We start from the raw sequence: 72,089 nt of genomic DNA on the forward strand, positions 1-72,089 counted from the left end.
AACATTTTACAATTAAATATTTTTTTAGTATAACAAAAAAAAAAAAATCCATTCAAAATAATCTTTTTCATTACATTCCGTTTATTATGGATAAGTACTCAATTATAGACTGCAATACTAATCAATGATTAATATTCATGTATCTAATGTTATTTGTAAGACACACTCGGACAATTTCAGAAGCTGAAACATTTTTTAATAACGTTTTTAAATTTTAATATGTAAATAATAATATTATCTTTTACTAAGCTAATAATCACTTCGGTTTATAAAAATATAAGTAAATTAAAAATTGAATGATAAATATATTTGGAAACTATTTTTAATGCAATATTTCATACAAAAAATATGATGTATTATTATAAATGTTCCCTCCCCCCCAAAATATTTAATAAAAAATGAACGAAATATATGGAATAAAAAATAAGCAAGGGGAGAGAAGAAAGGAAAAAAAATAATTCCATTATATTTTAAAACTTATATTATGTAAAAATAATGTTGGGTAATCAGTTAGTTATTCACTTTGTAATAAATGTGATAAATTCTAAAGGGCATATTTATTCATGGCATTATAATATTAAATTATTAGTAGAATTGAAATTATATAAATGTATAGATAATATTATGTTTATTATATTTTGAATATATACAAATAAATCTATTGAGTCTTTTTGTAATTATATTAATAGATATTATCAGTAACTATTTTTATGTTTTTTGTTATACTCATTTAATAATTGTACTATTATTATTTTTCTAATGTTTCCTTTGGTCTATGTCATTATTTGTTACTCAATTTTAATTTTAATTATATTTTAAAACCACTTATTATTATCATACATTTTTATAATTCATGTATTGGGCTTCAGCCCGCCCAAATAATCAATAAATAAATAAATAAATAAATATACATATTTTAATTTTCATCAATAATTCAATTGAAACCAATTACACATCGTTGTTTTATGGATTACAAGTCAATCTAATATTATAAATCAATAACAACTATTCCGTTAATTATTTATTTGATAAATATTTTTTTTAAATTTATTTTAAGTAATCATAGGTTATTTAAATATAGGCAATAACTCGTCGGTGAGGGGCTGAAGCCGCACTGGATAAATATGTACGTAACATTGTTAACTTTATTTTCGCTATACAATTATTTAAAAAATACTATGGTATTAAATTTAATATATGTAGTATTCATATACTATGTTATAATATATCTAATACAACAAATATTTAGCCAGTGGCTCAGGATCAAATCTCAATTTAAATATTTGGAAACAACAAATTATATTTTTAATAAAAATATCAACATTATATGCATTTTATACTGGTAGACCGGCATTGACTGCAGTCTGGCATGATTACAGTAGTACCTATTTATATAAATTATAAGCCGAAAAAAAAAATATCTGATAAATGTCCATACAACATTATTATTGTTATTTTTTTCATTATTAAATATGCCTTATAGCGACTATGGCCGATGACTATAATAAATTTGCATATATTTACAATTTATCTTAAATTATATTAGGTATGCGCATAAATAAATTACAATTGATTAATTAATTTGGACTTAATCATAAAGGCTACCATGGATTTTAGGGTTGTCTGGGTAAAGTACAACATTATTATGACATAACATATTATACCATTTTTAATATTAAACAAAATTCTTTGGGTAAAACTAATTACCTATATATGTATGGTATTAGTTTTTAATATATATATATATATTATAATATACTAGTAAAAATTAAGAAATATTAAAATTGGTAACTATTAGTTCTGAATTTTTCAGTGTTATAATTTTTATCAACTTTATTAATATAACATTAAATTGCAATATTTATATACTCGCTAAATTAAATTCAGTAACAATATTATACTGTATTACTTTAATACTATATATTAATAGTTCAGTGGTTTTACTGTAAAATTATGTATAATAAACGCAGGTACTAATGTACCATAGACATAAATCATCATTCACTCAAAACGAATATAATGATATTTATCATTGGTAATTTAAAATAAATTCTTCAACGAAAAAAAATTAAGAACTATTGTTGAATTTCAAAAGGTTTATTAATATTATAGGAAACAATTTAATAATTTATTTCTCCTAGTTTAGCTTCTAAAAACTAACTATTATCGAATATAATAATTGAAATAAATTTGACCAAAAGTATCAGACTAAATATAAGAAGTAAAATTTAAAAATGTTGGTACAGAATATATTATGATTTATTGATATGACGTGACTATATAATCGGTAATATATAATGAAACATGTTTGGCTATTTTAATTTTGGAAAAAATTATTTATTTTTCATAGATATTTCACTGATCGCTTGTGAAATTCTATATTATTCATATAACATGTGTTATCTAATTTAATTATGAGTAAAAATATTTACCATATCATCCATATGTGCTTCAGCCGAATGGGTTTGGTAGTATACTAGTATATAACATTAAAGATGTGTTGATTAATTTAGATGTCTGTAAATATATACAATTATGCCGTCCCGAAGAGAGAGTTAAGCCACGTAAAAGTGGGGTGTCAGAGATAAGCGAACCGAATAAATTTCAATTTGGAAACATGTCTTTTTGTCTAAAATTTATGTTCGTTTATTATTAAAATTACATAACTCTAACAGTTGATATGTAAACATTTTTAACCATGTACAGAATTCAATCCAATTTTTATACTAGAGATAATTTTTGTGAGTTTAATGTTATAGTTATATTTATATTGTGACTCGTTTTTTTTTATTGTTTAAATATTTTTAGATGATAATACCGGTTTAATACGCAAATACGCAAATACGCAAACATGATATAAATAAGTAACAACTAATTATATTTTACACTGATTAATCTGATAATTATCACAGTTTGTCAAATTAAATTGTTATAATTTGCAATAATAGGCTTAATCAAAACAAATTATAAATTAAGCAAAACTTATTTGACGATATTCATATAATAAATTAAATAAAACGTTTTGGAATAAAAATTTACTAAATATAATTTACAATATACGTTTGAATAAATTCAAAGAATGTTAAGACCTGGAATACTACAGCTTACAAGCAGTATACTATAATCAGTGTTTGAAACTTATGTTACTATCTACTTTTATAATGAAAAGGCCGGAAGAACATCTGATAATACCATTTATACCATGTATGGCTTACAATTTTTATTAAACCATTAATTGTATCTAGTCGTTTTAATATATAGATTTTAATTGCACTTAGCTTAAGTATAAAAATCCCTCCCCCCAAATAAATAAATAATAATTATTATTATTATTTAAATTGAATCAATAAATAAAGAAAATTTATAAAATTTGGAAACGTATTATATATTTATGCTGTAACTATATATAATACTGGGTTTATCCACAACGACTTAATAATTTAAAGCTACCGGCTTGGTTATGTTTATGTTATATAGATTAAATTTTCCCACCACTTTGAATTATTAATTCTTCTTGAAAACTCAAAGCTCTGTGTTTGGATATCCTTACGGGTGTAATTGAAACGAGAGAATCATGTTAATACTTAACTTGAACTATTAATCGGTTTAAAATTGTACATTGAACACCAATCAACTTTTTGATTCTTACTATAACTGCAGGCAGTACTTATTTATGAATTATGGAAAATTTTAAAAGTTTAATCTACCGTCATTTTGTAAAACGTAAAACGGTAATACCTGAATATTAACTTGATTTATCATTTCAACTAACCACAGATTAGTTGTTTAGTTACTCGTTTTGTAAATGTAAAATGCCTAAGGAAGTTATTACATTTAAAATTTGCGATCATAGCTTTAATCTACATTTTTTTTTTTTTATTTGATAATATGAATATTATTATTAAAAACTTTTTATTGCACTAAGTCCATTGCTCAGTAGATACCCACTTAGTCACACCAATTTTGATCTTGAGGCATTACCTCAAAGAAGCCTACTTCGGTACGCCACTATAGCGAGGTATGTAAATATTTTTTTATTTAGTTTTTTTTTTCTGATTTACTAACATATAGTGTAAATAATAAATATATGAGCACATTTTATATTGTTAAAGCATTTAAAAAATTGAAGATTATTTAAATAAATTTCATTTTTTTACTATAAATTATTGTGGTTAATGTGTGATATTATAAACGTATATGTATCTAATTATTATATTCACGTAATCTAGTTTATAAGTTTAATATTTGAAAAAAAAAATGGTTTTAATAGTTGGTTGATGAACTTAATTATGTATACTATTATACATTTGCACGTCTTACCTATAATGGATAATTTTATGTAATTAAACATTTTCAAATTATACATTTATATTATATATATGTAGAATAGTGGTTAATTTTACCTGCGTGCATTTGAACACCGTAAACCCGAATAAAAATAATATCAATTTGGCTTTCAAAAAGGGTGATGCTGGGAGGGAAATAATAATTTCTTGGGGACGGTCGTGGAAAATTCTAACGGGCCTTGGTTGTTTGGTTAATATTGTCATAATGTTATGCTAACTCGATTTTCCGACAAAACCCGTCATAATTTTAGGCTAACGCAATCAAGTAAGTCCCCTCTTTCACCCGACCAAGACAAACACGGAACACCTCCTCTACTCGCGTTGTTCTGCAATTACGTGCCACTACGACTGTTACAGGAGATGCAAATTGTTTTAGTCGTCGTCCAAAATAATGCTATTTGGAAACCCGGCGGGATAAAAATTGACTGCGTTATACACGAGTATAATACATGTATACATTATATGTACAAATTTATAATTGCGCCCTCGTGCGGTTTCTGAAAATGTGGTGTTCGTCGCGTATATTGTTATAGACGGCTAGATGATGTATTGATTATTTATCCTATAGATAATTGACAATAGGCACCCATCGTATTCGATTTTGCAAATCTGCGATGTGCGACACCGTGGAAAAGTCGTTCGAGTGAAACGTGATGTAAATTAGTCAAATTAGCCTATATTGGCAACGACTATATAATATTCATTTAAATAGTACCCATTGGTGGTGGTGGTTTGCTGTCGACGTAATGATTTCAAAAAAAGATAGTTGCAAAATATTAACACTATATTATTATGTTGTAGCCATTATACGAATTTTTATCATCGTCTCTGTTGAAAATAAATAATGATACATACCACACGAAAATAGTTTTTTCATCGGATGTTAGTGATTTTATATTATTTTTTCATTACGAATTCACTCGGGTTTATATTTGTCATCAAAGAAATAAATAAAAATTGTGCCCGTAGTTCCAAAATCCAAGTTCGTTCAAATATTTGATTTATATTTTATAATAACATAGTAGCGGTGTCTAAAGTATATTACAACTTTCAATCTCACAAAACTTGGCTTTTACTTACACGAGCAATAAAGTATTTTTATACATACGCCGGTCACGTACTTATCTCCAAATCCATGTTACCGCAATATTAATAACTGCACCGCCTATACCTACATGATGCTATTATGACAGCAGTCAGGAAGCCGAAAATTTTTTCAATAAATGAAGAATTTGAACGAACCGAACGAGAGCTGCAATGATAATAATACCGTTGTCATTACATAATGCGTTGTTCGGTGTATGGCGTTCTGGCTGTTTAAAATGTTGTAAACATCGAGAACATAATAATAATATGAGAGTGACGACGCCCAGGAATTCGGGCTCGTGGTGCGTTGGCGGGAGTGGATGGTTAGTCGAAATTACACTCTATACTAACCATGATAGACAGGGTGTGGTCGTGTCGATTTATCAACATTTCAAGAACGAGACACAGGGCGAAAAGACTTTGACAAATGATCGACTTCCAAAGGTTCCACTAAAACCAACCCCGCGGCATCTCTTATACATACATATTCCCGTGTGCTAGTGTTCACGTACCCTTATGTACCTACATAATATCGTCCGCGTGTGCTTATATATATATGTGTGTGTGTGTGTGTGTGTGTGTGTGTGTGTGTGTGTGTGTGTGTGTGTGTGTGTGTGTGTGTGTTTGTATGTACGTGTGTGTACGACGACGTTGTAAAAGGGCTACCGTTAATTTCTCAAAATGTTAAACGTTATTGAAAACAACCCTCCCGCTGCCGCCGTTTCTACCGTGTAAATATTTCGCTAACACCCGAGCGAAATTTTCCTAATAACTCAGAGAAGTATTTGCAATACACTTAAACGTGATTGACGTTTTTAAGAATAATAATTGCCGCGGAAGACGATTTTTCATTACGGCACCTCCGGCGGCGGACGCGAGAGAAAAAAAATAAATAATAATACCGAAAGAAAATTACTTGCACGTATGATCTATTGATATATTATATATCCATGGCGTCGAACGTCGGTGACATTTTGTAAAAATTGTAATAGGATTATAAAAGGTGTAAAAAACGTAGTTGGTACGCAACAAGCAACTAAATTGTTTAAAGTGCTTACGGACGCTCCTTTTCGTTTTCGCTCGAACGTTTACAAAGGCGCGATAATGATGACAAGTCATATCACCGAAACGGTTTTTAATTCCATTAACACACACACACACTGTTACAAATACACGCATGGATAAATAAAAATCGAAATGTTGCGGCTTTGGTTTGCGAAATACGTGAAATGCAGCATATTTAAAGATATTGTATAGGTATATAAACACTTTGAATAAGAATAAGTCATGTGTGTAATAATTAATGAAGTATATTATGTGAAATAACTGTCGATGTTAACTTCACTTTTTAGATTACTGAATATATTAACAATAATAATGATTTATTGTTATTACTTTTTTTTACTGTTGTTATAACATACTGAAGTTATAACACACTAGATGGAAAGTATTGATTTTATTTTGTTTACGAAAATCTTATGTTCTAACGGAATGTTGTTTTAGTAACATTTTAATGAAAAGACGGTGCTTATATTATATTTGTTTAGTCAAGAAGATTTTATGGACCACGATTACATCTAAGTACAAGACATGTATTATATCACTATATTTACACATTCAACAAGACTACCAAATGTTATTAATGTGTACCTACAAAATAAACTTCCGTTTCAACTTGGGTTTATTTGTTATACACTTAGTACAATTTTAAAAAACCAATACAACTATGAATGATAAAAAAAAGTTCGTTCTAGAAAACAATAAGCGAGTATTGGAAATGAAGTATAATTTATTTTTGTTATAGTAGATATTTATTTTGTGGATTTTGAGAGAAAAACCATTGGTTTTATTATAGACTTATAAAATCAATGGTATAACTGTGAATTATTTAAATACTAAAATGTCCGTATACGTATATCATATGAGTAAGTACATAGCTGTGTTATAATTTATTTTGATGCAACGTAAACATTTTTTGATAGTTTCAAATTGAAATACAATATTATGTTCACGGCGTATTAGGCAATAATTTAATTTCAACTATTGTGAAACGTTTATTGTTTTTTACCCTTTCATGAATATTTTATAAAAGCTGTTTGCGCTTTTTAAGAATATTTAAGTCTACTGGTATGATAAATAAATAATTAAATCCAATTTTTAAACCCAACTGATGTGAATGTAGGTTCAGTTTGACTGTTTTCAAATATTCGACATACATAATAAAATATGGCATCTTTACTAACACTGTATTACAGCCAATTATGATTCTCATAAATCATAATATATTGAATTAAAGTCACGTTTTTGTGTAACAAATTGTGTTAAAGGGAATCGATAAATATAATTTCATATGCACGAATAATTATTGATTAAGCACATAATAAATTCATAACTTACCTTTAGTTTTGGTATTCTTGTAAGTTGCAACAGACTAAATCATCCAAGTCTCAATTCGAATTGTCTACAACTGCTTCAAGTTTATCAGTATTATACTTCAATAGGTACTTCAATTTAGTTATTATAGTAAAGAAGTTATTTATTATAGTAAATTTTACTCGGGTTTATACCACTAACCACTAAGTTTTATTTTCGTATTGCTATAAATATTGTTCAAATAACTATATTATAAAGTACTATAAAATGATGTTCAAGTTACTAAAAAAATTATTCGAATAACTAAATTATAAAGTAAAGAGTATTAAAAATGTATTGTACATGACGCTATATTATTAGTCTTGATAACTATAAACAATAGGGATATATTTTTAGTAAATCTGACTAACATTATAGCTATTCTTGTAACAGTTGTATAATATAATTAATCCTAATATTTGTATAGTGCAAATAACTGTTTTGTTTTTCCGCAACCAGTCCTGAACGATACTCAAGCCATCTGGTGTAAGTTAGATTAGGTTGATTTTTTCAAAATTTTTTTGTACTCAGTTCCATCGTACAATTTTTTTAACTGTGAAGCTATATGTATATATTTAAAAAATAAATAAATAAATATTTTCGCGAGTGAAAATAAAAAGTAAAAATAATATATTTTTCTTTTGCAAAAATAAAACCCATATTTATATGTTCATAAGAAAAAAGTATAAATAAAAATATAGATGAGAATTTTAGTAGAAAAATATATTTATATTAGAGACAGTTAACTGTATATTAATTATCGTGTTGAATAAAAATAATTAAAAAATAATAAGGAATTTTTTTTAGGCAAATATAAGTCCTTTTGTGTTGAATAAAATAATTGAGAAATAACTGAGTTTTTGAAATAAAAAGTCCTTATGTTTGTGTAAGAAAATAATAATTTTTGAGGAAACGCTCTTCCATTCAATAATTAAATTAAGTAAAAAAAAAAAGTAATTTGATAATTTATATAATTTAGTTATATAAATCTTATAATTAAATATATGATTATTTTATAAAAATTAGTGATATAAAAAAGTTGATAATTAAAAGTTGAAGTAAAAAATAAATATAATTATTGATGTAATTTCAATAAAAAAAACTAATAATTAAATATAAGATAATGTTATTTAAAATAAAAAAATTATTGTTATAAAAATGTATTAATTAATTATTAATATTTTGTGTTAGAAAATAAATCGAATATTAAAAGAAGAAGAAGAGAGATTAAGTAAAATAGACGTTTATATCTTGTATTATGTTGTAGACCAGTGGTCGGCAATCGGCGCGCTGCTATAATCTATTATGTACGGCCTGCTTTAAATTTTAGAACGACTGAAATTTTTTTTTTATACATTCCATTATCTTAAAGTTCTAGACGGTATTTTTTTTTTATAGTAAATAATTTAAGAATATAAAATTTTATTTTTGTCCGGCCCGCGGACTTTTATTAATTCGTGAATGTGGCCCGAGAGTCTAAAAAGTTTGCCGACCACTGTTGTATACCAAATGGAAAATTAAAAATAAAACAACAAAATAAAGGTGAGGTTAAGTTATTAATAAATTGAGAAAATATTTTAGGGTAATTATTGTAATTTCAATTGAGGAATTGCCAATCAATCAAGAAGATCCCGCAGAAACAATTATTTTTTATGAGCTAACAGATAGACATATTACTTTACATAACGCGACATGGGAAACGGATGAATGAATAATAAACATTATCAAACAATGATGTTTGTAGTTAAAATACGATAAGCTAAAAATGTACTACTACGACCACTGCACAATCAACTTAATATGTAACAACGAAAAAAAAAACAAAAAAACGGTAAGCTATATTATCAAGAAATCATGTAATTTAAACATACATAGAGCGGGAAGTAAAGGATTTGAACCCTTACACGGTTTTCAGATTCTATTATTTACTTAAAACTCAAATCCATAGATGACTTTTAAACATAACAACCACTAAAAAATATATTTAATAATCATTAAATCAATTAATTTTAAATTTACCAAAAGCACTTTAACGAAAACATAATGACACATTTATCCGGTACAATCACAACTACAACAGAAATAATTAAAATTACAAACAATCCAAAACAGGGAGATGTCAAATGCACTAAGGGGTGCGAAAATAGAATTTTTAACAATACGATAAATATATAAGTGATATAATACACAACTAACATTAACAACCTCACCTAAATGACAAACCTATAATTACCGGAACAAATAACGAAATTACTTACAATTTTGACGCTATAAAAATTGTAAAATAATCATATACCTATAGAATAATATGTCTATACTTTATAGTTACCCACCACTATACACAGTGGACATTATCTAATTTGTAATGTTTGTATCAGATTATGTTATTAACATAAATCGATATAACCAGTGGTCGAAATAGCTCAAAATAAATGCGGAGGGATGCCTCACAATATTGACACTTCCTCATATCATCATAACATTCTTTACACCTTGTATAATATTTTTTTTTTTTTATAGTTTATAATAGTTTAAACACTAGTTTAAATACTTTGTTTATACATCAAAACACTAAAAATTTTTTTTATCAAAAATAACCATTAAAGTTAAACAAATAAATAATTATAAAATAATATTTTCAAATTTACTAGCAAAAATAACCAGATAAAAAATGAATATTCAACAAATTTTTGAACGTATAATAATGAATGTTTTAATACATATGTTTTGTAAAAGTTGATTTACGCACAGTGTAGAGAATATAGTTTGTAAGAGCGTCGATCACTGTCTAATTTAATAAATTATCATACTAATATACATAAACCATAAGCATTATCAAAAGTACATTTACATGTTTCAATGTTGTCATAGCAAAGTGTAATAACTCCGATTATAATTTGCAATTCAACGTCTGTGGCAATTTAATTTGGTTATAATCAGTGTTCTATCTATGGGTTAATTTTAGCAATCGATCAACTCACACAATATGATATACCCACAGATATATGTATGATAATTATACATTATGTACCAGTTATCGACAAAACAAAGTCAGACATGAAGTTTAGATATTAAATTAGGTAAAAAAATTAAAAAATAATTTTTATTTAATTATTTTCAAAAAAATCAAACATGACTAAAGGAGCCTGCTTATAACACGGTTTTCATTTATTAGTACACCGGATACAATTTTTCCTATTCAATAAGTCTTAAAAAATTGTACGCTAATAAAATTTATAATTTCAGTTACAACTCTCTTTATAGTGTCGTAACAGTGGTCCATGTATTTGGATTTCCAAATCATTTCTTATGGGTTGTCATAAAATAACTTATTGCGTATATTAATATATTAATTATTAATTATTTTAAATATTAATTTAATCTAGAACATAATATTGACAAAAATCATCAAATTATAAGTTTTTTTTTGAGTAGTAATAACAATGATGATGACTTTTGAAACTATGAAGTATGGAAAAAAAAATACTTTTGAAACGTTCAGCACACCAAAATAAGTATACACCTTGTTTGAAAATAATTTGGTTTTACTACTGTTGTTAGCAGTGTAAAAAGATGTATTGCAGACTATTGGCAATACAAAAAAGTAACATTGGAATAATATACATATTATAATGTATAGAAAGGATAATCCGTTTATTTGATACCATAATATAATATGTTGATTTATTTTAAATTCAGGATTTTCAACGAATATATACCTAGTATAAATGGCAAAAGAGGGTTTTCTTTCGCACCATCGAATTTGTCGTATATTATATACAACGACGAAGAGAGCATTTCAAGTGTTGAACGAATATCTTTAAAGACATACAGACAGACGGCAGTTGTCGAGTTTATTGTGTACGACTGAGCGGTCCTATCGATTTATGGTAATAATGTGTATATATAAATATTTATTTGTGTGCATGTGTCTATTTTTGAATTCAACCATTTAAGTAGGTATATAATATTATATATAATAGACTGCAAATATACATAATATAAGCCGACTCTCTCGACTGATGTGGTTTTTTAACGTTTATTTTTCTACCTCAGAGAATCCTCATAACAGTCATAACTGGCGTGTTGCAGGTTCGCGCTTTTTCCGTCCCTCGTCAATTAAAATCACACTAATGAATTTCGGTCTCTTAAAACTTTTTGGATTTTGAAAATTAATTTCCATGTCCACGTTGCTTTGATGCGGTCCTGTGGTGTACACGAACCTCTAGGGGGTTCTGCCGAAGGAACGACGCATTTCACTCGGCATCGCGCTGTTCAAGGGATTTTTGGTTTTGTAATCGAGTCCATCCCGTTCAAAAGATCGACAAAAGGTCTTTTCAGTCTCTTTTGTCAGAAAAGAGTTCAGCAGATATTCCGTCCGTCTCCCGCTATCATTTAATAGAATCTGTATTATGAAAATAAGTTTTAATTACCGCTGCTGTGGCAAAAAGGAGCGCGTAAAGTTCACCAAGTTTATGTATTCCCGGGCTTTGGAAATCTTAAGCAGACCAGCTCTCATTGAATGGAGATAACTGGTATATATTCTGCACATTAATCAGGAATTTTAACAAAACACTGTTGTTTATTTTAATTTTATTATGTGATTCGATGGATTATTACTACTTACTACGATTTAAATTGTGTTCATATATCATACAATTTTATTAATATATAATACATCTGCAGTACGATGAGGAATAAACGAATTATTTTTATATGTTTTGAACTTGTAACAGATTATCTATTATAAATAGAACTATAGTATATGTTCTAAGTAATCATTTACTAGTTATTATCTACAAATAGGTTGAAAGTACACGAAGTGAAATACGTGTTTCTACAAAACTACGCAAAACGTTATATAAACAGTTAATATTAATTTATTCAATGCTTTAATACTATTTATAACGATATATTATAAAAATATAGATAAGTGAATATTAATATATTTTACAATATTATTATATCTAATAATACAAGGATTGATGAAAGATGTAATCATATTTAAAATTAAAAAATTATCATATCCATAGATGTAATTAACAATATTTTTTTTAAATAAAATTAATTTATCTGACAGGGATAATATTTCGTGTTTAAATATTATTATTTATTAATTTATTTAATTCTTTTAATTTATTAATTTAATGCGTAAGTATTGTATTCAATGCTATTAATGGAATTTTTTTTAGGTACATTATAATATCTATTCAATTTAAATTTGGTAAATTAAAATTATTTTTTAGCCACATCCGGTAAACCTAATAATTTTAAATCAATCAAATTATTTTTATTTCTCTAATTTCTTATTTTATAATACTGAGCTCAGTGATTGGACGAAGTCTAAACATATATGTATTGTGTACAGCATATTATTATATTAAAAGAAAATAATATGAAATTTTTGAAATTATACACTACATTAAATTTGATAAAAATTAAAAATAATTATTAAGTTCTATAATTACAACTTATAATTTCAAATATGGAACAATTTAAATGTACATATAAAGTATAATAATAATTTAATTTATTTAGATACAAATATATTATTTAATTAGGTTCTTTTGATATTGGTTCTTTTAAAAGATTTTCAATTAAGTATGTATTAGTTTTGAATATTTAAATGGAATGTAAATATTGTTCAGTGTTAAATTGGCTGTAATTATTTTCTCATCTTACTGAACAGATATTAACTATTAAATATTATGAAATGTAGCGTATAATATAATTGAAATATAAATATATTTTATAAATTATAAATATTTATCTACTTGGAAATAAAATAAATACATTCAGAGTATAAATCCGTTTATGTTTACTATTTTTACGGCACACATTTTGTTTTGATAATTAATTAATATTTACGAGGTTGTATAAAAAAAAATCCCCGCTATAGAAGAATAACTGAATAAAATATTTCAAATATTTTTTAAAATAAATATAAATTAATTAACTATTCATTTATTTTCAATTTAAAGCATTGAATTCAACTATATAATATATAACTATATAGTACATAACGCATGCACGCAGATACTACGCAAAAAAATTCAATAACGCAGACGCGGTGAGTTTACTTTAAAACTGTCCAACCCAAGTACATTATTTTAATCAATTAATACTATAACGTATAAAGTTCACGAAGCCAATATTTTTATAATGATATGAAGTATTTAACTTACATTTATTAAATACTATGATAGTTGATAGTTATCGTTATTTTTAAAACATTTTTAATGTTTAAATTTATCATAATTACAAGTGGAGAAAAATATTTTGTTCTTTACAGTAATAGCCCACACATTTACACAGCCAATAGGTACATTTTAATATAAATGTGTTGTATTTTGTTGTAGGTAAGTCATCGAAAGTAAATTACTAAAGCTTTTTATGGCTATCATTGGAAATGTTAAGTGTATTTCGATGTACCTATATATTGTAGTAGTAGTTATAGTCAGTAAGGCATCGGTTATCTAATGCCAAATGATCACTGATCATATTATAATCATAAAAACAGTAGTATGGACTATAGAGATACAATAATATAATATTTATCGTTTTAAATAGTTGACGAAATACTGTAATTAAATCATTACGATGAGATGCAATGAAGTGCATTAGTACTTAGTATAGGTATACCTATAGTTACCAATAGTGATTTGATCCATTGTAAGGTTTTAAAAACGATTGGACATTTATTATATTTATTAGAATAATTTTTGTAAGTTTTTTATCTAGAAAATTTATTTATTAAATGTATTTTTGTCAAACATTTAAAAATTTCGTAGTATAATTAATTATATAATAGTACAAACCAGGCAGTAAAATTTTTAAAAATATACTTTTAATTGTATCAATTAAAAACAAATTTTTAAATTTTTAACGTAATATCATACATTTAATATAATAAAAAATGTTGTGCGAAAAAAACGTTGTTTTTCTCATTGTCTTTTTTTCTCGACGAGTTTTCATTGTCATATTTAACCTAGTGAATAAGAAATATTTAGTGGCGTGAATTATTATAGCTAAATATATATATTTTTTAAAACTTACTCATAATTTTCTTAACGAAATATCAATGTCTTATTTTATGCTTAATAATTTGGTCTGCATATTCTCTGGTATTATACTCAAAGATCTATTTATCAGAAATTCGAAAATATCTTTTGTTTGATTTTGTGTGTCAAATGATTTTGTCAAGTAGGTAAATTTTTCTAATAATTTTTCCTTAATTTCTTTCGTTTCTGGCGTCAGCGAAGAATCATCACCATAGGCCTTTAACGAAATTGGTTAAGATTAAATTTAAGTTTAAGTAAATTGTTCGTCCATTAAACTTTAAAATTGATTGTAAGAATAAATAATTGAATGTTTTCAAAAAACGTATTTATCTATCTCAACATAAAATGTGACTTCCTTAACATGTATTAGCCTGTATTATATTGTACAGTTAATGTATTGAGTTAATGCATTTATCAACAAATGTGTAATATACTCATATGTCATAAAATGTGATATCTCAAAACCGATTAGTTCTATGACATGGGTTATAATTGATTAAATTGGTGCTAAGTGATATATTGGAATATACTACTAATATAATACTATAATAATAATTAACTAAAAAGTACTATGTATTAAATTCATGGTTTAAAAATTTAAAATAATTTAAAATAATATTATTTCTATATATTATGTACGTTATATGTTTCAAAATTCCACAAGTTTAACAGAAATTAAATATTATAGTTATAATATATTAAAGTCTAAACAATAATAAAAATTATGCCTACTTTAGTAATTTATAATAATTATTACAGTTATAATTAGTTATTAAGTTGCACTAAAATATTATAAATTACCTTATTGAGTTCTCTCGCTATCCCGGCAGCTTTTGATGATAATTTATATGAAAACATTTTAACTTGATCCCTTAATAATCTTATAGGATCTTCCTTTTCCAAGTCTGTGAAAGGCGTCTCCGCAAGGTGAACCAAAGACTCCAGCACTTTGCTTGTTATTTTATCGAGCTCAGTAGGTTGAGAAGAAATCTAAGTAGATGCAATAAAATATACAAATTATTATTAATGATTTACAATTTTAAAATATGGTTTGATTTGTCGAACAAAATTAACATTTATAAATACTTTCCTGGACCACTAATGTTGATAGCAAAAAACCAGACAAATATAACAACCTCATATTTGTAGAAAATAAAAAATTTTAACGATTGAATGGTTAATAATTTATACAATGAAATACCTGTAGTGTTTTCATTAACCTTATTATATATACTTTTAATTTCTGCGTTATTTTTTTATCAAATATAAAAAAAAACTGCAACTAAGTTATTATTATTTAACTATGATATTTATTTTATAATTTACAGATAATAAAATATAATTATTATAAAGTACAAAGTAAAATTATTATTATCAGCTTTTCTAATCATTCATTAGAAATAAATTTGAATCATGAAATAAAATTTTTAGCTTCATTTAAAAAATGCTTATTTGTTTGTTATATGTTTACATAATAACTTGAATTGTATGCAATTTTATCCTATTTAAAGCACAACTACGTACAAGTTTCTACCCAAAACCATATTCAAAGTTGGAAGGTAAATCGTTTTGTCGAATACTTATCGTAAATTTACAAAAATAAAATACACATTATAGTAAAATCTTACACTTATTATTTTTTTTTTCGAAATTTGAGCGTAATTTCACATTTTTTTCATAGGTGACAAAAGTTTTAATTTCGATGAAATTTGATATTCAGGCGTAAAATAAGAACTTATTATTAATTGATTTTCTTATTGCGTTTTAATTTAAAAACGAATAATAATATTAACCGTGGATACCGTAAATTTTTCACCAAACGTTTATATCAGTAGTTTCGGTGTGTGGTATTGTTACTATGAGAGTTGTCGGGATAATTGAATGCCTGTAACATTCATGTTACCTGGTATATGGTAACAATTATTAAAACATCGTATACCTCTGTCACTATAGTATCAGTTATATAGGAATTTAATACCGAACGGGAGAATATGAAATTATATTGATATTATTATTAAATCTATATTAGACAAGACACTAAATTATACAGAGTACAATTTAATGCAAATTGAAATAAAATGTTAATATAAAATATTTTATTTTACCGCTGGCCTTCTATACACGAAACAAGCGATAAAACGTGATTCCTTCGGCATATGGATTTGTAGCAGGTTGAAGTCATTCTTTTATGGCGAGACTCCGTGATAATACAGAATGAACGTAAGATGACTCACGCGTCTAGGATATGTATTAAAATAATAACATAGAAAGAATGTAACAGTGTTTCACAAAATGATAGAATATGGTTTTACACTATGAGAGTAGAATTTTCAAAATACTTTTACTCTTTTTAAGCTATTTACAGAGATTTGGTATGTTTTTTTATACGCACAATTTATTCATTGAAAATATAATATTTTGTTCTTAAAATACAAATTATTTTTTTACCTATATAAAAATTTTATAGATACATTATCCTCGATTTTTGTTTACGTTTGAAGTTAAAATTTCAACATAATTTGTTAAAATTTAAAAATTATTTTGTAGTTAAAAATATATTAAATGCTTAATTTTGATAACTAAGGCATTAAACATTTATAACAACATTTTCCATCAGTAGCTCATAGAAAAAAACAATAAAATCGTGCAACTTATAATATTGAAAGAATCGGCCTAGTCATTCTATTTGTGTAGTGGTGGTTGACAGGAATGTATTTCAGTAGTGTGCTGAACGGTACCTAATTAATAATCATAGAGTGTGGAAAACCGTTTTATACAGACTTCGCACGTCCGATATATTAATTCGTAGTGGTTTAGCAAACAGTAATATAATGTAAATTATCGTGTGATTAACGTTTTACTGTATAAAATATCAATTTTAAATGTTTAACTGGTTTTTAATATAACGAACAAATAAACAGGGAAATAATCCAAGAGTTTCGTTTAAATTAAATGTTGCATGGTTGCGTAGCAACACGCCCATTGTACAGCTAATAATAATAATAAAGTATATGTAAATATCTAATTTAAAATAAACACATTATAATAATTGATATCAAATTTTCAAATAAAAATATTGAATTATTGTTGGGTCACCTAATAATATATATTAATACTAGAATATTATTTTCCTTTTAACGTCCTTTAAAAAAATATATACAAGATATTAATTTTATATTAGATTTTTATTAAATATTAAAAAAGGTATTAAGTATATTCTATATTCATGCTATAAATTGTTTTTTTCAATAAAATTATGTATAATATTTTAATTATTTTAAATTAAAAAAAAATTAAATACTTATTTTATTAACTTTGAAAATGATATCATTTATTTTAGTGATAAATTATTTCTTATTTGGTAGATCTAGAAAGCCTGAATGATGAAAACTGAAAGTTATATTTAAATCTAATTTAGTTAGTAGCTACATATAAACGTAGAAACAGTATTTGCAATTTGCAATAGCCTTTTTATTTATTTTTATGTTTATTTATAAGAATAATAACTTAGCAATAACTTATATTTAGTTAAAGACTTACATACAGTGTTTATTTTATATAATACGTAATATTATTATAAAAGTAAAAAATCTAGAGTTGATTAAATTTATTTATCACTTAACATTGATCAAAATATTATTAGTTACTAGTATTTATTATACGATGTAGTCCAATGTGTGCTAAATAAACAACGCACATTGTTTTCACGAACATTTGTAACTTAGATACTTAGTTACTAAAATTCATTTTTATTTGAAAATTTATTTTAACTTTGGTTTCCTTTAACTAGTTTAAAAATATTGGTTAACTTGTCCAACTTGAATTCTATCTACTTATTAAACTTGTATAATATGTACACTTATAAGTTTTATGATAATATGTGTTTCCTAAAGTCCAAACACTAGTTAGTTCCTTCACACAGCTTAATGTCTTGCAATTATATACGAGAATATAAATACATTTTTTTCATATTCTTTTTTTCTATTATAAATACATAAATAGAAATATTGTTAAATGCCTTCATTATCACGTATACTTTTGTAAAAAAAATTATTTACAAGTTTTATAATTCAGAAAAAAAATATATGGTGTTTAGTTAGGACTTTCAGAACCATTTTGCATAATTAAATCATTCATAATTTGCATACTTAATAACATTTACAGTTGTCGTTTTTAATATCAGTACATATTAATAAATTATTGCATAAAATGTATTTTCGTAGATGATATTCGTTGTATAAGTCATTTAAAATGTAGAGTTTAGAGTGTTTAGACTGTTGCAATAAATTTACAAACATATAGTTTTTACGGTTATTTATATTATATGGTTATAATTTAAGGCAATTGAGTATTATGTGCTTGTTCGATGTATGCTAGTGTAGTTTAAAATAACTATATAAATTATCATAAGTTGTAACATTCAGCTTATTAGTCACAAGTCGCAAGATTACTATAACACCCATATGCATATTCGACAATATTCGACGTAATTCAAGAAATAGTATCAAACGTATAGTCGAACAAAATGTTAGTATATTTTATACTGTTACTGTTGTTTAATTTTAAATGTGAAAAAATATATAAAATTGTCGGTAACTACATTTTGAATTGAGCAGAGAACAAATGTAAATCGTATGTTGACTATTTTGGTCACTAAGCATAGAAGTTTAGTGTTTACAAATTATAAAAATATCAAACTATCAATTTTTCTGTAATATAAAAATGTTCTAACTGAAAATATAAACTATGAATAAACTATTTGAAAAATTTAAAAACGCTTTAACAGTTGAAATTAAAACTCTAAAAATATTATGATAATTTTATTTGTTAGGTTTTTGACTAATTTCCAAAGTGTATTTCGAATTATTTTTAAAATAAATTTTTGCGTATCAATATGAATATTATTTTAATGTTTAAAAGATTTAAAAATTATTATTTTACAATTACTAAAAATTAATAACAGATATACTTCATAGTTATGTTTATAGTTAAGATTATTACTATATCGTTAAGATTTAGTACGATCAGAACAAAATATATTCAATTCTACATAAATAAAAGTTATATTGTAAGAGTAAATTGAACGTAAATTGAAAATAATTGTTGATGACTTAAATGAATTCATCTACTTATACAATAATATAATATGTTATTATTTTTTATAAAAAAATAATATAGGTATTAAGGTATATATATATATATATATATATACTATATAAGTTATAATTTATAAAATTATAAATATATTATACACATTACAATATAATAGTGTTATATTTTAATGTTTTTAATTCGTTATAAATTACGAAGAAGATTAGATGAGAATACATGTAGGTAAATAAATAAAACGATGTTAAAATATGCATAAATAATCATTAGTCATTTAGGTAATTTGAATTTTTTCTATAATATTGACGACATAGTTCGTTAATGTTTATAGATACTTTTGATCCCGTAGAGTTGTCTATTTACTTCAGTTTGAGGTCTATTTTTGGATTATGCCTGTTACAAAAATTTGATGTATTATTTCTCAATTACCTAGCAATTTGCATATATTATTGTACAATATTTATTTTAAACCTAACGATCTTTATTTATTGTTTTAAGTTTACCTTCATTTTATTTAAAATATTAATGAAGTCTTTTCCTAAATCAAATAATTTGTTCTGGAAATGTTTTGGTAGGTTGTTGAAATATGTATTTATCATCAACTTGGCCGCTTTACTAGTATCCCGAATTGAATTAGCTATTCTTTGCGAACTATTGGCATGTTCGATGAATTTCTTCTTTGCCAATTCTCTTTCTTCTGGTGATAGTGATTCCAAGTAGGCCTTCAAATACAATTTAAATATTATTTAATAAATTTATTGATATATTTTGTTATGTGTATTTTTGTGAATATTCGTGTATCTGTGAGTTATCTTCTATTAGATTGGTTTATAGCCAATAACAAATATTTTTAAATTTGAGTATGAAAAAAATATGACAGATAAAAAAAGGCAATATTAAAATAAGGAGTATTATAATATTATAACGTTCCATGTTTTTTTTTTAACATTTTATAATATATTTTTTAGGTATCTAAACATATAGCTTGTAATACTAACATTAAATATTATAATTATTTTGTATTCATAAATTAAAGTATAATATATTTATTTATTATTTTAAGTTTTGAATGTTTAAAATTCACAATTATATGATATAAAATAATTTATAGCTAAGAATATACCATGAAAAAAATTATCAAAGTTTGTAGAAACGAATTATTTTAATAGGTTCTTGACAGTCTTAATTTTAAATTTGTTAACTAGATTATGGAAACAAAACCATGCATTGTACAAAATATTTCAGTTATATTGTTATATAAAAAGAACATTCCAAAAAAACATTTAAACCTTTCTATAGAACTTGCCTTTAAATTTCGAAAACATTTTCGTAAAGATTTATACCTCGTTTCTTATTAACTATATTTTAGACATTCCTTAACTTAAAATAGGCATATTCCTTAACCGTGAAATAGGCATATTCCTTAAATGGTTGTACGCAACACTTTAATTACTTTTAAAAACAAACATTCCATAGAAATGACTGATTTTTTGTATAGTAAATAATTGTATTATTTTACAGTAAATTTAATTTAACTAACTACTTCACAAATTAAAATAGTTATAACTTTTGATAGAGTATTTTCAATTTATAGTGGTCGATTTTTTTTCTAAATTATTTCGTTTTTCACAAATTATTTATGATTTTAACGATTTCCAAATAGTAATAATAAGAAAACATATTTGAAGCGACCCCTTAAAATTATATAGTCAATCATAAACACAATTACACAAAAATTGCAATGTTGTAGTTCATCTGGTTGTATGTTATATACTATATAGTAATGAAACTAATTAAAAAAATATCATTACCTTTTCAATTTCTTCTTTCTTCCGGTTAAGTTTGATTACGATATCTTTTAAAAATGGTTCTTTGTTTCCACTAGCTGCCGATGGGTTTAAGATTTTTTCCAATTTTCTATACGGTATTTCTACAACGTCAATCAAAGAATGCATTAGGTTCGCTGCCATTTTATCAAGCTCAGTAGGCTCACTAGGCTCCGCAGATGAAATCTGTGTAAATACATTTAAAATATAATTAAAATCAACTTTGTACTATATATTTATATATAAAAAGTAGAAATTCAAAAATACTTTCCTGGATCACTAATGCCGATATTAGGAAACCGAAAAAATATGATGTCTTCATCTTAGCAGTGAAGTCGAACGAATAAATTGTCAAAATGTATTCCCTGAAAATAGTACCTACCATTTATATACAATAAAAACAACCTTGAAAAACCTTTTTTTATACATCAATTCTAAGCCAATCAATGTTTTCTTTTAAACCTTTCTTTCATAAGCGGTTGATGCCATCGCTAAATCTGATATTGCTTGCGTCCGCTGTTGGTATTATGTTGTATTATATTGTTTACGTCCGTTGCAATCGTTTTATATTATTAAATTGTTTACGTCCGCCTGCGCTGTATGCAATTGCACTATATTCAAGACTCCGAGAGAAGAAGTGCTGAAATATTTTCATATAGACCTAACGGTAGCCATTTATATTTTTTAAATTTAACCTCATGAATAATAGAGGACCAATTTTATGGATACGAGTATTACTCTACACTTCTACATACTTAATATAATAACGTGAGGACACATTTTGTAGTTAGGTACTCAATATATGTTTGAATAAAATAAAAATATTGATATGTTGCAACTTATGAACACCACCAGTGTTACAGTTTCGGGTTGTTGGGATCATAAAATTAGGTAACTTATTTTGAAGGGTGAATAAATGTTTTGAGGGAAATTTTCTTCAGTTATTGTGCATATAAAGTATAATAACTATAAATTATAAATAGGTACTGTGATAGGTGATAAAAGTATAAAATATGTAATCTATCCATTTTTTTTTTTAAACTAAAGGTACACTAAGCGATTTACAAGACGGTTTTTAATTTTATTCAGAGTGTTTATAGGGAAAATTAAGGAATCATGGTATATGTTTCGAAGAATTATCAAATGTTCAATCATTTTTATCTTCTGAAAGTACGAAAACAAAACATATTCTCAGTGTCATCACACAAAAAATATTTTTGATTAAAACATACTTTGGAATTTTAAGTAAAGATTGGAAAAAAAATCAAATTTTGTCTAATGCGAAATAATGCCTTACGGCGTTTAACGTTTGTAGATAAATAATATAATAATATCTTATAGTTTTTAGTTACATAAGTGTTACTTAGTTGGTAAATTATAGTTTTTTAATACAAAACACTACAACAATCATAAAGTAGTATTATTTATTCCATGAAATGTATTATGATATATAATAATATACTTAGAAATTATGATTTACAATCTATATCACATAATATGTAAATATGTTTAAGGTATATAATATAACGATTATAACGTAAACGTTATGTATACCATGAATATATTTATTGCTATTTAATGTTTTAATCGATATTTAATAACATTAATTGTTAGATTTCAATTAGATTGTATAGGTATTAGTTAAAAACTTTATTATTTATTAACGCTTTACAAAATATCTATAATTATAATATGTTATTACTTATTAGTATATAATTTAAATACACATAAATAAATACAATTATCGTATTTCTTATAGTATAGGTAATAAATGGATGTAGTTCATTTTAATGTATTCCATTATAATTTAAAAGTTAACGTTGAATTGTTCTTTACCAAATCAACTAGACATTATTCAATTATTTTTGATTAAGTAATAAGTATGAATTATTATTTGGGATTTTTTTGTGATGTTTTTGAATTATTTTCAATGGTAACCTGTCCATAGAAAAGATATATTTGATTAAATAATAATTGAATCAATCATGATAGATTTTTTTTTAATAACACTAAACTTACCTTTATTTTTCTTAGAGAATCATTAATATCGTTTCCTAAGTCAAGTAATTTGGTTTTAATATCATCCGGTAATGTATCAAAAGATGTATTCGTTACGTGGGTTACACCTTTTGCTGCTCTCGAAAGTGCTGATGATGCATAAAGTGACAAGTATCCAAGAATTTTTTCCCTTTTTTCTCTCTCTTCTTTTGGTAACAAATTAAACAAGCCCTTAAAAAATAATATATTTAATATATATATACTGTTGTATTTGTATAATGCTCTATAGTATTTTATTTTATATTGTTAATTATTATCATTTATTAAATATTTAATATTCAGTGTATACAATATAAATTATACACATATTAGTCTATTACTCAATTATTACTTTTACTTGAAAACTCAAATAAACAATATAACTTTTTTAGTATAAATATATTTAATTTATTTTGAATAAAGTCAAAGGTTGATTTAATTATGAAATGTGTATTAATTTTCATGTAATACACGATATCATCAATTTATTTAAAATTAAAATTATGTATAATATTAATTTATAACATATATTTTTTGTTTAATTAAAAATTAATTACACCTTTAAAATAGGTAAAATATTCATTGATTTGTATATCACTGTTACGATATGTCAATTTAATATTATTACATTAAACATAATAATATGTGACTATATTAAGGTTCTAACTGACAAATCATACACACCTTACGTTTAATTAATTTCGATATGAATATTTTTATCTTATACAATATACATAGTTACATAATAATATTATTATATTGTTAAAACTTATATGTTATGAATTCCCATTCATCGAAGAGTGAATATGTGTCAATCGTCCATGTTTACATACATAATTTATAGTTTAAATATTTAATGTTTATTTATAGTTTTATTATTATAAATTTTACTAAATTATATATTACTATAGTAATTTTTCCATTTAAGATAATAATGTGGACGCCCCTTATTGGTATTAAGTTCAGCGGCTTATAAGACTCATAATTTTGGCTATGTTATAAGATTTATTCATAAAAAAAAAAAAAAAAAAAATGGTAAAAAGTCAATACATTTTTGGTCGAATTTTGAAATAAATTACTTTTAAAAAGTTATTTGTGGTGTTGTAATGCTATTAATTCATATCTTATTGCACTTTACGTGCGAATAAAAAAAATAAAAGGCGTGAAAAGGATTATAATGTTGAATGTACGTTTAAAGAATGCTTTGTTAAAGTTAGAAATAAAGATTCTTGCGTCCTGGTTTCTCCGCTTTGACAAAAAGCTAAGGAATTGGTAGAAATAATGTGTAAGGTTTACTTCAAGGTGACATCGATGGAAAAAAAGAGAAAATATTTCTTACCAAAAAATCTCACTGAGAATAAGGTGCGTATTAATTTTAATATATTATAATATGACTAATATGAGTTCCAAACAGTACATAACGAAATAGTGAAATGTAACATAACACAAAAACAAAAATAATAGTATGTAAAATTAAAATTAAAATATTAAATAATATCTGAGAGAGTATATTATGCAAAAGCAAAATATACTCAACGAAATAGCGAAATAAACTTAAGAATTTATCAATTTTATTTCGTCTTTCCTCGTTCACTTATAATGTTCATTCAGTTAGAATTTTATAAGACTCATTTAACACTTTGCACTGGTCCCAAAACGATATCACGTGCACAAACTCATTAGTCACTACTTTACAAAATTTACTCTAGTATTATGTTTACGCTTGATTAAAATTATAATTGCACTGTCGTCCTATTGAACATCTCAGATTAAAAGAAAAAAAATAATAGCAAAATCCTATCTTGATCTATTTAAATCGTTTTGCAAAGCAAGCCAATTTGACACGTGAAAAATAGAAATGTACTAAGTGGCTGTTTGCTCTTTGACTCTATGGCGTCATATTCATATTTTCAACACTCGAATACTAAATAATATTACAGTGCCGTATTTTGATTTCAAACTTTTTTTAAACTATTTTAATTCGACGATTATTTATCAAACTTAAGATTAACAAATACAAATTATTCTAGTGAGCTCTTATTTAATAAAATGCACGTCATCTATGCGATATAACTGATAGAGTATAATACTGTACTATACCTGTATATATATATAAATACGATATTATGTACACTAGAATTTGCAATGGTATAATAATTTCAAAGACTTTTACTAACATAAAAAAATGCACTGTAATAAAATTTTGATTAAATAAATAAATTTAATCAAAGAAATATCATTGAAATAACACGGTGAATGTTAAAGTTTCAAATTTTTGGTTTTTAGATTCTGAGCGGAGCGATGTTTGTATTGATTTTATAACGATGTGTTTGTTTTGTGGGTGACTACACGATAAGTTGTTGATAAAATGTTCAGAGTTCAAAAATGAGGGTTGTATTAAATATAAATTTGGATTTTTTTTTTGTAATTAAAAAAGATAAAACTTAAAAATTCCAACTATTCATTTTTATAATCTGGAAAAACAAACGAAATTAAGAAAAACGGAAATTTTTACACAAATACATTTTTTGACAAAATCGGTTTTTGTTTTTTGATGTACTTTAAGATTAAACGCATGTCTATAACTGTTTACCAAAGAAGTGACTTAAACATTTTACTGTATATTCGAATTATAACTTTTTATTTACTATACAATTTTCAAAATTATTAAGCTATCTATAGGCAAAAAAAATGTTCAATCTTATTTTTTTTCTGATAAATGTCAATTAAAAATTATTTGGTGGTATAAATGTTTGAAAATGTAATACAAAGCTCCTCCTAATATATTAATATCTCAATTAAAAATATTGACAACTTGTAATCACAATATTTTTTGTAAGCGTTTAAAATTAAAATTTTGACAAAATGAATACATTTTTTTTTAGTTAGAAATTCATAAATAATTTCGTTTTTATACCTGACATAATTCCTAAAATTTAGTACAAGGATTTTTACTAGTTTTTCAATCTACGAATGAAAAAAATTCTTCACCAGTCAATTATTTTTTTTATATGTATATCAAGCTCAAATTTTTACGATATTCAATATTCACCAGTAAAATAATCAATTTCCTCAAAAAATTCTTAAGTTATTTGTAGGAAAGACAATTTTTTAAAAATTTTTTTTATAAATAACTATAAAAAAAAAATATGTGCTTGGTCAAAATTCTTTAAATTGAATACAAGATTCCATAATAGTTATTCTTATATCTGTATACAAATATTAAAAATACATAAGATTAAATTTTTTTTGTTCACATTTAGTTAAAATGTTGACGAAATCACAATCATAAAAATATTGCAAATTATTTTGTAATTAAAAATTCATAAACATTTTTCTTTTTAAAACTAAGTTTTGATAATTGAATATAAAATTCTTCTTAAGTAGTTCATACTAAAACCATAAAATCAAAATAAAGTATGAAGATAATTATTTTTTATAGACGTGTTAAGTTCCAATTTTGATAAAATTGCTATTTAAACAGTAAATAACGATATGATAATTATTTTGTAATATTTTAAGAACACTACTTGTTGTAACTTAAACTTTCATGTATTCTATATTTTTATGAATTTTAGTATATACAACAACATTTTTGATTTATTTTAAAATATTATCTATTTATAAGTATAAGCAGTACTATGAATCTACTTTTACTGTCTTACAGTATTTACAGATAGATGTTATTACATATTATTACATATTATTTGATAAATGTTATATAAATATAAATTATTATAATAATTAAATATTGATTATATAATAAATCCAGTATTCACGAAAAAAATGATATCAATCTATTAAAATAATACTTAAGTAAAATAAATTACTTTAATTAATGGCTATACTAAAAAAATACATTACTCGGTGATATTAGCTGATACACCGTTTAAGCTCAGAATCGTTTTTCGTGTATAATGATATATCATTGAATTCAAATTTACACGGCCCTATATTAATGACCCACTTGACATAAAATGTACAGCAAAGCGGTGTACCCAATTGCCAACTATCTATCTTTTTTTAATTTATAAAGTTCATTTGAAGTAACAACAACAATGAAATTCTTAAGAATTAAAGATAAAGTAGCTAATAGCCGTATTATTTTATACTATATTGTATGTTTAATGTTTAATATATTTATTGGTCTATTATTAAAACAAAAAATGAGTAAAGGTTTAGAGATAGAGTTTTTATCTTAAACTAACAAATTAACAATAAGACAATACACTATACTATATTATTAAATAATTATAATAACTTAACAAATATTTTTAATTACCTCTTGGGTATCTTCCATAACTCTCTTTACTTTATGTATATATTCTTTCAAGAAATTATTTATATCTGGATTCGTTCGTATTTCATCTAGTATATCTTGGAAAGGCGCTGCTGCAGTCTCAACCGCAGATGATTTAATCTTATTTAATACTTTATCTAGTTCAGTAATTTCAGATGAAATCTATAATATGAAACATTATTATTACTATGCAACTAAATTTAATTTAATTCAAACGGTATATAAAAATACTTTCCTGAACTACCAACATCGGTAGTAAGATTAAACAAATACGTGAAGTCCTCATCTTGTTAGTACTTAAATTTGAATGATGACCCTAGGCTATAAGAAATCAATATTTATACTACAGTTTCCCGGTTTAATCATGTAAATAACAGAAATTTTGCAACGACTATATAATTGGTTTCAATGTTAATTAACTAATAATTTTATTAGAGTAGAGTAAAATACGTGTTATAAAATAGTTTTTATATCATTAATCATAGCCGTGTTCTTGGTATCTATTTACATGGGTTATTCATAAAGACTAAACTTTGATTTGGTATTTTTAATATATTATCATAGTATTTGAATATATTATGATAGTAATAATAAAAGACCAAAGTTTCATAGAGATTAGACCATTGTCTATCGCTAATTCTTCGATAAAAACATTAAAGCAATAAAAATGTCTCACAATAAAGTAAATGTTTAGTTGAAAAAAATAACCAAAATCTCCGTTAAGGAATCGTAGCGGGCAATCAAAAATAGCATAATGTAGGAATATGTTTAAGTTTCTCTAGCAAAAACAATATGTTGATTTAAAGAAATTTTAAAAATAGTTATGTTTTGTGTTTAATAATGTGATTAAAAAATAGAGTATATTTTATACAACATTCAAATTATTATGTCGATTAATAATTATTTTTAATACGAAATTAAACAATATTACTCATTATAAAGGATACTAGATAGTTAGTTATCGCTATTATTAGTTACACTATATAAGTTATTGCGCTATTGATACCCCAGATATTATGTTTAATATTATTACGTAGTTCATATTATGATATATAACATCGCAATAAGAAAACGAAAAAACGAAAAAACAAGAAGTGGTCCATCCGATGATAGCAGCAGTCATTATTAAGAATATAGTAAGCTGTAAATTTTTATGGTTTGTTGTTTCATTTAGACTAAATTTGGACAAAATAACTCAATTGGACTGAAATAAAAAAAATTAACTTTAATTTATTATCATAATAAAATTATAATTCAATTATTATATTCTGAGGTCATTGCGATATGATATATGAAATGTACCTATATTGCTGAAAAAATTGATACGGCAAAGGTTTTCAACACATTAGCCGCGGGCAGCGTTGAACTGGTCAGTGGACCATTTAATGTTAACATTTATAACGTATTTATCATAAATGATATTATTAAATATTTTTATTATATACCTAATAACATTATATTTATTATATGCATACGTATACAGGTTTATTATATAGCTGTGCTATTAGTTATTAGCGGGTCTTTAACCTAACCTGGAACATGGTAAATATCGATTTATTATTTGTTTTTAAAGATTTTTCTTTGCATTGTATCTATTATATATGACAATTAAAAAAATAGTAAGAAGTTATTTATTTAAACAAAATGTTATGATGTATAATATACGTATAACAAAGTAGAATATCAGATGAAAACAAAATATAATATGTAGGTAAATAGATTTTTATCTTATTTTGTTCAAAGTGCACAATGATGGTCAACATTTTCTATAAGTAATATCATTGGTTATAAATACTATTTATAATCAATGGTAATAGCTACTATTGCAATCTGTTATCTTTAACGGAACTTACAAACTATTCATAATATAAATTATAAAAAAAAAAAACTAAAATCAATAACGTTTATGTACTATTATAGCTATATTAATAGTGATGGGCAACGATATCGATATCGTAACACATTTTCGACACCGAAAACGTTCTATGATTGTATAATATCTATATCGTGATATCAAATTTAATATATTTTTTTGGAAATACCTACATTTTATTTTTGGATTCCAAGCTTTAGTTAATCGTATTGTGTGTGCTGTGTAATAAACCATTAGTAATTAATAACTAATAAGTAATAATATAAGTCAGCTGATAAAGTTTGTGCGCGTGTCCCCGGGAAATGTATTATAATGTAATGTAACATAATATTATCCATCTAAATAGTACCTATGTAATATTTACTAAGTTATTTTGTAGTAAGGTATGTTTTATTATTTTTTTACAATATAAATATTGATTTAAAATAAAAATATTTAATTATTACAATAATACTAAAATTATTTTCAGCGTCGTATCTACGAGAATTAATTTATATGTTGCTGCTTGTTATAAATATGTTTTTTGATGCAAGTGACATATAATAACAATAAAAATCAAAATATTTCTTATATTTAACCATAATCCACGATAGAATTTTTTTTTAATGTATATTTGACTTATAGCATACGAGAGTGTAATTATTATATACTTATACTTATATATGAGACTATAAACAATTAAAATATTATTTTTTTAACGAAAACAAACATTAAACGATGATAGAAGATCTTTATTCGATATAATACAGAGTTACAAATTTATAAACCGTAGAATACATAATTAATAGAATCTACTATACGATGTTTTATGAAATATTTTCATTGTCTAGAAAACAAAATTCCTTAAACTATTAGCTTCATGAATTTTTAGAGAAATATTTTACAGATAGCTAGTAGTATTACTCTACATGTTCAATGTAAGGACGTGATTGGTACATTTTGTAGTTAAAAATAATGCAATAATATGTAGCAATACATTTTTGAACAAAATAAAAGTATTGATATGTTGCAAACTATGAACATCGCCAGTGTTATATTTTCTGGTTACCAAGATCATAAAATTATGTAACCTATTTTGATAGATGATTAAATATTTGGTGGGAAATTTTCTTCAGTTATTGTGCTTACAAACTTTAATAATTATAAATTGTAAATAGGTACCTACTGGGGTATGCGACAATAATATAATAAATTATGTAATCTATACATTTTTTTTTTAAACTAAAGGTACAATTATAAGTGATTTACGAGATGGTTTTTAATTATTGTTTACAGTGTTTATAGGGAAAACGTGTTATATGTTTCGAAGAAATGTCAAATGTTCAATAATTTTTATCTTCTGGTAGAACGAAAGCCAAGGGTCATCCCACAAAAAACATTTTTGATTAAAACATACAACATACTTTAGGACATTAGGTAAAGACTGGAACAAAAATCAAATTTTGTCACAGGCAAAATAACGCCTGACGGCGATTGACGTTTGTAGTTAAATAATATAAAAATGTCTAACAGTTTTTAGTTGTAAGTGTAACTAAGTTCGTAAATTATATTTTTCTAATACAAAATGTTACAAAAATCACAAAATAGTTATTATTCATTACATAAAACATATAATCATGTACATTTTTAGAACTAAATACTGAATCAATAATATACTTATAACTTTTAAGTTACAATTTATATCTCGTATGTAAAGTATATAATATAACGTAAACTTTATTTATGCCATAAATATGTTTGTTACGATTAAATGATTTAATCGATATTTAATAACATTAATTGTTAGGGTTTCAATTAAATTTATCTGAATTACAATAAGTTTTATTATTTATTAATGGTTTACAAAATATATAAATATATGTGATTAGTATATTATAATTTAAATACACATCAATAAATAAAATATTGTAATGTTTCCTATAGTATTGGTAATAAATGGATGTGGTTCATTTATCATTTCTTCCTATATAATTTAAAAGTTAACATTGAATTGTCATTTATTGAATCAACTAGATATTCAATATTTTTTGAATGAGCATTAAATATTGAATATTATATAGGGTATTATTTTGATTTTTTTAAACCATTGTCATTGGCAACCTGTTTATAAAAAAAATATATTTGATTAAGTAATAATTTAATCAATTATCATAGATTTATTTTAATACCACTAAACTTACTTTTAGTTTCTTTAAAAAATCATTGATATCGTTTCCTAATTCAAGTAATTTGGTTTTAATATCATCCGGTAATGTATTGAAAGACGTGTTCGTAACAGAAGTTACACCTTTTGCTGTATTCCAAAATGCTGACGACATTGAAAGTGACGAGTAGTCAATAACTCTTTTGATTGTGTTTTTCTCTTGTTGTGGTATTAAATTAAATAAATCCTTTAAAAAATATTTTATTTAATATAAATACAATATACATATATAATCACCGTATAGGTATATACATATATACGTATAGGTGCCATTAATTTATACACAATTCATAGTATATAATATGCAATTATAATATATTATTATACAATGTGTTATGTGTGTATATTAATTTATTATGCTAAATTAATAATATTTATCAGTTAATAAATACAAATATTATTTGTGAGGTATTGTTATATTTTTTTTCACTATGAAATCTAAAGGAATTGAGCGTGTCAACTAAACATCAAGACATACAACAGATAAAATAATAATCAATTTAATTGTATTGTCATTCAATACTGAAACAACTGTTTAATGCTTATTAGTTCAAAATTATAAAAAAAAAAATGTATTAGAACAAGTATTTTTTATAGACGTTCTAAGTTACGGTTTGCATTAAATTATTTATTGAAACGATAAATAACGATATAATAATTATTTTGTTATAATTTATCAACGTTATTCATGGGAACTTTTACGTATTTTATATTATTATGAATTTCACTATACCTTCGCAAAAACGTTTCGGATTTACTTTAAAATATTATGTATTTATAGGTACTATGAGCTTCTTTTATTTTTTTATGATATTTACGGAAAAATGTTATTAAGTTTTTACTCATATGCTGAAATTATATGGTATAATATATACATATATTATTTTAATACGTTTACACTAATATACAATAAATCCAATATTCACGAAAAAAAGTTATATCAACCTACTTTAATAGTTTAGCAAAATAAATTACTTTAATAGCTACACCAAAAACATTTATCACTTGGTGATATAGGCTAATAGACATTTCCGCTCAGAATCGTTTTTCGTAAACAATGGTATAATATAATCGAATTAAATTTTTAACTCACCTATAGTAGCGACTTATTTGACACCTAATGTACAGTAGAGCGGTATCCAATTATGTACCTTTTTATTTATTTATTTATATAGTTAATTTGAAGCAATAACGGTTTACATAACGAAAGATTTAAGATCGGGTAGCCAGTAAGTGTATTATTTTATAGTGTGTTTATAGAATGTAATAAATAATAACTTATTGTTCTACTATTGAAACAATGATTTGTAAAGTTTTATTAGCGATATATTTTTTCTTGAGCTAACAAAAACTAGCAATAACACAATACACTATAGTGTTGTACTATATTAAATAATTGTTATAACTAAAAAATATTTTAAATTACCTTTTGGGTTTGTTCCATAACCTGGTTTACTTTACGCGAATAGTCTTTCAAGAAATTATTTACATCTGGACGTGCTCGTATTTCTGCTAATAAATCTGTGTAAGGTTTTTCTGCAATTTTGGCCATAGATGCTGTAATCTTGTTTATTACTTTATCTAGTTCAGTATCTTCAGATGAAATCTATAATATGAAACATTATTGTTACAATTAAATTTAATTCAAACAATATATAAAAAATACTTTCCTGAACTACCAATATCGATAGCAAGATTAAACAAATACGTGAAGTCCTCATTTTGTTGGTAATTAAATTTGAATGATGACCCTAAGCTATAAGAAATCAATATTTATACTGTCCCATTTTTATCATGTAAATAACAAAAATAATGCAACAACTATATCATTGGTTTCAATGTTTATCAACTATTAATTGAATAAGAGTAGATTAAAATACGTATTATACATTTTTTTACTATTATTATTCATGGCAATTTTCTTGGTATCTATGCAGTTGGGTTATTCATAAAGAATGTTAACTAAACTTTAATATGGTATTTTTATTGCATTATAGTATTTGAATATATTATCGTTGTAGTAATAATAAAAGACTAAAGTTTCATTGAGATTATACCACTGTCTATCGCCAATTCTCGATAAAAATATTAGAATAATAAAAATGACTCAAAATAAAGTAAATGTCTAGTTGTAAAAAAATAACCAAAATATTCGTTAAGGAATCGTAGGAGATAATCAAAAAATAGCATAATATAGAAATATTGTTTAAAAATAGTAATGTTTTGTGTTTAATAATATAATTAAAAAGAATCTAGTGATTCCGTAACTTAATTGTTTTTAATTAAATTTATTTTTATTTTTGATCGTAAATAAACTTGGCGTTTGTAACACACACACACAAAACATTTAAATTATAATAACTAACAATAATTGTAATATGAAATTAATCAATGTAATACATTATTTAGAGTATATAGTAGTTATTAGTTATATTATATTTGTTAATACTCATATTGACGTATCATATAATATGTTTGATATATTATTACGCTGTTCATTTTATTATACACGACATAATATAATATGTAAACCTAAATAAAATGAGAAAACTCGTGAAGTGGCCCATCCGATGATAGCAACAATCATATTTTTTTTTTCATTTAGACTAAATTGGTTAATAAATTAGTTGGACTATTGAATTAGACCTTAATTTAGTCCAAATTTTCTGAATTCATTCTGATATAATTTGAATATGAAGGACTATATTTTCTTTATAGTATATCGATGAAAAAATGGATATAAAATATATAAATTTAGCGTTTTTTTTTTAAAAAAAAATTATCTTTGTTTTATATCTATTATGTATGACAATTAAAAAATAGTAAAAAGTTATTTATTTAAAAGAAAAATTATAATATATAAATAATTAAAATAAAATATAATATAAAAAAAAAATAATATGTTGCTAAAAGGATTATTGTCTTATTTTGTTTTCAAATAATAGTAAACATTTTATATGGCTAATAACTGCTATTACAATTTGTTACCTTTAAAGGAAATTACAAACTATACATAATATATTAAAAAAAAAAACTAAAAGTAATAACGTTCTTGAACTATTATATTTATATTATCCATCTAAATAGAATGTAATATTACTAAGCTATTTTGTAAGGTATGTTTAATTATTTTTTTACAATATAAATAATGATATTAAAATATAAAAAAATAAAATGATATATATATATTTTTTAATTAAAATATTTGATTATTATACTAATACTAAAATTATTTTCAGTGTTATGTTTGCTAGAATTAATTTAAATTTTGAAGTTTAATTAAATAGATAGTAATACTTAAACAATCCTTTTCAATGTCGTGTAATTACTAAAAATACAGCAAAAACATTTAAATTGATGTTATTAATTATTGTTTTTCTTATTATTATAATGACTAATGTAATTAAAAAAATATAATTAAATGTTTCAATATCCAGTTTATAATTAACACCTAACATGATGTTCATTTCGCTTAACTGCAAACCGATCTATATTAGATGGGATGATGAGAAACTTTTAATGTTGTCATTAGTTTTTCACCAAGACCTTTTAGTATGTCGTTGACTTCTTTCAAATGATCCACGTGATTTCCGATGAACCTTTTGGTCGTCTGTATTTTGTCCAAAACTGATTTAATTTTTTTCTGTAGCGAATTATCGGAAAGATCATTTAATCTCTAAATAAAAACAAATATTATATAGTTACAGGATTACTTAGATCATACAATAACAATGAAATATAAGGTGTTTAGGTGAAAATGTATACTTTTTCCTCGTCAATTATATATTTTTCAAGCTGTTCAAGTTCCTCAATAGACTTTGTCAGAACACCGATTTTATATACTACGTAATCTATGGTTATTGCAGTGTTTTCATACATTATCAATCCTTTTTTTTGAAAATCTTTCATTTGCGTATCATCAAAATTTGAACTATTCCGGAGACTGGAATATTGCTGTAACTACAAAACAATTGCAGATAACTAAATTTAGATTAAAAATATAACGTTTACACCGCAGTTGTACTGCACATAAGTCTTCATACGTCGACGATCGTGATGTTTAAATTTCCTATGAATAAATCAATCATGGCCTGAATTTCGTGATCAACAAATTCTCTTGTTGAATTCCTTGCTATTTCCTCAGTAGTCAGTTCGATGCGTTCCAATAGCTGTGCATCCAGTTCGACGAACGTGTTTTGCCTAGAAACTGGACCAGCCTGTGTGAAATAATTGAATTATTTAATTTTTATTCTAAATGTTTCTATTAAAAACCAAATGCATATAATAGCATTTTATGTGTACTATACGTTCATGCATTTCGACAGTAAACAAATATTATTATTGAATACCTTTTCGCAGCGTTTACAATAATATTTGTTTACTGCACATAGAGACTAGTGCGTTAAAACGTTTATTCGTAAAATCATATTGCAGGTATTTATAAACTTATAAAGTAATATAGCCATATAGATAGATAGAAAAAAACGCATATAAACATACTTTGCGTTATACAAAAAATAATAAATATAATTTTAAATAGTTATACAAACAATGCAAAATTAAAAATAATAAACACTCCAAAATTTAAAAAAAAAGTGTTATTTACAACTATAATGCTTGTTACTAGAGTATTTATTTATATTTATATTTGTAAGTAATTATCTATCATCATTGTTTAAGTTTTTATCAAAGATTTACTTCGATAAGTTTTAATATTAAAATATGTTTAATTCATCTATCTTAAACTTAACAGATTTCAAATTAAGACGATAGATGTTTTTTTATCTGCTTGTTATAAATATGTTGTGTTGCAAGTGACATAATATAATAACATCAATAATCTAAACCTTTTTTATGTTTAACATAATGCACATTAGATTTTTTTTCAAATGTATATTTGAGTTATAGCATACAAGAGTATAATTATATGCTTATACTTATATATGTTAGACTAAATACAGTTAAAATATTATTATAACATATTTTTTCAACAAAAACACGCATTAAACGATGATAGAAGATCTTTTTTCTTTATAATACACACTAACACATTTATAAGTCGTATACGCAATGAACAGAATCTACTATACGATGTGTTATGCAATATTTTCGTTGTTTAGTAAACAAAATTCCTCAAATTAATTAATCGCCATTAATCAATTAGGTACATTATAAATAAATAATTAAGTTTAACATATATTTACCGCGACACTAGCCAGACACCCAGCTGAAATCAAGGCTAACCACAGTACAGACTCCATGACGGTTAGAAACGATCTGCTTTGACCAATGTGTACAGTTCACTAAAACAGACTGAAGACTAAACTTGTATAATATAGGTGTACCTATATGTATTTGTATTTGTTTTTGTATATACCTTTTTTTTTTTTTTTTTTTACTGGGTACTGTTATTTTGTTTCTGGTTTTGTAACGGACGGTTGTCCGCTCGTGTTCACATAATAAATATCGTATAAAAAACCGTAATACACATAATACTCGTATATTTCACAGATTTTTACCGCATGTGTTCTCAAAGTGGCGCTCAACCCCTTTCTAGTGCGTATCACCCAAACTATAGCACGCACTGCCATGTTAATGCTGCGGCGTTCGTTCTTTACATAACACATATAGCTATACATTTATTATTATTGTCAGTTGACAATTAATTGCAGTTTATAGATTATCACGAATGGAATGATTAGGTTTTAAATTGTCATAATTTAATTTAAACACGTAAATTTGTAATTGGATAATCAGACTTAAGAGCAAAGAGGTATAAAAACGTATCTGATATTTCCCAAATGCGCAAAAGTCACAAGATGTATTCAATTTAATGATAATTGGTATAACTGTACACGAAATCACGATAAAGAGAACAATTTAAAAATAGTGTTTACTTTTAACTCGGTTACATTTTTTATTTCATTTTCATTGATGACATGTTGTCTCTTTTTTGAGACTCTGCTTAATTGCTATGTGTTTAAAATAACAACTGTGAACTTACCTACCTCAAGAATTTTTGTGAACGTAATCGAATCTATAATAAATTACTATTATTTTTTTTATATAGGTAATGGATAAAGAAATAATTGTTTTTAATTTCATAATGTTAAATCATATTATTTTTTTATGAAATGAAAAACTGACGCTTAATTTATTTTGATCATTAAAAATGTTGCCATATTTTTCTCCATAAGACACGATATTCGTATTTAAATTACATTAAAATATAAAATTGACGTATTATTAATAAATCATTATAATATTCTGTTCCTATAATACCTATAGTGTATACATATATTTTTCGATCGGATTAATTGTTACGAAAACCCTTATTAAGGATTTGTTGTGCACACTTTAAATATTAGTTGCAAGATCGTTAACAAAATTACTACACTATGAATTTCGCCCGAATTATGTTATCATTAATTGCAAATGTGGAGCGAGTAGGTAGGAAATATTTAAGCATAGTTAATTAGTTTGATTATAAATTATAATTAATTAGATTGGATATCAATTAATTTCTTCGATCTAAATAAATACTTAAAATAAGACTTATATTGTTATGTTCAAGTTATTAATTACTAACAAATTACAATAATCAATACCCGCTACTAACTACACCTAGTTCCTATAAGTATACTACCTCATTTAAATTTCAATATCATGGCAACAACATACATTTTATGTTGTACCTATATTAATTTATGGAAATATTTTATGCTTCGAATTAATCCATATATAATGTAAAAAAAAAACAGTACCGCTATGACCAAGAAAGTTAAATTCTTTTTTTAATTTACGACTAATAAATAAAACGCATAAATAGTATAGAAAATAACAAGTTAAATATAACCTAATTTTAAACTTAATTTTAGTAGTTTCCTAAGAAATAAAAAATAACTTAATTTAATTAAATATTAAAATTCAATATTTTCCAATAACTAATCAGTAGTAAAAATAATTACGAATAGTTGAATTGAGATTAATTAGTGTCGATGAAAGTAGTTTGAAATATGATCTCAGAGTACCATATTTTAAGAAAAATACTTAAGTAATTTAATTTAGATACTTTTACACATTTTTTTCGAAATTAATACGTTCACAACAATAATTGACTCCGTATGTAATTTAATTAAAATGTTCTTAATTTTAGTTTTTAATTTATTAATACCTATTTGACAACGCCGCTTAATAAATACCTATCAACATTGTGATAACTTATAAACTATCAGTACTATTAGGTATGTATATAATGTATATTTGGGGGTAATCATTGAATTAATTATAAAAAAAAATATGTATCAAAATCATTACCATTTTAAGTACACGATAATTTATTTAAATACAATAGAAACTGCATTAATTATTTATATCATGTATAGTGTATAAAAGAAATATATATAACATTGCTTAGTAATTAACTACGTTAATTTAACAATATAGGTCATTGTGAAAGTATTGAGTTCAAGACATTTTTATACTTATGAACTATAATTCTCCAATCGACTTTTAGTGAACAAAGGATAAAAACGCCTATTATCTGTTTAAAACAACAGGAAAAATATTTTTCTTATAGAACTTTTTAAGCTTTTTTTTCATCTAATATTATGAACACAAATAAAACATTTGTATATTTTATAAATAAACACAATATTTTATTTTTTGATTATTAACCTTGTATTAACCTTGAACAAATATAAGTGTTCTATTTATGAATTAAAAATACATATTACATATTTAATTCTAATATAGGAATTTTAATTTATTAAATGTTTTAAATTGGAAATGGAAAACAATATTAGAAAATAATAACTTATCATTAAAATTTTCTATACAGTACGTTTAGTGAATAATGAAAATAACTTATAACACAATTTCTTTCTAAATTATTATTTTTATTATTTTTTCAATAGAAAATGAATGGATCGTTTTTTTTTTATCTGTAGATAATACAATACATTTTACGATTAATAATTGAAAAAAAGTTAAGTCCAAGATTAATACATGTTTATAAACGTCAAAATTTCAATTGATTTACCATCCATAACTAACAAAGTTATGCTCAGTAGAGGTTTCGACCATATTGGCCCTTTTATACTAAAAAAAAAAAAATCAAAAAAAATTTTATTAGATTACTTTTTTACGTTAAATATTGTAGCAGTGTTGTGAGAGTATCAAATATTTTAATTAACTACTTTTAAAATAATGCATCGAGGAATTTAGTACACTGAATGTGTTTAAAAATTATTCAATATTCCAAAAATATCATTTGAATACATGACAACACTGCACATAGTTGGTTTATGGTACAAGATATGTTACTATACTTCAATAAATGCATGTCTTAAAGAATCCAAGTACGAATTGTAGTCCATTACTCCATTAGCTGAACTCCTCATGAATTCCTCATTGGTTCGATTAATGTATTTGAATAATGCATCTATTTCTGAAAATTGGCTTTTTTTTTTTCGATGTTCTGATCTAGGCGCCTACAGTCGCAACATTTATTTTGAAATATTTGTATAGAATAAAAACTACGAACACATTCTAATATTATAGTATTTGTACGAATCCGTCAATACTCAAAACATCAATATAATTGCATTTTAACGAAACATAATATTGGAGACGGTATTGTAACGCTTTAGGTACCTAATCACTATATTGTAGCATACATGTAGTATGTACGATATAGCGCATCTTATAATAAATTAAGAACGTTCATATAAAATGAAATAGTTACTTGTAACACACAATACGTTAATTAATATGTGATTTAAATTTATAAAGAAAATATGATATAGACTATAGGTGTCTAATATTACACTAGGAAATATATATATATATAATTGGTCCATAAACGTGGAAAAAACATATGAAATTTATGATTGTATTATAAATAACACTTGAAAACGTCAAAAAAGCAAATGTCCTTTAAAGAGATTTAAATTTATTATAAAATAGATTATAATACCAAAGTAGATATATTAAATTCTGTGAGTTGTATGTTCATAACCCTATGTCCTGTAATATAAGCTATAATAGTGTAATGTTTTTTACGTTTTATCGAATATTATTTGACATGAAAATGTTTTTCTTGTCGAGTATACGTGAAATGTATAATTTATTACAGTAATACAAATTACGAAATAATATTAAATTATAATCATCTTACAAAATTCGTTTTTCGTTTTAAAAAGTCTTTAAAAATAATTGGTCATTAACATTTTGCTCCTTACCTCGGTGATTGAATTGTCTATCACAGGCGTTTCTGGCGTTAAAATATAGTTTTCATCTATTGCTTCAGCCTACAAAATATATATATTTTAATTGAACAAACATTAAGTATAGTGTATTTTATTTTTCTAGTCTCAATCTTTTAAATTGTACAAATATAGTAATTGGAAGTTAGTTATTGAACAGATTGATGTATAATTTCATGTGCAAGCTTATAATAAAAATACAATATACAATATTATAAGCTTTTGTGTCTTATATTATGTTTATTTTTAATAAGTTTGCAACGATTTTGTTTTACGAGTAAAGCGTTATTTTAGTTAATTTATATAGCTAGTCAATATATTCATTGTTCAGAAGTATCAATTACTGAATTAATTTAATATTGATAATCAATTTAATTGTAAATTATTATCGTTTATTTACCTCTACATTCACAAGACACCCAATTGAAACCAGGGCCAACCACAATACAAATGACATGACGACGATTAATGGTTTTGAAGTTCCACCTTAAACAATACGAACTGTCTACTAAATCGGCCCAAAGACTAAACACAATATGCGTTATATGTTGACATTGTTATACTATGTAAGTAGTATTATTATTCAGTAGATAAAAAAAAAACTTTTTTAATGGGAGTGAGGAGCTATTGGCTCGCCGTAACAACAATGGTGTTTGATAACGATTTGTATTTTCATACTATAAATTACTTAACTTAAAAAAAGTTAGACGTTTATTAAACACTTCATGCTTAATATATATATATATATGTCGGTTGAGAAATAATTAGGTACAAATAATACATAATATGAAAAATAAAATTAGTTAAATTCAATTAAAATTTGTTTTTTGGACAATCGAATAAATTCACTGACTCCAAACTTTAATGTATATATATAATATATGAATATGATATTTTTTTCAATTTACACTTTTGCAAAATGTTCACTATTTATTACTAACCATAACTCACTAGTACTGTAGACAATTTAAGTAAAACAATTACATGCATAGTAGAAAATATATTTTATGGATCAATATTTTTCATATTATTAATAGTAATTTTTCTAACCAAGTCTTTGAGGAGCAGTGGTTAGTATTCTGACCATCTTTTTTTTTTACTGTTCAAGGCGGTGGTTACTATTTCAACCACCTTCTAGATTATTTCAAATATTTTTTTGGACGGTGGTTAGCATTCTAACCTTTTAACCACTTTATTATCAGTTTATTTAGGTACATCTATATCTAACATTATCACAGCCGTTGGTCTGATATAATTTCCCTTGTCTTTAATAATTTATTATCATTATTCATATTTTCAATTAATTTCATCATGTATTACACAAATAGAGTTTATTTCCAAAATCAATTTTCACCCTCAAAGAGCTAAAAAAAATTGAAGTTACTTGATGTTTTGTTGAAAAACATTAATTTAAATCGCGGTGAAAATAAATTTGTTCAACATTAAATATTGAGGACTGAGGAGCAATTCATTTTAAAATATGCGAAATGCTCATAGTAGCACATTATGCAATATTAAAACCAACTATTGTAATTTATGACTATTTGTACGCATAGTAAGCATTTGTCGTAACAAAAGAAGATCATGAATGTACATCTCATCAACGACCTAATTTATCAATTAAAATGTACGAATTGTTATACTTTTGTTGTATAATCAGATCGTTCAGAACACAAATATGTGCTATTCAGTTATGATAACGAATAATTATTTATTCGTTTACTCGACCGCATAAAGACGAACGGTATAAGACTCGTAAGTTTTTACATATTTTATATAACTCGCATCACAGACGCGGGCGGGCTGATGTATTTTTAAAAACAATTATGATCCGGTGTAATTCGCCGTTGCGTTATTTTATTATTACGTATCTTAATAATCACGTGTCTTATGCAAACAATAAAACGGGCGTATAAATAATAATCGAAATTCACGTGTATAATCTGAGTGTACGTTAAATAGCGAAAACGGGGAAAAAATGTCAAGGTAAAATCGCGCAGACTAGAAGTGCCGGATCGTTTTCTTAAGACGGCGAATTCAGAAAACGTATACGAAATCACGGTTATATTGTAATGCTTATATAACAGTGGTGGCCAAACCGCGGCTCGCGTCATAGACTTTTGCGGCTCGTATCTTGTCGTAACATTTTTACAAAAAAAATGTATTTAACATGAATTTATGTATGGACCTTTTATATGATATAGCTATATAACCAACGAATGCGGCGACGTTTTTGACGATTCTATTTTCGGGTCACGCGTGTTTTTCTTTTCGTTACACCAACGCGCGTCATATAGCCCTTTAAGATTTATCGCGTCGACGGTGAGCCGAAGAGCATTTTTTAAAACAACGACAAACGTGTTTGACCGCCCTCCACAACAGAACATTAATTACTATATTCGTATATATTATTTATTTTATTACCATACAAAATGTCGTATTTAATTACACGCCGACGTGGTGCCACACAATAAAACGGGCGAATTAAATGGGCCTATACGTCGCAAAGGCTCGCCGCGTACTGCCGCCGTTGCGGTCGTCGTCTTGGTTACGAGGCCAAAACACACGGGACCCGGAAAAAAGCTTTCGGCGAGCCGACGCAAAGGACGACGAGGAGCGGTGAGCGTGATATATTACGATATTATTATATATATATATATATATATCATATTGTGCCTTTGATCTTAGCGCGCGTTGAAGAATATTAATATATAACGTTTGCGCGTCTGTATACAACATATACACAGCATAATACGTGGCCGTGCGTCAAGTCTCGGGCCCACATTATAATATCTCCATAACTCGGTGGGCATCAAAAGTCTGTGTACAGTGGGAATCATCATCGAACGGGCTTTGTCGCGGAAAACGTTTGTTTTGCACTACCGCTGCGGTTATTTTTTTCCCCGTTCATCCCTCTATTATATACACGGGAGCTGTTCAATTTTAATTAAAACCCGAACGCGATTGGATTCGATGGCGCGTGTATGTGTGTGTGTGTGTGTGTGTGTGTGTGTGTGTGTGTGTGTGTGTGTGTGTGTGTGTGTGTGTGTGTGTGTGTGTGTGTGTGTGTGTGTGTGTGTGTGTGTGTGTGTGTGTGTGTGTGTGTGTGTGTGTGTGTGTGTGTGTGTGTGTGTGTGTGTGTGTGTGTGTGCGTGTAGTTTCCCTCTATACACGCGCGGCGGATGCAGAGAATGTCGCTAAGTAGCGAAAGTCATTAAACACACCAGTATTATATACATATATAGAGGTACGTCGTATATATACTCTTTGCCGTTTTACGGTTTAAAAGCCGAACAGTGTTTTTATACACACATGACGCGTGTACACAAACGTAAATCGCTTACGAAAAGGGTTTTTGCAATTTTCTTTCCCCCGTCTTTCCCTAGTTCGTTATTATTATTATTGTACACCGCGAGAGTACATAGATGATCCCCTTCACGGCTGTACAGACTTCCAGAAACTCTCGTACACGTGAACACGACGCAGGTGAGACTAGGTGGTTGGCGATACAGGATGGGCCACCGTAAATTCTCGTTATCCTATACATACCTGAGTAGCTAACCCAGAAAAACACGATGGTTCACTATAATGTGTACGCGTATAATGTCTACTCTAATCGTTTGCGTACATAATTATACTATATAAAATACAGGGCCGTATTTAAATGACTTTCGTGAGGTATAAAATATGTTTTTTATTTAAAAAAAAATTTAATTTATACCTACTCGATGGTTGTGAACACTTACACAATTGAATCTACTAATTAGGACAAGACTTTGAATAAATTTATCCCGAACACCGAGGTTCTATACTGTATAGAATATTATCTAGTTTTTAGTAGAATACTCGTAAAATATGTGTATATATTAAACCAGATATTTATAAGTATTTAAAGGTTAAGTGAGCTGAATGCAGTGACGCCTACCTTCCAAACTATTGGTCCACTATTACATTTATTTAACCTTTAAATACTATTGATAAATTTCACCAACAAGAGATTTCCTCAGTGGTGAGTTGGGCCATTATACTCGACAATTTTGTTTAAACTACTGTTATACAACTGCATATTATGACCAATAAAATTATTATTATTATTAAATAGATTATTTGACCAAAATCGTATTTATATACGTTGAAAGACTAAATAATATTCTTCTTTGAAATATGAGATTAAAAATGTTTATTTAAAAGAGTAAAAATTAAAAAAAAAAAAAACGATAAGAAAATAGAAAAAAATATTTTTTCAAAATGTTGTTTAGTAATGAGTTAAATTACGTAAAATAAATATTTTTAAAAAAGTTGTGTTTTCTAAAATAAGCATAAAGCAGTGTCCTATGTCGAATCGATCACCTCGTGTACGCATAGATGTGTCCGATCAACGAGTAGATATTGACTTACAGGCGTAGACATGGACATAGCTAGAATTTCAATCAGGAGGGGGGGGCATAGGCGTAGCCGATTTTAAATCATTAAAACCCAATATTTCAGTCTGCCCCACCCTCGCTACGACCGCGGGTGTAGATCTAGATAATACGAACGTCTACTACATATTGGTTATGTGCTATTGGAACACTGGTAGGCTGACGCAGAACAACTATGCATTGTTTGCGACGACGATAATATTGTTGATCTGTAAAGCTAAACGCTTTATAAGTTCGTTAGTTCATTCCCTCCTCCGCCCTCATTATTTCATAGATCTGTATACTCCTACGGGTGGCGAAGACGTCGTTGGCCGGCAAACGCATGTTGTTGGAATATTTGGACAGATTTTAGACACGTTTTCTCTACGAAACAAAGGCTTCAAAGCCGCAACAACAGTTTTGAATTCCATTAGTGCACCCGTATCATTCGGATTACGAACGTTATAACGAGCCGAGTCAGGTCTCTGAGGATTCCGTTGCCACCGCCGCCGTCTCGTTGCTTTTTGAGGGTCGTTTAATTAAGAAGTTTTGGGGATTCATTACAGTGTAAAATAATAACCCAAGTCTCCTGACTCGCCCCCCTCCCCCCCCGGACCATCCCCGTCACACTGGCTAGGGTAATTTCGTCTAATTATGATGTAAACGTCTGTACCTACATTACAGTAGTGGGCTCCGCCGTTATTTATAATGTTATACCGGGGTATTATAATAATATACATATATATTATAAATGTACCTACACAGCCGCGCGCGTTAGACTAAAGAGCAAAACTGAATACCTACTCGTCCTACGTCATGTAGGCTCACATACCCCGCAGTACCCACGCCGAGAACCAGAGAATAATAATAGCCCTCGTCCCGGTAACGTAATAGTGTTACACAATATTCCGCAGCAGGTTAAAACGTTTCCGGATGCGCAGTATGTGTTCGCCATGATCGTATCTAAATCCAATGATATTATGTATGTATTATTTCACTGATACGATATTCAAATAATGTAATTGTTATTAAATAACACACACACGCTATCGGTTTAAATATATTATTATGATTCTGTCGTAACGATATAATCTGTAAATTTGTATCTGTAGGTGTTACATTGCGAAAAGTTAAAAACCAAACTCAATACAACCCCGATGAGTTATCGTAACATAATTTTTTTTTATTTCTGACTCTTAAAAGGTATTTACTTATATAGTCATTGGCTTCTTTAATAAGAATAAGATTAATTTTCTTAAGAATTTTGATTATTCACATAAATCCCTAAATACGTACACAGTGCACTATGTATAGTGTTTATCTGTTTAAATTTAAATAAATTGAAAATATATAATTTAAACGATAATTAATAACTAATACATTTGTGAAAGAATTAATTGCTTTTTGGTACATCGAAATAATTTACATACATTTCACTGCCTCATCTCCTTTTATAATTTGAAATTTCTTCTTGTCTATATATTTTAAACTATTTCATCCTTCACGTATAATTTGTTAAACGGTCCAATGTTGATTAAATCGAAAACTTTTGGGGATACTTAAAAATACGTATTTTCACAGTTTTTTCTTTAATATCCATCATCAGGTGTTTTTGCGTCGGTTAGAATAATGTTAATCACAATATCACATCGCGCAGCTAAGGCAAATGGACATGTTTTACAGTCTGCTGGTAATAAATTTGATATATACGTCGACAGGCAGCTATTTACACAATTATATTGTGTACACAGTACAATAGATATTGTCAAGTAAATCGTGACAATTATTATTGACCGGAATTGAAAATTTAAACAATTGACAAACACCTTAAATCTTATCATTATATATTATATTAAATGTGGTCTGATTTCTGTCGAACTCTATGACTGTGCTTTGTACTTGAGTGGCAGAAGGTGTTAAGGTGTAGTTAAAGTTTTACACAACAGCAATTCGACTAGCACGCACGTATAGATAATAGTTTTTACTTTATACGAACAACGAACTCATACGTTCGGTTCGAAATTATTGTTGTTATATATTATGCCCACTATTCAAATACGAAATGAAAGCGCGTGTCGCACGACGTACACATATTAATTATTATTATTATTATTATTATTAGTAAGTTTCAACTAGGTCTGCTCACAGGACACAGGTTACTTGATATTATTAATATGTAATTATAGTATTGTCTGTATATTATTATGTAACTCAGTAAACATAGTTGGTTTGCATAAACTTAGTCCCTGTTCCCTAGAATCTATGTGTAAACTTTATGACAGACCGAATCTTAATATTATGTCATTGTACACATTTCGTAGTTTCGTACTCTTGGTTTTTTTTTGTTTTTTTATCCAATTCGTGGAATTTATAGAAAAAAGACGTATTTCTTTCTTTTTAACTTGCAATATTTTTATAACAAATTTAAAACTTTTAAGAACCGACAACAAAACCCACTTTATTTTTAAAATAATAACAATAATATTTTGTTAGGATTCTGGTAGTGATTTTTGTTCTAAAAATGCTTATATTTTTATCATCAATTTTTGTTCACTACTTTATTAACTACGGCTCTCTAAAGCTTAGAAAATATATTAACAATTGTATATTGTAATACTACCCTGTCATGCCTGTGACGTATGAAATGTACGTGTATTCACTCCTTTATATACCCTGTTAAATGTAAATTGCGCACATTTTAACACAGCTATTAGGACTACGTAGTTAGATCAAATATAAAACATAGTTGTAAAGCTGTGATGAATATATTATTTATCAGGTAATACGACGATACTTGTGAAAACTTTGCTTTAATCAATTCATTTGTTTCTATGGCTTTCCCGAACGAATAATTGATGGCCATATGTATTAATGCCAGTTTCTTGAAATATTAAATTGTATTTGAACCATAAACCATAGCGTATATAAATATATAATATTGTGATACACAAAATCCATAAGAGGAAATAATAAAATAAAAATATGATCATTATTTTAATTGCAAAAATGTCAATTTTTCAAAGCTGTGCGATAGAACTATAACAACTTTATAGTCTGTGGTCTGTAACCAGACTGTAACCAATGGCAACCATATATGGTTATATACTTGTATAATAATATATTATATAGATAGAAAAAAAATATATTCATTTTCATTTTTTGAAACAAAATTCCTGCGAGAGCTCATCTTTTTAATGGGAATTTTTTTTTTAAATCCCTTCTTATTGCATATTTAGAACATAATACAGGGGCGAGGAAGCGCTATTTCAACTTTCAAATGTATAATATTATGTTTAGTGATTGTTGAGAAATAGCGATAAGTGAGTGACATTTGGATTATAATAGTATACGTATATTATTTTATACAAATTTACTTATTGATATGTAATGTATAATATATCTACAAGTGCAGCTTATGCAAACTAAAATGTATGAATTGATGATTGCAGAAACGTCACGAGTCACATATTTTATAAAATTGAGTTATTAGTAAAAACGTATTTAATTATACTTTTTCTTTATTTATAAAATTACAACCGAAAAATTTGGTTGAGAGCAAAAACGTCTTTAATCAATGACATGTGTCGATTTACACTAAACAATATATTTGGATTCGAAAACTCGTACTAGATTTTATATTTAAAACATATTTTGAAGATAAATACCCAATGTATATTTATTAACAATATGAATCTATCTGATTCCGAAAATTATATAATATAATCTGAATGTAGTATAGGTCGATTTAAACAAGAAAATATGCATTTTGGTTGAATCTTCGAACTGATCAGTTGCACGGGAGGAAAAAGTACCTTTTAATGTATCGTTATTTCACTACTACGCTTATAAGAAAAGAACGGTAATAACTAGCAAAAATATTAATAGCGTCAATAAACATTATTTCTGGTTGACTCTACCTGGAACAAACTATGTTGAATTACCGATAGAGAACTATAAAGACATCGATAAATTCAAATAAAATTAAGGATATAAAAAGAAAAATCAGCATCTTACATATAGCTTCTTCTAAAATAATCGATTGATTTTGGAATGAAATTTTGAATTGGTGAGCTATAGAAAAATAAAATATGAAAAATTTGCAGTGAACATTTTTAATTTCATATCGTAACACTACTAAAATGTAATAATTTACTAGATATTTATAATGTAATGATATGAACCTTTTATTCTTAATAAAGTTTTTTTTCTATGCGTTAAAATAATTTTGTTTACCATATTTTCATTGATTGGAAAAACGTCACGAGTCATAGAACCTCGAGTTTATAATAAGCACAAATCAATTTTTTTTTTTACTCAGAAATCATGTATAATTACTAATATTAGTACATGACATTATGTTTCAATAAGTATTCATTCTTAAATTAATTTTTTTTTTTAACTATTTATATTATACAGTTTATATCAATTATCCAAAACTTTTTAATAATTGATTCATGACGTTTTCTGCAATCATCGATTCGTTTATAGTTGTGTTAATAAATCAATGTATAGGTTAATATGCACGCAAAAAGACATATCAAAAGTCGATTCTTTTGTCTAATAGGCACCACGATTACCCGTTAATGGTTTTTACATCATTTTAAGAGTATATTGAATTCGTGAGACTTCCACAAATTGGTTAGCATGTGTAAGGGAACGTTGGCCTTTCTATTAAAATAATAACTAAAATTTAAAATTTACTAACAGTTTTCTAGTATATATGGATGGTTTGGGTCCAGTTCCGTCAATACTCGAACGGCGATTGAATAACATGTGACACTGTGTGCAAGCCGCTGGTAGACGCCGAGACGTGGACGGTACGACTACTGTGTCCCAGGACTGGCAGATTTAGGCAGTGGGCGCGTCCGAGGTAGATGACGTATCCGGTCATCGAACTTAACCTATTTCGCCAATTGACGTAACTAGGTAAAATTTAGGGGAAGGGGCAAATAATTTATTCACCAAAATTGTTAGTTTTTACACAAATCTTAATACTAATTTAAATGGCTTAAATGTTAATCGTAGGTATTATTATTATAATAATTTCGAAACCATCATTAGCAAATATTAAATGTACATAGTTTATAAAAAAAAAAATATGTTATACAACTTGTTTTAGAAAAAAAATAATGTAATCAAAATAATCCTGTAATCGTAATTTATGAAATAATATTATTAGATTATTTTAAAACGTGAAATAAATATATTTTAATAGTTTTTGTTTAATAATTTGAGTAAGTAAATATTTGTCATCTTATAACTGTGTATGGTATAGATGTATTGTTTTTTATTTCAGAAGATTTTAAGACATCTCCGCTGTTGGTATATCTATGTGGGGTGGGGGAATAAATGATGCCTTTGTACACCAGCGAAAAAATTTTAGTGGTGCAAAAGTGTCCTCCTCGTTCTTACAATTACGCCGCTCCGTACGGTTTTATCTGCGTACGGTTCGCCATTTACCATCTGGACACGGCATGTGCAAGAGTGGTCCGCGCGCGAAGTTTGAAAACGACGACTGACTCCGAGCGATGTACACATCCTGCCGATCACGACGGTCAGTGGCAGTCACGTCGGCGTCCGTCATCGGGATCGATGGATGGTCGCTATCAGACACGATTATCAGTCGTCCGACAACCAGAACAAAGAGGACGATTACTGCGGCAAGTCGTTATGCATTTTCTTCCCATCTTCTTTTTCCGATTTCGAACTTCGCAGCGTGTCGACGACGCGTTTTGTCATTATTATTGTCCGACGGTTATTTTTTTTTTAAACTTTTTATCGTGATGGTTTACGTAGGCTTTAGTAAAACTCAGAATAAGTAAATCTGAGAAAAATACCGAGTAAAATGGTTTGTATAGTAATACAATCGGTAGAGTCATAATCTTAAACGGCAAAGCCAATGCGATTTATTCATATTCGGCTATTTGAGTCGTACCCACTAAGTTGCCAGGTCTCTGCTGCAACCGCACCTGCAGCAGTGTAAATTAATAATAATATTTATAAAACGCGTACACACGGACACGCCACAATAACTTTAATTAGACGCCTTTCGGTTTGTCGACGTATCATATACATTATGACGTCTATAACGTCATCTATAATTGCAATTGTTAATGAATAATGATATTTTCTTATTTTATCTTCAAGATAGACAATATTTATTATTATTCATTGGTCGTCATTATTTAATTCCAGGCGAGCTCGAGACATTCTGTGCAAACGCGTAAACGAAGACGAACACCGCTAATATAACACGGCAAACGTATATCACTGATCGGGAGAACTAAATATATTGAACACGTGTCCTATCAAACATTAATTGTTGATCGTGAAACGTTCTCGTTTTCGTGTGTTTCTAAACTCGTTTGTGTATATAAATGTTTCCGACCATACACAAACAGACATTTCACGTAAAACGATACTACGATCGAGTTTCTTGATTGCTCTCTTTTCGGGAAAATAAATAAATAATAAAAATAAATAGCACTTAAATTTTTCTCAGAATTTTTACTTATTTGTACACTATTGGTATTTTGTTGTAGAGCGGACGAGTTGAAAAGTTTGCGTTTGGAAAGAAGTTTGCATCGTTAAAGTATATAAACAACGTTTGGTTTGCAATAGGTTAGTTATTAAACTTGCTTATCTAGTATACATATAATATATATTCGTATTATTGTAGACTGCTGGTTGTAGCGTTTAAATTGAAATCGAAAAACCGAAAGACTAAACACTATTATAATTATTGTTGTACGTCGACCAAATGAGCAGCAAATGAACAGTGAATATTATATAATCACGGATTCGTAATAGCGTCGATAATTTGGTTTTGAAAACTACGGTCGGCTAAAATTACGACTGATCACTAAAAGCTCCGTTGTAGTAAAATATTAAAATATTGTCAAAAAATAAAATCCATAATTTCAACACTATGTATAGTAGGTATTGCCGATTATTTTTGGCTGAGTTATAACGAAGTGATGCCTGATTTACTTGATTGTGAACAAATATTGTATGTGCGCATTTCCAAATAGTATGCAAATTGATTGTTGTCGCTATATAGTCAAAAATAAAAACAATATGACCGAAATATAAAATGTATAGTTATTCTCCGAAATAATGAAATAATACTATTTAAATATGGAACCATTTTTATGCAAATCGAATATGGTTGGCTCGCAGAACGTTAAAAGTTTTCTGCTATCGGGCGGTGTACGCAAACCAACAATAAAATATTTAAAAAATAAAAAAAAAACACTAAATCGCTAGTAAAAGTACATATGCAACTGTGTTTAACTCGTCAACGTGTAGAACGTTGTAAGACATTTGAATGCAACAGTATTACACTGTATTATAATAATTGGACGATATGTTAGTAAAATCATTGTACATATGATAGGTATATAATAATAAAAGGGAACAAGTCAATTTGGAAACTTTTTGTTCCTATCTAGTAGTCAAATGTTCTACGTAGTGTTTTTTAATTTTTTATCAAAGTAATTTTATTGTCGAGATATTATTTTTGACGAGTGCTCACCAATATATTCGTTTTACCGACTATAGGTACCCATCGAAAAATAAATAATGTTTTTAATCCCAAGTGTATTATTTGCAATGTCTTAAAGTTTGTCGATTGCGCCCTTAACAAATAGCACTAAACCATATTATATAGATAAAGCTCTAATAATATTATTTAATAATATAATTGTTTAAAATTTAAAAGTTTAAAACAATAACGATTTAATCGTGTACAAATATAATTTTCGTTTTCACCCAGTGGGTGGTGATTGCCTTGGGGGAAAAAAAACACGTTATTGATTGAAAAAAAACATTGCAACCACTCGTGGCCGTCGCTAAGACGTAAATATTGGCTTACGAAACGAATTTGAATTTTCGTTCAAATACCTTTTTTCTTATTATTATGTTATTATTATTTAGGGCAGCTGCGTGCGCTTATAACGTAAAATTACCAACCATATTGGGAAAGTCTAGACAACAAAGAAAAATATTTATGCAATAACGTCACTCTATACGCTTATATAATGTTCGAATGTCGTGTCGCATAAGCGATTTCGCGGTAGTACTTGAAACGATCGAAACCGTTCCAAAGAGCCTCCCGAGGAAGCACATTATTAATTTAGGTCTATTGTAGACTTATAATTATAGTACTTTGCGTGTTTTCAACGGAACGATCGTATATATTTATATCATAATAATATATTATACGAATTCGTTCCACAATACCAACCGGGAGCTTATACTTATTTTTGGCATTTTTCATATGTATAACGCTTTTGTAACCAGCTTTTAACTTTATCATACGACCTACACGCTTTTCGTTAATTCATAGCATAGTATAATATTCTAATCGCTAGCTTTTTATAATATTTACATGCGTTTGATTCGAGACATTTATAATATGCATATTATTTTTGTCAATGATTTATTTATTTTGTATTTTTGTGTTCTAAGCCAGCGATTCGTAAACTGCTTCGCGTAGAATGTAGATAAAGTCGTATTTAACTGTCTTACCGTTTTAGAATAAATGTAATGGGCATTTGAGATAGTTCTATTTTTAGTCATTAGTAATGTGTGATCGATCCGTAATGTTAATATATTATGCATTATGTACGAGTGGACGCGAAAAAATTCTAAGAACCTCTGTTCTTATTGCAAAGCTCATAATACGTTTTATATTATATAGCTGGTTCATAGTATTAACACCGGTTCTTCATTTTTTAGTAGATTTTTTTAATAGGTATACCCTACAATGATTTATATAAATTATTTGGTGCGTTTAGTCGAGTTTATTATTTCGATATGAGATTTTATTCGTTTTAATTTAATAACATTATTATTGATGCAATGATATGAAAATCGCACAACAATATAATATAATAATATAATAATATAATATTCGTACTACTGTTTACTCGCTAACACTAAGTTACCATGCGCGTACCTGCCAAATTATTTGCCTATACAAAACTCCTCTCTGTCACCATCATATAACAATGTAATACTATCATAATATTTGTGTGCCCGATTGTGGACGCTCGATCATCGTCGTTCACACATCATAAATATATAATATGTTGACGTTTTATTCGCCCAACACGCGTACAATATCAGGGCGGGCTCTTACAGTATACGTAGCTGAAAATTCATCACCATGGCGGAATTTTTAATATCCCCACCGTAGGAATTTGTCTTGTTTACATTTCGCTGTCCTAATATAACAGACACGTGCTCTGCGGCTCCGTAAATATGAATGGCCTCATCGATTTGCATTCACTCATTCCCGCCAAAAAAATAGCGTGCGTCGTACAGAAAATTTCAAATATTATTTCGATCAACTGCAGTGCGTTGCGCTTACTTGTTTCAACTATAGTTAATCGTAAGATCAAAATGTTAAGTCTAAACACAACTAAGTTGGTAGAGCGATAAGCGATAACAGTGGATGGACAGTCGGTATATGTCGATGAAGCCAATAAATAAATATCATTATCTATGTATAATAATGTGCATTGTACATGCAACATTAAGACTATGATAAAGACATACGGGTTAATGGTTGTTATAGTTTTAAAGATATTATTTTTTTTCCAATATCCAATTGATAATACACGAAAAATATTACACACTTCATACGTAACATCTGTCAATTTCATAATTTGTAAGTGGAAGAGGTAAAAAAATAATAAAAATTACATATACCCAGCTAGGGTATTCAAATATTTTTGTAAGAAAATATTGATTTTTATCCATTATCTCTGATACAGGGCGATGCTGGTAAAATTATTATACAGTAGAAACCGCTCATAAGACTCACATTGGGACCAGCACAAAGTGAGTCTTATAATCGAATGAATCTTATAGGCGAAGTGGAAAAAAAAAATTACGTATTAATAAATTTTATTTTACTACATATTTTGCTTAAATTTTAATACTTTAGCACATATAACATATTACATACTTATTATTAAATAAATTTAATAATCCTGATAAAAAAAACTAAAATTATAATAGGTAAATATTACATATAAAAATATTATAAAAATTATAAAGGATGTATGTATAATGTATTTATTATTTATTTTAAAAAATTATTTTTGAAAAAAAATAAATTAATGTAAATAAATAAAGTAATTTTAGTTTTTTTTTTATTTTGTTCTAATATGCCGAAAATATAATAATCGTTGCGATAAATGTGAACTTGTATTTGTGATAAAAATTATTATACGTTATAAGGTACTAACAGAAACTAGAAATAATCAACACGAATATTATTTAATTTTTCAATACCAATTTATTTCTAAATTATTTTCTACCATTTATTTTACGAAATTTGAGTCTTATAATCGATATTTTTTTTAATGTATTCTGATACGTCCGGACCGTTCTAGACGATTTTGAGTCTAATAAGCGACTGAACCTTATATCCGCGAGTCTTATAAGCGGCGTCTACTGTATTATATAAAATATATTTAGTTATCGCCCAAAACAGTAATAATGTAATAATTTATATTATTTTAATAATATTAGATTACAATAATAGGCGAGTTATAAGGTCAGTGGCTTTGAAGTATATAACATTATATAATCTATTAAATCGGTATCGGTATATTATTTACAAAATTATAATAATAATTTTTGCATATAAAAATAGTTTTTATACTACGTATTATAATAATAATAATATTATCATTATTTGATTGTTGTTCTTGATGTTCTTTCATCGTTGCGGTTGACGACAACAGTGGCGTCTACAAAATACTATCGAAAAACGCGTTCAAAGGGCTGACGTGGAAACAAAACAATACAACAATGTTATAATATTATATACACGTAAAATGTTTCTTGTTCCACACGTTTCAGACTAAAAAAAATATTAACAAAATAATTTCAATAGAATATACATTTTATACACGTATACAACCCTTGTAGAATAACTAATATAACGTCTCGCGTGACATATTATCAAAGGTTTTGATTAATGAATTATTTCTCACGAAAAATTTAGGGCTTTAAAGTGTTTATATCAACGCAAACTAATAATAATATATGATATTATGTAATAAATATATAGCCCACGATAAACATTTATATTTCTCAATACTAAAACGACTGTTTTATCTTTTAAATAATTTTGTCCTATTTTATTCTACATCAAACTGAATTAAGTTGTTATTAGATACAAGCACAGAAGTTATTTTATAACTAATAACAATCCATTTCAATATTTCATAATACATACTAACTTCATTGAATTGTTTCCTATAATATTCAACGATAATAATTGTTATGGTAAAATAATAATAATCATTATAATTTATAAGTATGTACAACAACGACATACATAATTGTATGCAATTATGTATATTACAATGTAATACTGCATGTAAGCTGTGCATTTACAGCATGTGTTCTCGAGTTTATATTATATGTCTACAACCATGCACATAATCGCGTATTTTACTTTAATAACATTACGTATAGTGGACGACAACTAAAGATAATAATATTGTCTACATTGTGTATTTGAATAATAATATGACAGGTCTTCAACTATAGTTTTTTTTATATTTCTAAGAAATAGGTATCTACCTTTTATATTGGAGTTTTTAAATGGTTTTACGCACACATACAACAATAAATTATCACACTAATAGTATAATGATATGTATTTTGTAATAATTAATAAATTATTTATTAAAGATTCGTTATCTTAACTAATGATTTTTATTTTTTCTCATCAAAGTACCTAATTATCAAGATTAATTAACCATTTGTAAATTGTGTTAAATTGTTCATATTCAGACATAGTGTACAAGCCGCCGTAATAGCTGAACTAAAAATATGACAAAGAAGATTGAAATACAATACAAAAATTTAAATTCACTAAAACGGTGATTATAATATTATGTTTATGATGTAATCATTCAATAATTAGTGCCATAAATTTATTAACTCATCATAGGTATCGATAATTTATATTATCTCTTACAATAACCACCACAACTATTGGTTTAACTTGTACACGCAAGCTGATGTTAGTTTTTCCTTCTTAACCCGTTTGTGGATAATGCAGTTTACAGTATTTTACTCGTATAATTCTATGTCTAGGGAATAGTAATTCATTTTCACGCGTGTATTTTGGTGGCGAAAGCTCTACGCAAAAATACGCATTATTATTTATATATATACAGATGTCTGTAATATAACCTCAAGCGTTGGATAAAGTTTCATGGTTTTCAAAAACGAGGAAAATGCCGAAGGCTCAGTGGCGCGGGGGGAACGTTGGTATATTTTGTAAACGGCCCGTGGGAAATCATCCGATTGAAAAGATCCGTAAAAACCGCTGGTCAGCAATTAAATAAAACTGCACCCCCTCGTGGCACCCAAAAAGGACGCACTGCAGAGACCAATGACATTGGGTTTTCAGAAAAAAAATATTTTCCCTTTTTTTTATTATATTGTTATTGTTATTATTATTATTATTATTATTATTATGCCATTTGTCGTTTACTTTCGATCAGAGTGGTTAAGTGATTGGAAATACGGTCGTAAATGACGTCACCAACACACATTCAGTATATTATATGTTTAGGCTAAAGCCCAAAATGATTTAATTATTCTAATGATCACGCATTATATCTGCAGGATATTAAATACACAGATTAGCTGCATAATTATTTGGATAAAGTAAATACTTGAATTTTAGAATATTAACTGCATACTTGTCTTATAGCCATGTATTGCACACATTAGGTTGACTCATATATTATAGACGTTGACTAAGATGAATAAAATAATTAAAATGTAATAATTTTCGACAGAAATCCTTAATGATAATGAGCACGGTTTTATCTGTACCACCCTTTGCAAGAGACATATTATATAGATGTAGCAAATATACATTTTTTAATTTTTAATACAAGACGCTAACCTTAACGAATTATTACCAGCCAAGAGTACCTATCTTATTCAAATAATAATGAGATCATTAATACGTTTGGATTTTAATTACGCGGATTACACTTATTCCCACTTTTTGATTATCAAAATATAGGTATTTAAATCTCAACATTTTAACTAATATAATTTGTTGAAAAAAAAAAAACATTTCCTTCAAAAACTTGTCAGCTGTCAATATGATACCTAAAAAAAGGCATTCACGTACCGAACTATACTGAAGTTTAGATATGAAAGTCGATAATTTCAAAAGTTTTTCGATGCAATAATAATTTAGTAGGTAGGTACCTATTTTTAAAATAATTATATTGATTATATTATTATTATTACTTCGAGATTTTATCTATGCCGCTAGCCGGCGACATAAACTATTATGTACACGATAAACAACCGATGATGTTTTATCATTTTGATAAAATGTTAATAAAGCTAAAGCCATCATTATCTATTATCAGATAATTACAGTATTTTAGAGCAATTTATTTTTTTTATCTATGTATACCTAACATGCTTTATGTTACTTTTTAGACATAAAAACAAATTACAAGGTTATACATTTATAATTGTGCGGTTAACATATGCTACTTTAGTAGATATAATCAACAGAGTATAGAAAATAAAATTGAATTTATTAAAGTGTTTTTTTTATCAATTGTTTTTGTTCAACTAAATATTTTGAATGAGAAAATAAAAAATATAAATATTAAATTTATGGGGAAAATGTTTAATGCTTCCTCAACAACTTCTAGAATAATATTTATTTATTTATTACTCAAGAGACAAACCAGAAAGCAATTATTATACTATTTATGATTCTAACTACCGAGCATATAAAGACAAAATAAATACATCATTGTAAGACCAATATATTTATCGCCGTGATCAAAGTTTAAAACTATTAAATATTTAGATATTCCTTATTAAAATTTGGTATATTTGAAGCAAACATTCTATAATATTCTGTATTTTTTCATTTATCTAAATAACTAAATATACTGTTCAGTGACTGTAAATATAAACTGATATTATTGTTCAAATGCATTTATTAATGAAGAAATAAAGTATTGTGTGTATTCAATACTTTAAAATTAATCAAACAATTAATAATAATTAATCCTGGGCAAATATAAATCTTTTAGATTATACAAACTAATAATATTTTGTATTTATACAAACTAAATTCGTTCAACTTTTTTATTAATAAAAAACATTATTTTTAATTAAATTAAAATTAGTAGCTCATAATCATTTTAATATATAATAATATTATATGGTCCTACATCGCACAGAGAAAACAAAATATCAACATTTTAAATTCAAATTATTTAAGTAAAAATAACTTAAAATCATATTATTTACAGTATTATAAATCTTAACAATTATTTAAAAAAATAAAAGTAGTATATAAGTCAAATTATAAAAAGTCCAATTTTTATTAAAAATTATTATTATTACAAAAACTTTTATTTCTATTTTTAAATACAGATTTTTCAAAGAAGAATGATAATTCATATACGTATCTAGTTAAAATATGGTATTTTATACGCCTCAATTCAAAAGTCCTATTCAGGCTATAGAGTATAGTTGACACGTATTTTCATGAATAAATTTTAAACTTAACTCGTTGTAACTATATTATTATGTATTTTAAGTAATTTAGTATTTCATGTCAACTTTATGGCTAAAGAAAAATATCTCAAATGTGTTAAATATATGTTCATAGCGCAAACAATGAAAAATAATAAAAATATATTTATTAGCTAAATGCCATCAAAATGAAAAGAAATCAAGAAGCCCGACCAACTATTATATATAATCCTGTGGGCTGTGAAAAAAAAAATGAAAATTGTAATTATGGCTAATAACCACTCTAACTTAAGTTTTAACTTAACTTATAAGATAAAAAAAAAAAAGTTATTTTAAGCTAATCTGATCCGGAGATATTAATATGTTCACAATATCGTATAAAAATCACATTTATTTTGTTTTCAAGTTAAATTTTCTGGTCAATTGAAGGAAGGATTACAAAAAACTTTAGGAGCACTAATACTATCCAAAATTTATATATTTCTAAAAGAATTACATTATAAAAACAACGTTGTAAAATAAAGTTTTCGTCCAAATTAAAAAAAAAAAACTAATTTTTAAAAATTATTACAATGTTTGCTAATTAAAATGAAATTGTATAAATAATCTATTGTTATAAGTATTTTAATATCTCACTTTTGAAATTGTGTTACGTTTATTAATAAAAAACGGATTATCATTATGTTATTTGTTAATAACAAAAATATTACTTTCTGTTTGGCTTGTACAATACTTTTTTTCTTTAGTCTCTTTATATAATACCTAATTTAATGTTGGCTCAGATAAAGTATACACTCTTATTTTTGTTATCCCTTCCATTCATGCAAAAATTAATTGTATACTCGTGGTAGGTACATTACATTTTTTCAATGCTTTTTTTGTTTGATTTTACTTAATATTTAGTGCAATTAAATTATAAAAGTTCGTTGGAAGTACATAATACATAAAAAACCATAATATTTGCATTTTATTAAATTTTAATAAGACAAATTATTAGTAAAATGTTTAAAGAGGAAAGAAACTAAATAAAAATAATAAAATATGAATGAAAGATAGATTAAAATATTTATTTCCTATAATATAAATGTAATAATTCTATCACGATAGTACGATAGATTTATCTACGAATCATACTATTTTAAATAATATATATTTTTTTTAACACGTTAAATAAAAATATAAAGTACCTATCTATTATATTTATCTTATTGGCTTATAAATTAATGAAAAATAATTCATTTAAATTTAAATTCTAATAATCAATTTATAAAGAACCTTGTATTACATTTTCAAGAACTTTAACAAAGGAAAACAATTTTAACATTGTACGCAGAAAAACTACTGTGAAAAAATTAAAAATTAAAAATATCTATAAATATTAAATAGCTTAAAAATAGATATGATTTTAGAATTTTAGATATCGATTTTTTCAATTACTGGTTTTACGTAAAAAAGGCCATTTTCCTGTTTATTTTAAAAATAACTGAGAATTTTTAAATTTATTACCAGAAATTATCCCCAAAGTGGAAAATCAAAGCTCTTTTCCTTTTATTTTAATAATATTAAATATTATGTTTAAAATACAAATTATAATTATATTCTTATTTATATAAATAAAAACTGAAATTATAGTATAAATACAATCATTAGTTTTTACCTTGTTCTCTATACAATGTGGAGGGCATTTCTATGAATTTCTGCTACTTTCAAATGATTCACACTTACTTCAACTATTCTTCCATTACTGGGAAAAATTTAAAATTAATAAACATAAGTAGTTACAAAGTACTTTTTTTGTACGTTGACACATTGCACATTATAAATACTAACGATATTTTAAAATAAGTAAAAATATTTTGTATAGAATCTTATTTTATGAGCTCACTTTAATAATCAAAGATCAAATACAGTTTTTATACCAAAATAACTGTTGCATATTTAACATAAAATGTTAAAAAATTGGAAAATTAATAAATATACCAAAATAGGTTACCGTCAATTAATTACAATTTAAACTTGAAATACACACTTTAATGTATTATCTGGCCGTATAAATAAACAATTTATTTAATGTTTTTCGTTGTCATAGATTGAATGTTAATTTACAAATTTGATTTGATATTTTGAGTCAGTACGTTCAATCGAACAAGTTCTCTGAACCTATAGCGATATTTTGCAGTCCATAGTAATCAATCTATTTATTTCATATTATTTATCTATTTTCTTACCAAAAAATGAATGACGAAAGTGCGATGATCTTGACTCCAGAAGATTTGAAATTTTTAAACTTACTGGACGAAGATTTGACATCAACAGCCACTGAGTCCACGTCGTCAGATTTAACGATGCCAACGACTTATTTTGAGGGTAGTACAGACGGAACACCTGAGACATCATACTTGGACGCATCTATTGATGAGCCTCTCCCGACGGAATCTCAAGACTTCACGGATGAACACCAACACGCCGAGTACGTCATGCCAATGACGCGCCCTATTGGAAACGTGCCAGAACTGTACACTACATCTGTAATAAACGTAGAGATTCGAATACCGGAAATCGAACATCGCAACATTCAGATTCCGCCGACGACCGATTTGCCCAATAGAACGCCTTATACTAGACGTGCATCGATTATGTGCAATTTGTTAAAGTTCTCGATGACAGTGGCTTTCCCACAGTGCATCGATGAGGACGATTCGTCAACGAAAATGTTCATCGCCGAGTTAAATGAGAGCCATTTTCCACCGATTCCGTTGACGCTTAAAAACGCGTCAGAACTAGCCGATGCGCTAAGAGCATCAGCTATACGTAGCTTGTTGAAGCTACCGATGACGGTTGTTTTTATGCGTCAATGTGAAAAAATCATATCAACATATTTCTTCGGCGGCAGTAGTACGGCACAAATAGTCATCGTCGATTCGGGGAATTTAGCTATCGACGAGATCGAAGAATTCACGCCTGCCTCGGAAATGACAATCGATGAAATCCGCGATTCTTCACCGATATATGGGTATATTGAAAACTTATCGATGGTACGGCGTCCGTGTACGCCATTACCGGTACACTCCGGTGACGTCAATACGGAACCAGACATAAGCAAAAATGACAGCGCTGAAATAGCGTCAGCGACGACGTCAGAAATAGCGCCAGCGACGACGTCAGAAATAGCGCCCGCGACGACGTCAGAAATAGCGCCAATCGAAGAAGATAAACCACTACCTATTCGGTGTAAGTCGCTCCTTGTACGAATAGGACGGCAAATTCTTAAATTTGGCAGGAGACTTTGTTGTGGTGTGAAGTCGACTAAACGCAAGACGAAGACGAGTAAGCCTGAATAGATTATGTCTTAAAAAAATATTATCATATACCAATATACTCTTTTGTATATGGTATATCTATATCAAGGTATCAATAGTGTTTAAAACATTTTATCTAAGTTTTTGTTTATAAAAAAAAAAGTTTGAATAGCTAGTGTTTCTATAGGTTCCTTAGTAACAAAACACCTACTTATTTAATTAACTGGTATGGGTATCATAACATTAAAAAAAAAAATTGAGCTTAGCTATTTCTTATCATTATTTTTAAACATTTAAATAGATAATAGCTAATCACAATTATTGTTATATGATTAACTTATTATGATTGTAAATATTGTTTAGATTGAATATTTCGTTGAATAACTTATTCTGTTCTAGTAAATTATCTTGAAATTTGCCCCAAATGTTTACACTAATATTTTAGTTACACACGCAATTTTGAGAACTGTGAAGACATTAATTTTATTAGTATAAAGTTAAAATTATTAATCACTTAAAAAACCTTGAAATTCTAGTACAAAGCACATCGAAGGATGTCAACTTCTTATCAAAAATAACATCCAAAATAGATCAATGAAACATTTTATTGATATTTTATTAAAAATAAATTTTATAAAAATTCGGAATATGTAGGTTATTTGGTACCTATTTAGAAATTTTAAAACACGAACCATTGTATTTTATTTTAATAATAGTAAAACATACTTGACATTTGCTACAAAAATTGAATTAAAATTTTAATCACACAAAACAAACGAAATTTTCAATACAGAGTTCTTTAGAGCCATGATAGATATCTTGAAATTTGCACCAAAATTTTACACAAATAATTTAATCATAAAAACATTTTAAAAATTGTCATTGTAGTTTGTATTTAACAAATTATAAAAATTGAGAATTAAAATTTAAAATTTTATAATATGTGAAATTTAAGTGTAAAATAAATATTTCTTCTAAAATAATTTTGGAAATTTTATTTTAATTTAAAAATACTTATAAATACATAAAATTTGCCACAAAACATTAAAATATTCATAAATATTCAAAATTTTCAATACTGTTTTTAGTTCTTCAGAGTCATACAACATTTTCATCAAATTTGCACTTCTGATCAGAAATAATATCCAAATTAGATCGATGTAACTTTTTAATAACATTTTATCAAAACTCTTAAAATTCAGGAAATTAGTAAATTATTTGGTATTTAGAAACTTAAAACACAAGTCATTGTATTTAATTTCAAAAAATTGATAAAGCAATCAAAATTTTCAACACTGAATTCTTCAGAGCCATGATAGATTACCTTAAAATTTGCACCATATATATACACTATAATTTAGATAACAAATAAAATTAACAAAATTGTAATTGTATTTCGTGATTAGCAAATTATAAAAATTGACAATTGAAATTCAAAATTTCATAATTATGCGAAATTAAAGTGTAAAATAAATATTTCTTCTAAAATAATTTTGGAAATTTTATTTTAATTTAAAAATACTTATAGATACATAAAATTTGCCACAAAACATTAAAATATACATAAATATTCAACATTTTTAATATTGTTTTTAGTTCTTCAGAATCATAATAGAATATCTTGAAATTTGCACCAAAATTTTACACAAATAATTTAATCATAAAAACATTTTAAAAATTGTCATTGTAATTTGTATTTAATAAATTATAAAAATTGACAATTGAAATTCAAAATTTTATAGTATCTGAAATTTAAGTGTAAAATAAATATTTTATCTAAAATAATTTTGGAAATTTTATTTTAATTTAAAAATACTTATACATACATAAAATTTGCCACAAAACATTAAAATATACATAAATATTCAAAATTTTCAATACAGTTTTTAATTCTTCAGAGTCATACATCATTTTCATCAAATTTGCACTTCTTATCAGAAATAATATCCAAATTAGATCGATGTAACTTTTTAATGACATTTTATCAAAACTCTTAAAATTCAGGAAATTAGTAAATTATTTGGTATTTAGAAACTTAAAACACAAGTCATTGTATTTAATTTCAAAAAATTAATAAAGCAATCAAAATTTTCAACACTGAATTCTTCAAAGTCATGATAGATTATCTTGAAATTTGTATCACATATTGACAATACAATTTAGATAACTAATACAGTTTACAAAAATGTAATTGTATTTCGTGATTAGCAAATTATAAAAATTGACAATTGAAATTCAAAATTTTATAGTATCCGAAATTAAAGTGTAAAATAAATAATAATTCAATCACAAATATAGTTTTTAAAATTTCAAGTAATAAATTGTCATATTTTATTTATATTATATGGAAATTTTTAAACATTTACAACCTTTAAATTCTAATACAAATTACATCGAAAATTTGTGAACTTCTTAACAGAAATAATATCTAAATTAGATCGATGAAAAATTTTAATAACATTTTATCGAAATTCATAAAAATTGAAGAAGATAGTAAAAGATTTTATATTTAGAAATTTAAATACAGAGGTCAATCGTCATTTATTTAAAATAGTAAGAATATTTGAATTTTTTCCAAAAAATTAAATTATAATTTTAATTATACATAAAATAATCAAAATTTTCAACACAGTTCTTCAGAGCCATGATAGATTACCTTAAAATTTGCACCATATATATACACTATAATTTGGATAACAAATACAATTTACAAAATTGTAATTGTATTTCGTGATTAGCAAATTATAAAAATTGACAATTGAAATTCAAAATTTTCATAATATGTGCATCTTAAAGTGTTAATCTCAAACAGATTACCAGAGCCATACTAAATTATCTTGAAATTTGCATTATTTCTTTACTTCATCATATTGATAACTCATACAATTTTCATAATTGTAATTGTATTTCGTATTTAGCATTTCATACAAATTATTGTTTTTTTTTTTTTTAATGATTTAAAATATCAATAGAAGTTTCTCGTTTAATTCTGCCATAAAACCAATTTCAAAATAACTATTTATCCTAAATAACTTGAAATTGTATTTTAATTCAAAAGATCTAATAGACGTGAAATTTGCATTAAAAAATTAAATTATAATTTTAATTGCACCTACACATTCAAAACACTATTTGGATTATTCAGAGCCATGGTTAATACTTAATTATCTTGAAATTTGCACCAAATTTTTACATAATAACTTTAATTACACATACAAATTTTAAAATGTTATGTTATTTTTTTTATATCTATAACATTCGAAAATTAAATATTATTTAATATTTTCAAAACTTAAAAATATTAAAAAAAAAAAAATTACTAAGGTGTACTTTTAAGTACATACTTAAGATTACTAAAATTTGATCAAAATTCATTGTGATTGTGGAATTTAGTAAATTATTTATGAATTCATGAAGATAATTGTTTTTTTATAACCATTTAAAAATTCGTTACGAAGTTCAAATAATATTTGAAAAAAAGATTCTACTAAAAACCCAAATTAATTTTTATGAGAAATTGCCAATTGGAGTACAAATATTTACCACATTTTCCAATATTTCGAAATAAATTGTTTAGGTACTTTATTTCAAAAATTGCGAGGCAGCAATATTTTATTGTATTTTCAAATTATAGTTTAATCTAAATATAGTTAAGTATAGCTAATATCAGGTTTCTAATTATTAGCTTAACAGCATTATTGAAAAAAGAAAGGGGTGAGGATGATATACGAATAGTAATGATTAATTATAATATATTATTACATCATTTAATTATATTTTGAGGACTACATGTTAACATAATTATTTAAATGATTCACTTTGTTTTATTTATAAATGATTATTATTAATCTACATCTTCATTGAGTATTGAACTCAGAATAATATTAAAGCATACTGTCGTATAATATATAAACAGTCATTAATATTATTGTGTAAAATGTACATAGAAATGTATATACTAGATTAGCATGGACGTAAATAGGAGAGGATTTAGGAGGGCTCAGCCCTCCCTGAGCCATCTTAAGCTCTCTTTAAGATATTTTAATATATAGCTCTTTATTTTTGTAAATTATATAATTTATAATCTATATTTATAACATTTATAACCAATGGTAAGTAATAGGCTAAAAGCTATAAATTTAATAATAATAATCTGTAGATACCTTTTTGGATACTGAGTATGTGGTTGCCGGGTACGGCTGTTGTTGGTCAAATTGCGCCCATACTTTATTCATCTCATATCTAAGTTGCGGCCCTATTAGTTTTTTTCCAATATCCTAATGGCAGTTTGTCATTTGAGCGTCGTCGGTTTACCTGTGCCAAAATATGGTACATCGTTTGCACGTTGTCTGTCTTACCAGCGCCAAATTATCGTCCATCAAATGCGCATCAATATTCTGAACAATAGAAGGTTATAAGAAATAATTTTTGGTAGAAATTTCAATGATTTTCATAAATCGTAATATGTAATGAATATACAAAAACAATTAAAAATCAATTGAATTGGCTCATCACACTATTAAAGTAATAATTACAATCGTACGTGATTAGTCAAGAAACTCCTAAAAAATTAGTGGTCGGTCTCAATGACCACACCACCAAGAATAATACTAATTAAATAAAATATATACCACATCAACTACACCTTCAATAATATTAATAGTATGGTAAAGCATACTTTTAATGTATGGTATGGTGACGACTTGACGTTTGAGGTTAGGTCCGATGTACAGCGGAAGACAAATGACGGTGGCAGTATGACCCCTCGCGTCAATGCTATCACGATTCACGGCAATCATGTACGGCTCATCACACCACGCCAATAACCGTTATTCAATAAGAAATTGAATATAGACTAGAACGGCTTACTGCAAGATACTGTGGCATAACGGCGGACACGACGACACGACGACACAACGACGAATATGGTGACACAACACCACAACGGCACATACAACCGCACAACGATGCACGTAATCAAGGCGACCACGAGCAAACGGCGACAAGGTGACGAGGGACCGTAGATCAGGCAGACAAAGAAAAGCAACGGCAGGTCGTAAAGTGGCAAAGGTCGTTGGACAATTAAGTATATAAGAGAAAACAACTTGCGAACGCGAATGAAGGCGACAAATACGCAGAGTAGTGTTTCGATCAAGGTTGCACGGAGAACTGATATGCCAAATCGCCATTGAAATAGGATATAGTTGGATACTGGATAAAAAGTGACCTTTGGATCCACCGTGGGCGAAGTAGGGGCACGAAATAGTACATTTATGTATAATATGTATGTGTGTGTGTGCTCGTAATTTAATAACTTGCGCGAACAGTACGTATTGACAGGTTATCGTTTTACTATCCAGCAATCTACAGTTAGTACAATTTAGATGTATATACTTATGCGATACAAATTGATTGGTTACCCGTACACCTTAATTGTTATTCTCATCGTGTTATTGCTAATTTATTAACTGCATAATATTACATAAATATGTTAAAACAAAATAACCTATACAATACTTTAAAATGTAATGTTACGAGAGTAAATTTGAAGATGTCCGAATTTTAAGATCAAAGTTAAAAAACGACAAGTACTTTTGGGTATACACCTTTTTTTTTATATAGTAATAACTATTGTTAAATAATATTGATGTGCGATCTTTTAAACAGCCGATGCGTAAACGATGTATAACCCAAAAATGAAAGGATGCGCAACTGTTTTACATAAAAAGGTCAAAATTAACAATAGTGAAGCGCGATTGACAAGCGGCGATTCTAATATTATTATTGTTTCCCGTTCAAAACTAATGACAGCAGTCATATTATACTCGTAGATTTTAAGAACATTACATCATAATAATTGTTTATCTCAGCTGATAACTTGTTAGCTGTTTATAACAACAGTACAATGTAGATACCAAAATGCCAAATACACCTTAATCGTTGCAATAAGCTCAATTAAAAAAAAGAATACCTCTTTAGCCTCCCCCACCATACAATGTTTCTTTTTAAAGGTAACACTATAAATTCTATCCAGTGACATCAGATTGATATACGGTTTTCGTGAGGAGAAAGGGAATATATAAATACACATTTCTTGATGATTTTTTCATTTTTAGATCTTCCTGTGTGCGCATAAAACTTCCATTTTTTTAAACATTTATAAGTATTTTTTTTTTTTGTATTTTTAGGTTTTCAGAAATTCTTAAATAATTTAAATTTAATTTTGAGCAATACGAAAAAAAAAACTTAAAATTCCATTACAATTCATAAAATTCCAGGACGGTTAGTGAAAAATTCAATAATTTTAATCGAAACTTAAACAAGTTGTCATTTAGTCAATTTTGATTTTAGAACTATGGTAAAAAGGACCAAATTTACTTAAAAAAATCGGTCTATCTGAATTTGGTATTCAAAACACCTATTGCTATTTAAAAAAATGCAAGTTGTATTGCGCATGCGCACATAGGAAGATCTAAAAATGAAAAAATCAAGAAATGTGTATTTATATATTCCCTATCTCCTCACGAAAACCGTGTATCAATCTGATAGAACTTATAGTGTTACCTTTAACACTGTATACTGTATATGATGGAACCATATTAGTTAAAAATAATACCATTAAAAATGGTATTATAATTAATAATTGTTTAAAACATATCCCGGATGGTGCAATTGAATTGGCTCTCTACCTATTTTTTTTTTTAAAAATATATTAGTTACCAAATTGTTAACACGTTCACAACTGTGTGTCAACTATAGTTGATACAGGGCATCTTAGAAAAACCCGGTGTCTAGTATAGTAGACACGCTGTGTTCCGGCGACTTAAAGAAGGTTGAGTGGACTGAATTGTTGTGTTTTGAGCTGTGATGGTTGCTCTAGTCGAGCTGTGAGTAGACTGATTCTTTTGTAATCTGCACTCGTATTTAAAGGCACGGTCGCTACCACTGCGTCGCTATGTTGCGCAGGAACGCCCATAGTGGTCTGTGATTGGTGGTACTGCCCATGTAGCCGCGCCCACAACTATCTTTATCAATGTACATGCGCGTATGTAATGCTCAGGTTTACCCAAGGCTTTGGAACACCGAGATAGATAAGATAAGATAGTATATCTTATCTCAGTGCCTGGGGATAATTATGTGTGTAGCAAAGCACTATTACATGATAAGTGATGTTTTGTTACCGAATACAGGCGGGTCATCAAGAATAAATTCGATTGAGCATCACAGGCGCAATTAGAGTAAAAAATTTGGGGGAGGCTTCAGTCCCTCCCATATATTTTTCAATCACTGCCTCTCAGAAATATCCTCTCAGAGATAATATTTTGTTTATTGATAACGATAAACAACTGTGGCGCGCTATAATAAGCACGGTCTAGACTTTGGACCTAATAGACGTACCTATCTAAGACCTTGACTATAACATTGTAACTAAAAACAAACAACAAAAATTTATTTTATTTATTTAATCTCATATTTTTTTTATTTATCAATATAATAATAAAAAGTTCTGCATGGTTTTTGGGAGGGATTTGAATGTTTTTGAAGAAGCTTAGCTCCTCCAGCTCCCCCCTAATTGTGCCTATGTAATGAGTATGCTTGCAACCGGTGCGCATCACCAGTCAGACCCGCGCTCAACATAATACATAGAAATGGCCAGTACAGTCGGCGGTAGGTTGGTAACTCTTATGTACGCCCCCGATGTCAAACGTGCCTGTCTTGCAGCGCTTTTTTACGACGATCGGCAGTCAGAGTGCCGACCGACTGTGCTCCGAGTCATATGCATTTGCAACGTATTCTATTGGCCTTTGGCCCAATGTAATAAGAAATGACACAAACTCTTTTTAAAGTTTACTATATTACTAAAGGTAAATAAAGTTATAATTTGAGTGGCGAGAATACGCTGTATATTTAAGTAAATAGGGTTTCCTGATACGTGGGTTTTTCTAACAATCATAAAATTTGCATGGTTTTATTCAACACATTATTCTTTATCATTTTGTATCGTTGGTTTTTGAATATCTCCACTAAATTGCGTTTTATTTAATTTACAAAATTCTAAAATGCAAGTTATTACTCTGGGTTTCCGGTTTTTTATATCCAATTTAAAGTTAGACGTATATTTTATATTGTAACATTGACTCCATATTTACCCGAAATTGGGAACCAATTCAATGGTAGCCGTCCCGGAATGTATAACATTTTTAAAATCGATAAACATTTTTGTTCAACTCATCACTTAAATCTAATCCAACTGTAGCCTTTTAAGGTTTAATTAGGTTACTAATATACTAAGGTATTTATATCTTAGTTCG

The 72,089-nt window shown here is 26.5% G+C and overlaps 5 protein-coding genes and 1 pseudogene across 5 annotated transcripts; all 6 read right to left on the reverse strand.

The window, feature by feature from the left end:
• Positions 1-14,669: 14,669 nt before the first annotated feature.
• Positions 14,670-16,149, reverse strand: LOC113554335. Its single transcript, XM_026958135.1, has 4 exons — positions 15,996-16,149; positions 15,707-15,895; positions 14,901-15,122; positions 14,670-14,832 (listed from the first exon to the last, which is right to left on the reverse strand). Exons 1-3 carry the CDS (start codon positions 16,044-16,046, stop codon positions 14,931-14,933), a joined length of 432 nt encoding a protein of 143 aa, XP_026813936.1. The 5' UTR covers positions 16,047-16,149; the 3' UTR covers positions 14,670-14,832; positions 14,901-14,930.
• A 4,027-nt stretch (positions 16,150-20,176) lies between these two features.
• On the reverse strand, positions 20,177-22,328 carry LOC113551801. Its single transcript, XM_026954293.1, has 5 exons — positions 22,303-22,328; positions 22,112-22,205; positions 21,826-22,026; positions 20,518-20,736; positions 20,177-20,407 (listed from the first exon to the last, which is right to left on the reverse strand). Exons 1-5 carry the CDS (start codon positions 22,311-22,313, stop codon positions 20,402-20,404), a joined length of 531 nt encoding a protein of 176 aa, XP_026810094.1. The 5' UTR covers positions 22,314-22,328; the 3' UTR covers positions 20,177-20,401.
• Positions 22,329-23,585: 1,257 nt separating this feature from the next.
• On the reverse strand, positions 23,586-28,658 carry LOC113551802. The gene is made up of 4 exons (XM_026954294.1): positions 28,413-28,658; positions 28,160-28,339; positions 23,860-24,069; positions 23,586-23,778 (listed from the first exon to the last, which is right to left on the reverse strand). The coding sequence occupies exons 1-4, from the start codon at positions 28,461-28,463 to the stop codon at positions 23,731-23,733; spliced, it is 489 nt and encodes a 162-aa protein (XP_026810095.1). The 5' UTR covers positions 28,464-28,658; the 3' UTR covers positions 23,586-23,730.
• A 3,185-nt stretch (positions 28,659-31,843) lies between these two features.
• Positions 31,844-34,318, reverse strand: LOC113554436. Its single transcript, XM_026958284.1, has 4 exons — positions 33,924-34,318; positions 33,680-33,859; positions 32,231-32,440; positions 31,844-32,150 (listed from the first exon to the last, which is right to left on the reverse strand). Exons 1-4 carry the CDS (start codon positions 33,972-33,974, stop codon positions 32,115-32,117), a joined length of 477 nt encoding a protein of 158 aa, XP_026814085.1. The 5' UTR covers positions 33,975-34,318; the 3' UTR covers positions 31,844-32,114.
• A 1,177-nt stretch (positions 34,319-35,495) lies between these two features.
• LOC113554249 lies at positions 35,496-37,611 on the reverse strand (annotated as a pseudogene).
• A 2,576-nt stretch (positions 37,612-40,187) lies between these two features.
• On the reverse strand, positions 40,188-42,060 carry LOC113554559. Its single transcript, XM_026958452.1, has 4 exons — positions 41,920-42,060; positions 41,496-41,564; positions 40,584-40,745; positions 40,188-40,353 (listed from the first exon to the last, which is right to left on the reverse strand). Exons 1-4 carry the CDS (start codon positions 41,974-41,976, stop codon positions 40,291-40,293), a joined length of 351 nt encoding a protein of 116 aa, XP_026814253.1. The 5' UTR covers positions 41,977-42,060; the 3' UTR covers positions 40,188-40,290.
• Positions 42,061-72,089: the final 30,029 nt, after the last annotated feature.

Source organism: Rhopalosiphum maidis, chromosome 2 (assembly GCF_003676215.2).
Source record: "Rhopalosiphum maidis isolate BTI-1 chromosome 2, ASM367621v3, whole genome shotgun sequence".
NCBI classification, from domain to species: Eukaryota; Metazoa; Arthropoda; class Insecta; order Hemiptera; family Aphididae; genus Rhopalosiphum; species Rhopalosiphum maidis.

Bases quoted from the DNA above. Each gene is read 5' to 3' on its own strand.
- LOC113554335 (XM_026958135.1), bottom strand. From the start codon at position 16,046: ATGAGGTTGTTATATTTGTCTGGTTTTTTGCTATCAACATTAGTGGTC. The intron at 15,896-15,995 runs GAAAGTATTTAT...GCATCTACTTAG, and splicing joins TATCAACATTAGTGGTCCAG to ATTTCTTCTCAACCTACTGA. The intron at 15,123-15,706 runs GTAATTTATAAT...ATTTCGTTAAAG, and splicing joins TAGCGAGAGAACTCAATAAG to GCCTATGGTGATGATTCTTC.
- LOC113551801 (XM_026954293.1), bottom strand. The intron at 22,027-22,111 runs GAAAGTATTTTT...GTATTTACACAG, and splicing joins TATCGGCATTAGTGATCCAG to ATTTCATCTGCGGAGCCTAG. The intron at 20,737-21,825 runs GTAATGATATTT...TTGTATTTGAAG, and splicing joins AGAAAGAAGAAATTGAAAAG to GCCTACTTGGAATCACTATC.
- LOC113551802 (XM_026954294.1), bottom strand. From the start codon at position 28,463: ATGAGGACTTCACGTATTTGTTTAATCTTACTACCGATGTTGGTAGTT. The intron at 24,070-28,159 runs GTAATTAAAAAT...TTATTTTTTAAG, and splicing joins TTATGGAAGATACCCAAGAG to GGCTTGTTTAATTTGTTACC. The intron at 23,779-23,859 runs GTAAGTTTAGTG...TTCTATGGACAG, and splicing joins ATTCTCTAAGAAAAATAAAG to GTTACCATTGAAAATAATTC.
- LOC113554436 (XM_026958284.1), bottom strand. From the start codon at position 33,974: ATGAGGACTTCACGTATTTGTTTAATCTTGCTATCGATATTGGTAGTT. The intron at 32,441-33,679 runs GTAATTTAAAAT...TATTTTTTAAAG, and splicing joins TTATGGAACAAACCCAAAAG to GATTTATTTAATTTAATACC. The intron at 32,151-32,230 runs GTAAGTTTAGTG...TTTTATAAACAG, and splicing joins ATTTTTTAAAGAAACTAAAA to GTTGCCAATGACAATGGTTT.
- LOC113554559 (XM_026958452.1), bottom strand. From the start codon at position 41,976: ATGTCATTTGTATTGTGGTTGGCCCTGGTTTCAATTGGGTGTCTTGTG. The intron at 41,565-41,919 runs GTAAATAAACGA...TATATTTTGTAG, and splicing joins GGTGTCTTGTGAATGTAGAG to GCTGAAGCAATAGATGAAAA. The intron at 40,746-41,495 runs GTAAGGAGCAAA...TTGCGACTGTAG, and splicing joins TAGACAATTCAATCACCGAG to GCGCCTAGATCAGAACATCG.